This window comes from Notamacropus eugenii, chromosome 2, assembly GCF_028372415.1.
Source record: "Notamacropus eugenii isolate mMacEug1 chromosome 2, mMacEug1.pri_v2, whole genome shotgun sequence".
Lineage (NCBI taxonomy): Eukaryota > Metazoa > Chordata > Mammalia > Diprotodontia > Macropodidae > Notamacropus > Notamacropus eugenii.
Window position 1 is genome coordinate 72,641,822 of NC_092873.1, and position 60,948 is coordinate 72,702,769.

At 37.2% G+C, this 60,948-nt stretch overlaps 1 protein-coding gene across 2 annotated transcripts; it reads right to left on the reverse strand.

Moving 5' to 3' along the window:
- Positions 1-744: 744 nt before the first annotated feature.
- On the reverse strand, positions 745-56,512 carry PMP22 (peripheral myelin protein 22). Of its 2 annotated transcripts, none has more exons than XM_072640950.1 (5): positions 56,283-56,512; positions 54,269-54,372; positions 53,020-53,119; positions 14,964-15,104; positions 745-2,002 (listed from the first exon to the last, which is right to left on the reverse strand). In XM_072640950.1, exons 2-5 carry the CDS (start codon positions 54,344-54,346, stop codon positions 1,839-1,841), a joined length of 483 nt encoding a protein of 160 aa, XP_072497051.1. In that variant the 5' UTR covers positions 54,347-54,372; positions 56,283-56,512; the 3' UTR covers positions 745-1,838. The 2 variants fall into 2 exon arrangements, with proteins under 2 accessions (XP_072497051.1, XP_072497050.1); XM_072640949.1 differs by having other exon boundaries at positions 56,032-56,339.
- Between the last annotated feature and the right edge of the window lie 4,436 nt (positions 56,513-60,948).

A 60,948-nucleotide genomic window follows, 5' to 3' on the forward strand; every position in this document is an offset into this window, starting at 1 on the left:
CTGGATTGCTTTTGTAAGATCTTAAAAACTGTCATTTATAATCTCTGCTAAGAATGGAGGCTGTAGCAGAGATAATACAGACCATATGCAGAAGGACTCTTGCATGAACATTTGGCACAAATAAAAGGAATAAAAAAGTTTGTGGTACTACTCTGGTCTGAAAAGAATTTCTTCTCACTTTTCCTGCTTCCTAGGTCAAAAGGGCTCAAGAAGAACCAAAGCTAGAAAGACATAGGAATTCCTTTCTTTCACCCCTGGAAGCTTCTTGGAATTAAATCTGGGTCATCCCAATTAGTGTGTTGCAGCTCACAGAAATTTCATCTCAGATGCTTACAATTTATATTTTTATGAAATTTTACAATCCCTTCTAGATAATAATGAAATGTGTATTTTGAAATTATCTATAGATGAACTCATTGTTGACATAATTTAGGATGTACAGATCCTAAAATTCATGAGAACAGATTACACTCATGTAGCCTTGTATAATGAATTTTTAGCTCTAGATCTCAGCCCTTTCCAAAAAGCAGTGAATTATTAGATGTCGTCAGTGGTCTCCCTGAGGAGTAGAAAGGTATGGAACCATAGTTTGACTTTGGCCATCTGCAACATGCTCTAACCAAATGACAGAAACAGACCTACCTTTCAGAGCACTCTTAACACCCCCCTCCTGGCCACCTCCCTCCCCATAATGTGTGTTTATCTACTATCTTTGCTAACCCCACCAAAAAAAGGAAATATCAATGAGTTATTCTGATGTTTATTTCAATGCATTTTAGTCAACAAACTTGTATAAAATCAGAAAGGCAAAAAAAGTTTGGAGTCTGAGCATCAGAAGGCACTGCATACACATCTACAGTTGTTTGCCAATACAAGTCATTGCCAGACATTCCTTTGAAGCAGAGAAAAGAGGCTGCACCCAAATGAGCCCTGAGTGTTCATGGCCCCGGAGAGTCTAGAGGTTTGTCATAAGAAAAAAGAGGAGGGAGTATCATGAAGGTTTTATTAAAAAAAAGAAGAAAGAAATAATAGCAGCCCAAATACAAAAGCAGTTTATATTACACAGAATTATTCAATTCTCCATTTTATCTTATCTTGTAAAACTGTTAACTAAGTTTTCCAGTGAGTAGGTTAAATGACTAGCAATGGTAAAGGAATGGTAAATACATAGCACCATTTTATAGACGTTGCTTAACTGATCACTGATTTACCTATATGAAAGGGAGAAATACTTCAAAATTGCTAGCTATTTTTTGCATGGGTTCTAGTTTTCAAGGAGAGAACATGTCTCTGGAAATACACACAGTGGAGATTTAGGCAATTTATGTTTAATTCATACAGCATAAAGGGGCCTGTGGTTTATGCCCATTTGGTATTAGATGGGCATATATTGTTTTCTAAATGAGGGAAAGTGGTACAGATGTATGGGATGCTTTTAGTTTTAGGTGAGGACAGTAAGGGATGGAGTGGAAGATGGAAGGAAAAACATCAGGTGACATGTTTTCTGATCAGGTGATCAGCTTTTCAAGGAAAAACTAAAACAAAATATTGAATTTTGATTACACTGTTAGTATTTGCACTTTCTTAGGCACTTCTTTAGGGTTTAACTCAAGGCATACGGTCAAGACAAAAGCAAACAATGCTATGTACATACATGTAGAAAGTGTTATAAATAGGTTTTTAAAAAACCATAGATATTATATACATATCAACACAGTAACCTCCCTCCATTATTGTGGTTTGGTTTGGATTTTTTGGTTATTTCTTTTTGTTTCATTGTTTTCTTTTTCCCTTCCACAGGGATATCCAGAGCTTCCTACAAGCAGCTTGGGGAAGTTTCATTCGCGTTTTCGCAAGATGACATAGATCACTCCACTGGTGAGAGCCAAGGGAAGAGCTATCCAGGCCAGGATGTAAGCAAAGCCAAAGGCATAATCCATGCTGTGCTGCCACTCCGTGTGTTTCACTGTGTAGATCGACGCTGCACTCATCACACACAGACCTGCAACGGAAGAGTCACAGGATATGAGAAAAGAATCAACTTAGAGTACACAGCAATCTTAGGGAAAGACAGACTAAGTATTAAATACTTGTTGAGCATCTATCAAATATCATGGAAAATATTAAGTAAAATAAGAAATTTAAGTTAGAAAGATCTGAGTTCAAGTGCTATATCTGATATCCATTAGTAGGGCAAGTCTGCATAAGTCACTTAACCTCTAAGTGTTGCAGACAGCTCTTTAAGACTTAAGTTTCAGAATAGATGCTGATATGTAGTTTTCTCATTTGAAGTTCCCAATACCAGTGAAATCTGCAGGCCTAGTCCACAAAATAAACACAAAAACTACAAAAATTAAAGAACACATAGCTCCTACTCTCTAAGCGCCTTCAGTATACTTTCCATAATTATTTTCTCTCTTCCTGTTGTGCATGCAGCCTTTAGATTTCTCTAATTTTAGGGAAAGTTAGTGACAAAAATAACGTAAAGAGTACCTTCCACTAAATTCTTAGAAAGACGATATTGTGACCAGGAGGTAATATCTTCCTTATCCACTATCTCGGTTAACTCCACCAAAAAATAAAATATCAGTAAGTTATTCTAATATTTATTTCAATAGATTTTAGTCAAGAAAGTTGTATCAAATCAGAAAGGCAAAAAAGATTTGGAGTCTGAGCACCAGAAGGAACTGCATACACATTTATAGTTGTTTGCCAATATAAGTCATTGCCAGATATTCCTTTGAAGCAGAGGAAAGAGGCTGCACCTAAATGAGTTTATGGCTTCAGAGAGTCTAGAAGAAATGAAACTCAGGAAAAAAAAAAACAACAACCACCTCTCTCTTTTATCCATACCGAATCAACCCCAGATGAAGAAAATGTCCTAACATGAAGAAAATGTCCTTCATCCTTATCAAAGTCTCTTGTCATACTTTCAGTGTTACATTGATGAAGTCACAGGTTTTGATCCCAGGAAAAGTGTCCAGAGAGAATGATGTGGTAACCTCACTGTAATATCCTGATCAATGCACATCTGGAGTACTGTGCTTAGTTGTAAGGATCACACCTTGGGAAACACAGTGACAACATTTTCTCCAAAAAGAGTAACCAATGAAGAGAAACCATGGCATATGAGGATAATCTGAAGAAACTAGGAATGGTTACCCTGGGAAAAGAAAGAGTGGAGAGGCAGAAGATAGCTATCTCAAGTATTTGAAGTGCTATCATGTGGAAGATTAAGTTTGTCTTTCTTGGCTTTGAAGAGTGAACTAGGAGCAAAGGCTAGAAGTTGCAGAGGCATATTTTGCTCAGTATAACCAATATCCTCCTAACGATCACAGCTGAGATGTTGTAGAGGGACTTATAGCACTGCCAAGCTGGACCAGATGATCTTTGAGATCGCTTTCAATTCTGAGACTCAAAGATTCCAATACCTATGGTAATACTTAGAGAAAAGGAAGGGGAGAAGAAAGAAAATAAATGAGTGAACTAGAGGACAAAGGAAGGAGAAAGAAGGTAGAGAAAGAAAAAGAGAACTGAATATTCAAAAGAAGTGAAAGAATCTGAAATGGCTATGCAGTGAATGCACTAGTCAATTTCTAATAAGTAGCAGCTTTGCTCACTTGTCTTCCACTGACGTCTGAAGGACTGAGGTAATTCTGTGAACCTTAGATAAGGATGAATGAATGCAAGACAAACTAGAGGGTAAAGGATCTTCTCCTCTCTCAGCATAAGCATTCTCCAGCGAAGGGAGAAGACTCTACTTTGAGTCCCAGTACAGCAGCTCTCCAGACCAGTATCCCAATCATGTCAGTAACATCTCTGCTAAAGTAGAGGGTGAAAAATCCACTGATGTCAACAGCCCTCGCTTATGCCTGCACAAAGTCTACTCTGTTCACTGCTAAAAACAAGGTCTTTGAGTTTCTACCAGAGATCCCATTATAAATTCAACATGCCACTGAGATTACTTTCATTCTAAATTTACCAGATGGCCCCTAGGACCACCTACATTTAACCTCAATACTATTTGAGTTATTTGTACACTGCCACTTTGTTTAAGCAAAGTGCAGAAGTTGGAATATGTTGAATTAATAAGGTCCAGATAGTTTTCTTTTTCAAGTGAGGGAAGAAAACTCCTACTCCATTGGCCCCCTTTGAGATAGCTAGGCAACTGTCTTAGAACTCTAGAATTAGAATCAGAAACTGCTACTGTACTTCTTACCTACAGAAAGCTGACTAAGCCTTGATTCAACATGAAACAACTGCTAATGATGTAATGCATTTTAAAGGAACCATAGTTCGAATCTGCTGGGACTACACCGACTATTGTTAAGACCACTGGTCCTCAAGTATTTTTATCCTGTTAGCCTCCTTACTCTCAAGTTACCACTCCCAGAAAAAAGAATTTCCTATCTATTGAGAGGGGATCTTCTCTCTCTCTTTTTTATAGTAGCATAATTTTTTTATTTAATTAATTTGTTTTCAGTTTTCAGCAATCACTTTCATAAGTTTTGAATATTCTCCCCCTTCTCTCTCCCTCCCTGAGACAGTATGCAATCTTGTATGGGTTCTACACATACATTCTTATTAAACACATTTTCACATTAGTCATGTTGTATAGACAAATTAAAACGAATGGGAGAAACCATGAGAAAAACCAAACCAAAACAAAACATAACACAAGAAAAAATAGTCTGCTTCATCCTGCGTTCTGATTCCACATTCTTTCTCTGGATGTGGATGACATTTTGCCTAAAGAGTCCTTTGGGAGAGGGGATCTTTTCTTTAAGAAAATGTGAAGTTGTCACCTGAACAATGGTCTACTTACAGAAAGAAGGAGGGGAAGTGACCCTAGTGAAGGGTGGTTACAGAATGAGGTACTACTAATAGGGTGCTGCCCAGAAAGGATGTGATAATAAGGGATAAATATAGGATATAATAATGATAATGAACTAATGATAATGCTAGGTCACAAGCTGATAGGTCACAGATGGGGTTTTAGTTAGGAGGAAATACATCAATCAGTTCCTTTTGTGAAATATGATGGCATCTATGCATCCTGGCAGTATTAGTCTATGGGAAACTCTGGGTTGAATCCCCAGCCCACAGACATAAAGATGGAAATTTTTGGTGAGTACATATGGGTTTAGAAAAGCCACATTCTATTTGTGTCTAGTTTCTGGAGCTGGCAGAACTTCACAAATGAAGAAAACTCAATTTAATTAGAATAGTCAGCTGGAATAGTTTTAAGATCAGAAAAAAGAGTTAAGTGAGTTTCATAAGGCTTCACATATTCAGAAGGATCTGTGATGTCATTACTGTGCATGTTTTCTCCAGTAATGCAGATCATGACCCATCCATGCCTGATAATGTCCTGGGAGCCTTTCTCACTTTCTCCTAACATTTCAACTATGCCAGTGGAACACATTGATTATCCCTTGATCTCACCATGACTGACCCATCTTTTTTGATAACACATTTCTTTGGGGAAAAAAAAGAACTTTATTTTATTTCATCACATTTCCTTGTTAGATATTAAAGTCAGCTTATAACCACTAAGTTTTATTTGAAATAATTATTTGGAAGTATGTTGTTCCATAACACAGGCAAATAGCGATACCAGTGTAATATTGGAATTAAAAAGATGAGCTTTTGCTTCTAGCAGAAATTTGCGGACATTAATGGAGCTTTGCAACTTCCCGAAGGCAATTGAGTCTGCTCTCCTCTCGTTTAATTGTAGTCCAACATTGTCCAAGATATAAATAAGTAGGTAGGTAGATAGAATGTAGATTCAGACATACCAAGATCTGTTTAACCATTGCCCAACTGATGGGCACCCTCTTAGATTCTAGTTCTTTTCTTTTTTAATCCTCCTTTCAAGATCAAGAAGTTTGTTTTGCTTCTGGCTATTGCCTCCCCAGTACTATCCTTCCTCCATAACTCTTCCCTCTCATCCTCATCCCCGTGGAGTTTGACATATTTCTAAAAAAACTTTTTGTGGGTATTCAACTCTCCTTTATCCATTTCAGTTAAGAGTGAGGTTCATCAGATACACACTGCCATCTTCCTCAGCATTTATATATATTTCTCTCTCTCTCTACATATATATATATATATATATATATATATACACACGTCTATACCTTTCTCCCTCCTTTGTACCCTAATGTATTGCTTTTACATTTCCTTTTATGGTCCCTATTGAAACCTTCAGAACAAACCATTTCACACCCCGATCCTCTGTGTTGTTTTATAATTTAGCTCCCTCAATATCCCTTTAGGACTTTAAGTTTTCAAGGGACACCTATTTCTTTTTTCCCCCAGTACAGTGAATATATATTTTCTCTGGAGTCCTGTTTGCATTCCAAAGTTTCTATTCAGTTCTGGTCTTTTCTTAAGAAATGCTTGAAAGCTCTGTATTACATTAACGCTCTATACTTTTCTCAGGTCCACCAGGATTATACTCCTCTTTGTAGGGTAATTTATTTTTGGTTGTAAACCTATATCTTTTACCTTTGGAATATTGTATTCCAAGATCTCCTCATATTTATAGTAAAATCTATGAGGTCTCATCTGATTCTGATTGTGGATGTTTGGTATTTGAACTCCATTTTGGACACTTTCAGTTTTTGACATTCCTGAGGCTTTTTCTTTTGGGGGTTTGTATCAGGATGTGATCGATGGATTCTTTTTATTTTGCCTTCTGTTAGGAAAGGAGTAACCTTGAGCCTGGTGCTTTAGACCACTTGACCATCCTGACACACATTTGAATTGTCTTACGAAGATTTTGATGATCACCTGACAGGGTAAGATACCAGGTCCTTTCTCGAACTTAAGTGCCAAACATTCAACTCTGACAGGTGGACCATGTTGTTCAAAGGCCAAATGTACACTTGCCAAAAAGACTATTTTATGGCAAACTCATGCAGGGCAAATACTCACGTGGTGGTCAGAAAAAGTGATACGAGGACACTCTCAAGGTCTCTCTTAGGAATTTTGGGATAGATTGTGTGACAAGAGAAACACTAGCACAGGACCAGCAAGCGTGGCATGCCCTCATCTCTGTGAACAAAGCAGAACTGACAAAGCTCAAAAGAAATGCAAGATGTGCAGATTTAGAGAATCCACTCCAAATGTTCACACGGCTATTTGTGCCTGACCTGTGCCAGATTCATATTGGTCTGATTAACCACAGTCAGATTTGACTCTAACACGGTGATATCATTTTGGTCGCCTTCAAGAACAAAGGCCAACAATGAAGCAAGCAATTCTGCCTCCTATTGTGAATAGACCTGGGCAGTTTTTATTTGTATTATCTTGAAATACAGTGTCCAAGCCTTCTTTAATGATGGTTTTCAGGGAGTTGAAATTATCTTTTGAATGGTTTCCTAGATCAGTTGTTTTTCATATCAGATATCTTACATTTTCTTCTATCTTCTCAATCCTTCTATTTTGTTCGAATATTTCTTGATGTCTCATAGTTACCGATTTTTGTTTGATCTGTTCTAGATTTTTTAACATTTTCTCTTCTAAGCTATTCTTTTTTCAATTTGCTTCTCCAGACCCTTTATTTCTTTTTAAAAAATTTTTCTCTTTCATTTCTTCTAGGTAATCAGGTAGTACTTGTAGAAAATCCATTCTTTCCTTTGAGTCTCTCCTTGTACTTTTTACAGAGTTAATTTTTTCTCCTTTTGGGTGTTCTCTAGATTTATAATACTTTTAAATACTGGCTGATTTTTTTTAAAATTTTCTAATTTTTTCAGCTTTAGTTCTTGGATGTGGAGCTTTGTGCCATGGCCACCTGCTGTGATGTTTGGGTAGTATGGTCCATCCTGTTTGGCTTTACCCTATATCTTCACTGACCTCCATCACTCAGTGTTAGGTACCCCTTATATTTAAGTTAAGAGCATTGGACCTTCAGGGCCCTTTATGGTATCAAAAGAAAGTATTAGGAATTTGGAGACCAGGGCACCTGAGCTATCCACATCTTAGAGGTACCACTGCATTTTCATTCACTAGAGCTGTTCTCCAACTCCATTCCTCTTAATTACCCTGTCCTTGTGACGGGGATGGGGGTGGGGAGGTGGTGTTGGGAGGGTGTTGGGAGGGAGCTCAGGAAGGAGAATTTTCTCAAAGCTGAGAGACTATGGATTTGCCTGCTTTGGAGATGACTTTCCTGGCAGATGTCTTTTCTATTTGTCCACGGGTTGCTGGCTAACTTTTTGAGTAATTCTGTTTTGGAAGAAGTCACTGTTATTAACCCTTGAATTTCTTGATCATTACTCTTTCTGGTACAAATTTCAGGTGTTTTCTGAGGATATTCAAGCAGCCATCCTGACTACAAGTTCATACTGGTCTCTTAAAGCAAGCCATAGGAATTTACTCTCTGGGGCCTGAAATATCAGTCCCTTGGGAATGAACAAATCTCTTAACTCCATAACAAAGTCATAAAGAACACGAATCCCTAGTCAACACACTGTTGTCTAGGAATGTGACAAGGTGCAATTCTTGATGATTTTAATCTTACCCCAAGTATTACTACCTTAGTATTTGCTTCTGTGCTGCCAAATAAAGCTTTTCTGCTGTCATGTTCTGTAAGACTGCAGTTCGTACGAATACTTGACATTGAGCCAGAACTATCGCTGAAACAAATAAAGTCACTACAATTCAGACTATGTAAGCAAGATTTGTAATCTCTGGACTGCTTGTTAAATGCCATTTGAAGCCTACTGGCCAAATACTAGAATAATGGCCTAGATAGACTGTTTGATCACTCAGTATACTAACTAGGTAATAGGGACAGAAAATTAAAAACAAAACAATCTCTTCCCTTAAGGAGCTTACATTCTATTGGGAAATATACAAAATGGTTACTGGGGAGTGAGAATGGGATGAGATCCACTACTCCAGCCTTTGTCTTACTTTTTATTTTTGAGGGCAGAAAACTTAAAAGAGTACTACTGATTACTATCAAGAATCTTTTGCTCTGGAACCTACAGCCTTAAAACCAGGAATATTTTACTCAGTGTACATCCTCAGGGAGAGGCTAAGAATTACTAATAAGTGAGGAAACAAACCCCTAACTTAAGCACTTACTATGTGCCATGCACTGTGCTAAGTGCTTAAAAATATTATTTCATTTGAACAACCCTGAGAGGGAGGTGCTATTATCCCTATCTTGCGAGTGATGAAACTGAGGCAGACAGAGGTTAAGTGATTTGTTCAGGGTCACACAGTGAATAAATGTCTGATACCAAATTTTCCTGATTCCAGACTCAGCTCTCTATCCCTTGTGCTGTCTAGAGGAGACATTCCCTTACTACCATCCAGGGACTGATGCTCCAAGGACAGGACTTCTGATACTCCCGACAGCATAGAGTGAAGACACAATGGACCAGAGAACTCATCTAATTCAGATTATTTATTTTACAGATGAGGAACTTGAGGTCCAAAGAGAAAGAGCAGCTTAATTAACAAGAATCATTTAATTAACACTTTCCTCAAATCATCAGAAAGGCCATAAGCATGAAGTTGTACAAAATTTGAACACTGATAACTTTATATAGTTTTTCAAGTTCTGTCTCTCATAATATTTTTATGACACTTGATTTATTTTTGTCTTCAATATTCTTGGTAGCAACTTAATATAGCTGACAGATTTTTGAACGTGGAGGTGTTCATCTCTTACCATTTAATTCCCCATTCAATAAGCTCTGCTGATAGCCTCCAGAATCAAATACTACATCCTCTGTTTGGCACTCAAAGCCCTTCATGACCTGACCCTTCTACCTTTCTAATCTTCTTACACTTTCCACCTTCCCCATCTTTCCCCACCTCCTCAACCCTGTATTCCAGTTATCTAATGACATTGTCCTTCCTGATATTCCTTGAATAAGACACTTCATCTCTTGACTCTGGGTATTTTCACTGGCTGTCCGTCATGCATGGAATTCTCCCCCTACCCCCAATCTCTGCCTTCTGGCTTCCTTCAAGTCCCATCTAAAATATCATTTACAGAAAGCTTTTCCCAATCCCTCTTAATTCTAATACCTTCCCTCAGTGGATTATTTCCCATTTTTCCTCTATATAGCTTGTTTGTACCTAGTTATTTGCATGTATGTTGCCCTACCCATTAGATTGTGAGCTCCTCATGAACAGGGACTGTCTTCATCTTTCTTTATATCCCCAGTGATTAGCACAGTGCCAGGTACAGAGCAGATGGTTAATAAATGTTTATCAACTGATTTGATTGTTCTGATCCTAAGCTTGCCAAATGATATGGCAAATAAAATTCATACAAATATGAATTTCCATATACCTTGATAAAAAGAATTCACTGGGATAGTCAACACAAATTTAATGAAAAGATGCGACCCCTCATTTTAAGTTAACAAATTGGCATTCTAGATATATTAATCCCTTTAGAGTTTGGTTGGCTGCATCAATCTTCCAGAATCTGATGTGTCTTCTAACTCTACATCCTAAAAGCCCCTTTCCCTGACCCATTTTACAGATGAGAAAATTGAAACTGATAATTATGCTTAACATTCTAGTAGCCTAAATATGACTGAGAAAAACAATTTAATATGTAATGGAATGATTAACGGTAAAATAGTTTTCTGTGCTGAATATCATATCATATGTAATTATGAGGCATCATCTTTTCAAACAGCATTTTCTTAGCATCCATTCCAACTCAAGTAGCTTGAGTGCTTGTAGAAGAGATGTGTATCCTTTGTTACAAACATATAGGAAAAGCTAAAAAAAAAAAGCTATCCCTAAGCTATGTTTGGAGATTTCCTAGTATAAAATTCAAGAGAAGGCATAGAGAGGATGACCTTCTTGGTCTTCATCTAATTGAAGGATGGCCTTCAAGATCTGATTCTGCCTACTTGAACTAAGGGCCTTAGGCCCTGTATCATGGTTTACATATGTTTTATATTTCTTATCTGAGACATATTTTTTCATCCTAGTAGAATATAAGTTCCTTGAGGTTGGGGACTATTTACTTTTTGTCTCTCGGTGTCTGTACTGAGTGAATGAATGAATGAAATCTTCTCATTCTGATGCTTATTTGCCTGACTACCATAGGATAATTCTGCTTTTAATGTTAGCTACCTTCTACTCCTTGTTCCTAGTTCTGCCTTTGGGGCTAAGAAGAGCAAGCTGTGATACAGTGGAGTGGGCACTAAGTTTGGATGTATAGCACCTAAGTTCAAATCCCAATTGATACTTTGACAGTGTCATTTGACAGTAAATAAGTAAGTCATTTATTCTCACAGAGTCTCAGTTTCCTCACCTGTAAAAGAAGGGTATTGAATTGCCTCTAAGGTCCTCTCTGGCTCTAAATCTATTATTCTAATGTTACTCCTTCAGAATATAAGTATGTATTATTATATATCAGAATACTTACATATATTCTAACTTATTGGCTTTTTTTTTTTCACCCCTCATCCTTCTTGATCTCTCCCAGGCCATCTCCCTTTTACTAGCCACTATCTCCTCTTTTCCCCAATCTTAACTCCTTGGTGAACTAATTCAACTCAACACTATCCTCCTCTCTTGAACCCCTAGTCCCTTTAATATGTAGCTGATTATATGCAGCCAAGCCTCAGTCTCAGATCATTCCCACCATTTGTTGACTTTGTGCCTACACGTGCTCTGCTGAATGAAGGTAGAGAAAACCATTCGATCAATGTGACTGGATCCACTACAAATTTCATGTTAGATAAGCTCAAATGGGCCCTTGCTGCTGCTCAGCAATCATACTACACCTCCCTTTATCAATATACCACACTACTTTCCACAGCAGCTCTTCATCCCTCAACTTCTCTCTTCAATCTTTTCATCCCTCCTTAAATCTCCTATGGCTCTCCTTCCCCCCCCCTCTTTCAGCTGAGAACCTTCCCTCATATTTTACAGGAAAAATTAAGGCCATTTGTGTTGAGTTCCCTCTTCTCCCCTCTTTCTCATCTTCTCAGGTGCCGTTTGCCACTTTTTCCTTGACCTATTTCACATTATTAAGTTGCCTTACTCCTCACCAAGGCTAATCCCTCTACTTGTTCAAGCAATTCCATTTCATCCCATCTCCTCCAACAGATTGCCTTCTCTGTTAACCCCACTCTCTGTTTCAATCTCTCCCTCTCTACTCTCTCACTTCCTACTGCCTAGAAATACGTCAAATATTTCCCTCATCCTGGAAAAAAAAACCCAGCTAAGCCTTTACTTGATCTTTCCATCCCTGCTATCATCCGATTTCTCTTCTGCCCTTTGTAACTAAATTCCTAGAAAATGCTGTTCACAATAGGTTCCTCCACTTTCTCTCTTCTCCCTCTCTTCTTAACCTCTTACAGTCTAGCATCTGACCTTGCCATTTCACTGAAGTTATTCTTTTTAAAATTACTAATTACCTCTTAGTTAGCAAATCCAAGGGCCTTTTCTAAATCTTCATTCTCCCTGACTTCTCTACAGCTACTGACACTGTTGATCACTCTCTCCTCCTCTTCTTTCTAGGTTTTTGGGACACCACTCTCTCCTGGTTTTCCTGTTACCTATCTGAATGCTCCTTCTCTGTCTCCTTTTTCTGTATCCTCCTCTAGATTATGCCCTCTAACCAAAGGTGTCCCTCAGAGTTTTATTAAGGTTTATAAAGCACTTTACAAATACAATCTTATTTTGTTTTCACACTAACCTTACAAGTTAGGTGCTATTTTTATCCCAGTCTTACATATAAATAAACTGAGGCACACAGGTTAAGCATCTTGCTCAGGTTTACACAACTAATAAGTGACTGAGACAGGATTTGAACATAGATACTTAATAAATAATACTGGGTTCTCTTCTCCCTCTATATAACTTCATTTGGTGATCTCATCAACTTTCATAGATTTAATTATCATCTTTAAGCTGATTCTTAAATCTACCTTTCCTGCCCCAATATCTCTGCTGACCTCTAATCTCACATCTCCAACTGCCTTTCAGACAGCTTAAATTGGATGTCTAGTAGACAACTTAAACTTAATATGTCTAAAACAGAATTCATTATCTTTCCTCTTAAACCTTCTCCACCCTCCCCTTCCCCTTCCCTATTTCTATAAAGGCCTTGTCACTCAGGCTCCCAACCTAATAGTCATCCCGGACTCCTCACTCTCTCTCATCCAAGCTGTTGATTTCACCTTTACAACACCTCTTTCTCTCCTCTGATGCTGCCACCACTCTAGTACAGGCCCTTATTGCCTCATATCTATATTGCTGTAATAGACTGCAGGTGCGTCGGGTTGCTTCAAGTCTGTTCCAATCCATCCTCCATTTAGCCATTAAGATGCTTTCCTAAAATGCAGATCTATTCATGTCACTGGCCCCCACCTCCCACCCCAAACTCCAGTGACTTCTTTTGCTTTCAGGAGCAAATACAAAATGCTCTGTTTGGTATTCAAAGCCCTTTATGACCTATTCCTCTCCTGTGTTTCCAGTCTTCTCACGCCTTTCTCTCTGACACATAGTCTTTTATCCAGCGACACCAGCCTCCTGGCTGTTCCATGAACAAGACACTTCATTTCTCAGTTAAGAGAAATCTGGTTGTCCCCTGTGCCTGAGAATCTCTTCTTCCTCCAATGTGACTACTGGCTTCTTTTAAGTTCCAATTAAAGTCCCACTTTCTATGTGAAGAGGTCTCTAACATCTCTTAATTCCAGTGCCTCTCATAATCATTTTCTATTTATCCAGTTCAGAGCTTGCTTTGTATGTATTTGTCTGCATGTTGTCTTCCCCATTAGATTCTAAGCTCCTCGAGAGCAAAGATTGTCTTTTGTATCCCCAGTATCTTTTTAGCACAATGCCTGACACATAGTAGGTGCTTAATAAAGATTTACGGAATTGAATCTAGGTTGAAATCCTGTCTCAGTCACTCATTACTTGTGTGAACCTGAGCAAGCCACTTAACCTGTGTGCCTCGGTTTATTCATGTGTAATATTGGGATAAAAATAGCACCTACCTTGTAGGGTTAGTATGAAGACAAAATAAGATTGTACTAGTAAACCTTAATAACTACATAAATGCTAAGTTGTTATTGTCATTGTTATAAATCTTATATGTATCTTGCTTGTATATATTCTGTGAACTTCCTGAGAGCAGGGACTATCTTTTGCTTTCTTTGTGTTCTTCAAGCTTAGCACAGTGTCTGGCATATAGTGTTTGTTAGTGGATGAATATGATTCTACGAAGTCAAATATCTCTTCTACATGAAAGTCATCCAAGTTTGTTTTTTTTTTTTAAAGATAGTTATCATGTTCCTTATTGGGTTTTTTTTCCTATAGGATAAAAAGACCAGTTTGATCTTTACATGGCATGGTCTCCAGTCAACTCACTATCCTAGTTACCTTTCTCTGGATACCTACCAGCCCTGCTCCACTCCAGAGTCCATTTTGGGGTGTGTGTGTGGGGTAAGTATTCCTTATTCTATGCAGAAGTTGTCCCAGTTCCCTAGGAGTCCTTGCATAACATTATGCATAATTTGCATAATAATATGTATAATATTATGCAAGGACACCTAGGGTTGATACAATTAATATGTCATACTTGGCTCCACAGATCAGATTTTACACAAGAACAGATTCTATGAAACAAGGGCCAGTTGAGATAAGAGCAAATAAATCTAAAGTCTCCGCAGTTCTTGAGGAGTAAGTGAATAATTACTTTGAATAGGGCAGTGACCAGGGAAGTACTTTGATGCCCAGGCTTAAAAGAGCCACTTTTCTAAGTCTGCCTTTCTCAGAATCTCCTTCTCAGATTCTGTCTTCACTTTCTGAAGAAACATTTGTCCACCTTCACATTTCAAAGATTATTGTATCAATGATATTCAATATGTTCCAAAAATCATCGTGTGTCTGTATGTCCTATGTCTTCTCTTCTGATGCTTCAACTTTCTTCCCACTGTTCCACCCATGTTGCTATGGAAACGACTTACCAGAGAGGATCTGGAATATTCCAGTGATATAAAATCGTCCACCTTTGGTGAGAGTAAAAAGCTGGCAGAAGAACAGGAACAAGGAAATAACACTGAATATAATGGAAAGGATCATGGTGGCCTGAACGGATTGGAGCCATTCTGGAGGGAAAGAAAGGATAGAAACAATTAGGAAAACAGCTCATACTTTGACTTTATGGTTGAAAAAGGTCCAAAGGGGTTGGGAGAGCTAATTGTACACACCATAAGAGAAACTGAACAGAAACTATCAGGGTAGTCACAAACACTGGCACAAATAGCTCAAGAAACATGTTGTCTTAGAAAAATTTGTGGTAAGCAATCTTATTGCCAACAGGAAAACCAGGAGCAAGACTTGATGAGGTTACAAATAAAAATCTCCAGAAAACTAGCTTAGCCCTGTAACCACTGTAACTTTTTATATTTTAGCTACTTTTAAGAGAAATAATTCCAAAATTTAATACATACTCTTTTATCTTAATAAACAGAATATAGAAAACATAATCAGTTAGCAAGCACTTATTAAATGCTTACTATATGCCAGAATATAATAAACACATAGCTAAGTTCTGGGAATAGAAATAAAAAGAAAAAAAAATAGTCTCTACCATTAAGGAGTCTCCAGTCTAATGGGGGAGACAAAATATATAAATCAGTGGATATAGGATAAATACAGAATAGATAGAAAGTAAACTTAGAGGGGAGAAAAACAGCAAAGGCTTCGTAGAGGAGGGGGATATTAAAAGAAGCCAGGGATTCCAAGACTTAGAGGTTGGGAAGGAGAACATTTCAGGAAAAGAGAGCAGCCAGTGCAAAGGCACAGATATGGAGTGCTATGTGCAAGGAATAGCAAGCCAGTATGACTGGATGTAAGAGGTTAGAAAATGAGATAATTAGAAAGGACCAGGTTATAAAGATCTTTGAAGGTCAAACAAAGGTCTTTATATTTAATCCTGGAAGTAATAGGGTGTGACTGGGTTTACTGAATAGAATGTGATTTATACCTCAGAAAAACCACTTTTGGAAGCTGGATTGGAATGGGGAGAGATAAGCAGGCTGATCGTTCAGAAGGCTACTACAAAGAGGATGGTGGTTGTGTGAGTTGAGAGAAGGGGACATTTATGAGTGATGTTGCAGAGAAATAAATTAGAAGATTTGGCAACTGATTGGATATATGGGATATGTGATAGTAGTTGAAGAAGGTAGACATCATGTTGACTTTGTGAACCTGGGTAACTGGGTGACCTAGTGATTGAGTGACTCACTTTACCTATAAAGTTGGTGCTTCTGAGTAACAGGCAAGTTCAGAAGGGGGAAAGGGTGGAAGGAAAAGATAAGTTCTGTTTTTGTTAGGTTGAGTTTAAGACTCCTGTGGGACAAGAAGGTTGCATAAATATATCTAGGAATCATTTGCATAGATATGATAATTAGCCCATTAGGTCACTAAGAGAAAATATAGAGAAAAAGAGAGGGTCCAGGACAGAACTTTAGGTTGCACTCACTGTTTGTGGGAGTGATGTTGATAAGATTCAACAAAAGAGACTGAAAAGAAACTGAGAGAAGGAGCTTTCAGCTCCTTAGTCTCAATTTTTCTGGTGAAGGATGAGACAGCCAAGTAGGTAAGGCATGGAGTGGCATGGAAAGCTTGAGGAGAGAACAAAAAGTTTGTTGGAGAATGTAATAGGGAATCTCTTAGGGAGAAGTAGTAAGATCATTTTGCTATAGTGAAGGCCCATTTGAGATTAGCTAACATAAATTTTAATGGACCCAGTCAGCAATTTCATAATTCCCTCCAGTACCATTCAGTAGCTTATAAGTAAGAGTGAGGAAGGAACATAATAGGACTAATCTAGGATTGGAGTTTGTCTAGTATGGTGACAGAACAAGGAATCAAGGGATTCAAGATTAGAGGATACTGGAGAATTGAACTAATGCACCAAGGAGTCAACACTGGGAAAGAAGGAAAATGCAGGGAGAGCTTTGGGTCATATTGAGAGGTGGAGGGATTACACAATAAGAATAAAGAGAATACTTGGGGGAGGGAGGCATAGGGAGAGTTAGAAAGATAAAATTGTGATCAGATAAGGAAATTCAGAGTTCTTGAACACGGAAGTGGAATATTTATGGTGATGGCAGAGTCATTGGTATAACCATTCCTCCCCGAAGGACAGGTAGAATGAATGAACAGGTCGTAAGAGTTGAGAAGAATGGTGAACTGGGAAGTTAGAATATTTGAAAGAATGCCATTATGCATGCTGTCTCGTAGATGAGAAAAGGAGTTGGGATGGGGAGAAAGACTACAAACTAGGCACTAAACTTTTTGGGAAAAGAAGAACATTCTGGAGATTGATAAATAACAGCTATCAGAATCTAGACACTATGCTAAATTTGGATCGACAGAAACTCAGTGATGGTGGTAGTAAAAGAGATTGGAAGTGGAAATGAGAAGCAAAGGAAATTGAAGTCCCTCAACAATGAGAACAGATATGAATGACAGGGTAGTCAGTGTTATCAAGAGGGAGACATTGTGTCAGTGACTGCCAAAAGATGGAAGGAGTGAGAAAGGCACAGGTTTAAGATCAAAGAAAGTGTATGGAGTAGTCATTCCAAAATGCACAATAGAAGAAATAGGCAGATACCAAACAGAACACTCTGGGTGAAGGGGAGGTTAGTGGGAATGAAAATGAGGGAAAGGACAGCTGAAGTTTGTTCTTTGACAATCAGGGATTATATATATAATTAGCTGCCTTATGTCTTTCTCTTTTTTTTTTATGGTTTTCTTAAACTTTTTTTTAAATTCTTTGTTTAATTTTTCAAGTGCTCATTTTTTATCTACACAATTAAATAGTAAACTCTTTGAGGTCTGGGATCAAGTCTCAAATGAATCTAATATTAGTTTTTTATTTGTTTTGTTTATTCTGTATGCCTGCAATGTCTTCCCCTTCCTCTACCTGTTTATTTCCTACCCATCTCTAAAGCTTAACTCAAGTCCTACATTGCAGAAGGGGGCATTTCCTGATTTCTTAGAGCAAGTAATGATTTCTTCCTCACGAAATACTTTGTTTATATATCCTTAGTATTCACTCATCATGTAAAGTTATATATTATAGTTATTTGGGTAGGTATCATACTGCCCTCTTAGGCTGTAAGTTTGATAAGAATAGGGACCACTGCCGTATTTAAATTGTATCTCCTCCAAAGACTAGCACAGGCACTTTTACATATATGCTTTATAAATGTTTGCTAATTTTCAATGATTTCTATTCTTCACCTATGTATTCAATAAAGATTTGTGGATTTGATCATGCAGTCCTAAAATGAGTACATATGATAAAGAAATCCAACACCAACTCCTGAAATGCTTTCAGAAGTCACAAAAATTAAAAGTTAATATTTAATATGTAACCCATTAAAAGAAAATCCTAGCAGGCAGAGTGCCTAGTTTGGTGTCTTACTGTTTGTTGAATTAAAATGAAACACTTTCCTGAAAAGAAGAGGGAGAAAGCAACATGACCTATCTCTTATATTTGTCCTGATAAAATACACATTCTGCTCTTAGCTTTGGAAAGATCTCAGATGAAGGAACTCAGATGAGGTCCAAAGAGATAAAATGACCTACCCAGTGTCACACACAAAGCATGTGGCAGGGCTGAGATTTGAGCCCAGGTCTTCTGACTCTGATAAATGGCTCTACATTGGGATAAGGGGAAGCAAGGAGCATTATCTGTAGGTGCTCTGCCCAAAGGAATATAAATTTTGATTACTGAAACCTTGCAAGATATCTTGGGGACTAGGGGTTAGATTTCTTGTAAGGACCATGTCTTAAACCCAAATCACTCTGGTTTTCATTTGATTGGTCAAAACAGGTCCTAGTCCAAGCCTCACTTGGTCACTGGTTGGTCTCTGATGGCTCAGAGAGAGGATAAATAGCAATTGCTTCTGTTTTGGCCAGAAATCCTGAAGGCCTTACCCTCCCAGATTGATTTTTTTTTGAATAGATAAAAGACAACATTCTTTGCCTCATTTCTTACCTACTCTTAATCACCTAATAGGCATTGCCTCAGATAAACTGAGACTTGGGAAAGACCTTCGCTAAAAAAGGTCAAGGTCTCCCACTGTGTTGGGACTGGAAGCTCAATTCCGTGTGGACGGTCTCGGGCGGGTAAAAGTGGGACTTCTAAATCTTAGAGTCTTACGAGGCCCTCCATGAACAGCGGGGGTTCGAGAAGGTCAGACTGAGCTAGCTCGGCTAGCTCGGGTATTTCCGCCTCTCCCCCGAGATACCTGATGGGTGGAGTCTCCCTGCCCTCGAGGTCGTCCCGGATTGGAGCACACCTAGTTACCTAACAGCATGGTATTGAGATGCAAACTGTGTGGCTGAAGATTAAGTAGGATTGAGGAAGCCAGAAAGCTCTCTCTTAGCACGTGTGGAGCCAAAGAGAAAAGTAGGGCTCCGCTTCTTTTCTTTCTTCTCTCCCCTCCCCCTCTCTCCCCGCTTGTACTTCTACTTCCAATCCCTTAAGCTTAGCCTCCTTAGGAAATCTCCCCCTCTTCCTCCTAAGGAAGACCCCCCTGCACTTGTAACCGAAACCCTGAAATAAAGCTCAACCCCTGTTTGACTCTGGAACGTCCTTTCTCTCATACGTTTATCCGGTTTGGCCAACCGAAGACCTGGGACAGGTAAGAAAGACTCGGGTAGCCCAATACAGGCCTCTAGGCTTGGCACCACTGCATCCAGAGCCATCTCTAGTCATCCTGATTTATATCCTGTCACTGGACCCAGATGGTTACAGAGCAGCGAGTGAGGCTGGTGACTGCACAACCATCCCTCACTTCAATCTAATTCATTTGCAAGTCATGGCATCACCTTCCTGATGTCCTGAACAAACAGTAAACAAAATAGGCAAACATCTTTTTATTATTTTTATTATATTTATTATATTATTTTTATTATTTTATTATATTTAATTTATGTATGTTTAAACTTATAAATTATTAATTTGGTTGCATTAATTTGTTAAAAGTTAAAGGGGAAGGAAAGAGACAAATCTAGTTTCTTCTTAAGGGAGGGGAAAAAAACCCCAAACAGCAGCATTCCAAGTTTCTGTGGTTGCGGAGAGCTACTGCATTGGTCACTTGGTTGGTTCTGAAGTGGTGATAGGAAAAGGTGCAGGGAAAGCAGTTAACTACAGAAAACCAGAAACCAAAGAAAATTTGCTAGAATTTTCTCTAATAAAAAACAAAGATAGAGTTATCATAAATAAAACATTTTTAAAAATTGCTTAGTTTTTGAATAAGACTTAGGGTGTTTAGGTACAGTGTGACTTCAGTTTAGCTACACTTTTGTTCCTGACTTATGGACTTCTTTAACTACATGAAGTATGTTTGCCAATTAATGGAATAAATAGTGTATCTTCTTAACTTTTTATGGAAAGTATCTTTTGCCACAACCTCTTTCTCTTCAGAGTTAAGTTATACTACATCTCTCCTTCCTCCTCCCCAGAGTGGTGCTTTAAGGCAGTGAAAAAAAATTCTGAGAAAAGTAAAAAATGAAGGGAAAGCAATTAGCCCTTTTCAGTTCAATGAATGAAAATTCCAACCTAGAGTCATAGTTTGAGATTGTACGCATAAATGAAAAGCACAACTGACTGGAAATCAGAAACCGTGGGTTCTAATCCCAGTTTCATTAGCTACAGGACCTTAACAAACTTCTGTTTCACTTTCTAGATCTCAGTTCCCATTCGTAAAGAATATTAAGAGAGTGGATACCTATAGTTTCTTCCTGCTCTGGCCATCTGTGGTTCCATATTTACCAGATGAGATCCTGTGACATGTATTTAAAACCCTTTTTTTTTCCATTTTTTTTTAATTTAACTTTTAACATTCATTTTCACAAAATTTTGGGTTACAAATTTTCTCCCCTTTTATCCCCTCCCCCCCAAACACCAAGCATTCTAATTGCCCCTATGACCAATCTGCTCTCTCTTCTATCATCGCTTTCTGCCCTTGTCTCCGTCTTCTCTTTTATCCTGTAGGGTCAGATAGCTTTCTATACCTCTTTACCTGTATTTCTTATTTCCTAGTGGCAAGAACATTACTCGACATTTGATACTAACACTTTGAGTTCCAACTTCTTTACCTCCCTCCCTCTCCACCCCTTCCCTTTGGAAGGCAAGCAATTCAATATAGGCCAAATCTGTGTAGTTTTGCAAATGACTTCCATAATAGTTGTGTTGTATAGGACTAACTATATTACCCTCCATCCTATCCTGTCCTCCATTACTTCTATTCTCTTTTGATCCTATCCCTCCCCATGAGTGTCGACCTCAAATTGCACTCTCCTCCCCATGCCCTCCCTTCTATCATCCCCCCCACCCTGCTTATCCCCTTATCCCCCACTTTCCTGTATTGTAAGATAAGTTTTCATACCAAAATGAGTGTGCATTTTATTCTTTCCTTTAGTGGAATGTGATGAGAGTAGACTTCATGTAAAACCCTTTTTTTTTTTTTTCAAATAAATCATTAGAACTAACACATAGAACATCTTAAGAAAAGATGAGGCAGATCAAATATCTCTGCAGCTATTACAATAATGTCTCCAAAGTCTACAAAGTCTATATGCTAAGTTGGTTAGAAACAAAATTCTAGTTAGAATCCATAAAAACAATTTAGAATAACTTAAAAGACATTGTAACATTGTATGCTATCCTTTCCTCTTAATGTTTGCATTTTATGGGATTCTGTATTTTTGAGGGAATTTAAAAATGTATATACTACATCTCTACATGCTAAAGATAGGTTAGCAGTTTTATAGAATCAAGGTCAGTCAAGTCAAGGTCAAATAGATACCTGATTTTTTCTATAATATCCCTCTACAACAAGGGAGTCATCTGGTCTCCACTTGAAAACTTTAGCGATGGGGAACTCACTACTGTGCCAAGGAAAATTTATATACACACATATGTATGTACATATGCATTTCTATATATGTAGAATAAATTGTGTGTGTGTATTAAGGTACAGGAATGGCTATGGGGGAGTTATGGTAATATTAGAAAATATATTTGAAAGCAATGTTAATCTTCCATATAAAAGGAATTTGGAAGGTAATATTTATTGTTGCTGTTGGATGTCAAAAATATTGTTTTTCTAAAAAACATTGTTTTCTAAAAAAAATTGTCAAAGATGGACTATGTCTTAGGGTCATAGAATTTAGAGCTTGGACCTTAGAGATCAACTTATGCAATTCCATCATTTTACAGTTAAGGAAAATAACGTAGAGAGACAATGACTGAGTCATGTCTAAGTATTGGCCACAGCTCTTACAGTGGGTTTTCAGTTTCAAAAAGCACAGATAGTACTATGGACAGAATTTCTATATTTTCTTTGGATTCTCGTTATTGTGAATAAAATCCTTGGGCTTTCCACTGAAGTTATAAGGTGCAGAAAATCAGCTTATGGTTTCCCCAAATTTACCACCTAATTTAGTTTCACCTTGGGTAGAAGTGAGCACAGGAAAAAAAATTAATTGTGTAGACAGCAGTTGGTTCTATCAGCCTTAAAAGGCTCCACATTTGCACCCTAGATTAATTTCTTCTTGATAGCCAAAGAAATCACTGAAGATAATTCACTCCACCAGGAAGGGATTTTGGGGAATATAATAGCTTTCTTCACTAGTGAAACATTATTTCTTCACCTCATTTTCCTTAACTATAAAATGATGGCTTTGGATTAGATGGTCTCTAAAGTCCTAGGTCTAAATTTTATGACCCCATATAGCAATATGATGTGCTCATTCTTCTTAGATCATAATCTTACTGCTGATTTTTTTTAAATAAACAAAATTATTAATACACTTGTCAGAGATACAGCCTTTGGAGGATGTCTAATGAATTAGTTTTCATTATTAGCAGTCATTTATATATGTATGGGGTAGCTAGGTGGTATTGTGCTGGACTTGAAGTCAAGTCGAACTGAGTTCAAATCCTGCATCAGACACTTTCTAGCTGTCATTAAACATCTTTTAGCCTCAGTTTCCCTTATCCAAAAAACGGACATAATAGTTGTACTATAGGGTTGTTGTGAAGATCAAGTAAGAAAAAAAGCACTTTGTAAACCTTCAAGTGCTATGCTGTATAAACTATTACATATGTGATATAGCTCCCTCTCTGGACTACTTCTCCAACTTGTCCTTGTTTTCACAGGATGGACATACAGAGGGTGGTTGCTACTTTATCCTGTGGGTCCGTATTCCTTACTTAATAGTTTACAAGCCTACAATACTTTCCATTAAATAGGCAGTCAGTAAACTCTTAACAAAGGTAGTTACTAAGATGACACAGTAAAAATAATAAGTACAAAATATTTCCCCCATAAACTTGGGACACACTGTCCCACAAATATATCTTCTATGGATAGAGTGGTATTAAACTTTGAGTTCAAATGGTCGTGAACATCTAGGATGGTTTCAGACATCTTTGAGACCAGATTTGAGCTATTCTATAGGAAGTCCAATTGATCTGGAAATCATGTTAAGACAAAGGAAAAAAAGTTCAACAGAAAAATAATTGCAAGCATGCACAAAATTACCAAATTTTGTATATTTGTAAGTAAAGGTATGCTCCCTTGAGACTTAAGCAAAACTGAAATTTGGGAGGCACAAAGACAGAAGCATAAAGTCTTTTAAAAAGAAGTATATTGCAAGCCTACCAAGGGATCTGCAAGTTGAATACCTCAACATATGAAAAGGCCAACAAAAACAATGGATTTGCTCTGGGACAAAGACTCTTCACTTAGAATATTGGAAAGGTAAATGGTTCTTCACCACTAGTAAGGGCAGGGTCCTTCAGAAAAGAAAACTGTTCTGCACCAGTAAAAAATTGTCAAACAGGAGCTCCTAGATTTCTCTTACCTTGTATATGGAGTTGACAAACGTTAGCATCAAGGCCCTAAGGAAGTCAAACTGGAAAGAATTATACTAACTTTAGGCTAAGGTTTGCTGTCCTTGGCTGAAAGATAATGCAAAAACAAAATGCTCCAGAAAAGGTAGTGTGATACACAGAGCACAGTAATGCTATAGAGGCTAGGAAATGGCAGCTATTCATCTATGAGCAAGTCCAACCTATTCAGCAGAAATTCCAGGCCCTGTGAAGAGCAATGGCTAAGTGATTTGACTAGGTGGGTGTGCCACTCATCCAGTGTAAATGCTATGTTCTTCAGTGAACTTCATGAGGACTCTCCAGAGAAAGAAAGAATATTAAGGTCCTGGTATCCCAGACTTGTAAGGTGCTTTGGCCACATTTCCTAAACACATTTCTCACTACTATCTTCTTTAAGTTTGTACCCAATTTCTTTCCCGATTCTATGAATCTTTACATACTCTCTTGGAGGAAAATAAAGTGGTGTTTTTTTTTTTAAATACTTTGTAACTACTGTTCTTGCTATGCCATTTGAATACCTTTTCAAAGGTGGAGGCAGGTAAGGAGAGTAAGAGAGAAAATGCTTGTTAATTGAAAAAAATTAAAATAAGTCACATATAAAAATATTCATATTTGGATGGTTATACTCTTCTGAGTGATATGGACTTCATTTAAGAGTCTTTCCATGGTTTCGGGCTTGAAACAATCAATACAATGTCATCTACAGCCATCTAGAGAAGCTAACCAACTGTCTTTAGAGAATCCCTCTTCTATTTTTACTATGTGCTATATATACTCCTTAGTACAACAAATCAATAAATCAATTAAGCACCTATTATGTGCCAGACTGTATGGATACAAACTCTTCCTATTCTTTCTATGCTTCTTGATGAATAATCAAAGTAGTCATACAAAGGTATAACTTTTGTTACATTTTTCAAGAAATCTTAAATGAGATTCACACTTCTATGGAAAACACTTTTTTGGAGGACAGTCACTAAATTAATTCATATTCTAATCCTAGTAGTGGCTAAGTGCTATATCTCTCCATTTAGCAAGGATTTCAAGGTTTTCTAAGATGACTTCTGGACTTTCTGTGATGTGGCATTTACTTCATCTTAATTAAATACCTTTAGCAAATGATAGTTGTCATTATCAATATCTGTTCGTTTATCTATTTCCCTATTTTGCGATCAATAACTTGTTTAAACATATCACGTTGGATTTCTTTATAACTGCAAATAATATCTTCCCATTTTTGCCTATCTAAATCGTTTTTTATTTCTATCCCTTCTCTTTGTTAATGGCCTGAATGTAGACAGACAGCTGATTTAGGCACATGGATTTTCAGTCATTTCTTGTCAAAGATATAATCAAATTCACTTTCGTTACTTGGTGCTTTCCATATCTAGTGCCTCTTGATTTTTTTAAGAATGTATTTATTATATATAGATCTGAGTTTACTGTGTAGTGCTTTTGGCCTATTTTGTTTCTTAATCCTAAGCCTATATATATAGATACATAATTATGCATATGTATATATGTATGTGTTTATATATACATATGATACATGTGTAAATATACACATACATATACAGACATATATATTTTGCTACAATGCATAATAATTATTTATATTATAATATATTTACCATTTTCCTCTATCCCCACATTTGTACAGAATGAAGAATTAAAATATATATTAATTTAATTTGGAGGATCTTATTGAGTTCCTCATAGAATTACTTTACATCTTCATATTTTAAAAGACATTGATTTACATAAGTTATAATTGTAAACAAGGAATTTTTTAATAAATGCTAATCACAAGCATTGCAATTTGGGATGTCAATAATTACAATTTCTTATTGCTTAACCCATTCTGCCAATTTTTATCTCCACAGAGAATCTATTAGCCAACCTCTCTTTTAGCTTCAACTTTCCTGAAGTTTTCTTTTGTTTTCTGCTTCCATTTCTAGTGTGAATGCCAATATTAATAAGTTTCAGTTTTTCCAACAACATAGTCATTCACTGGTCACTGGACAAGTATCACACATTTAGAACATCAATAGTTAAATGAATGTTTATATGTAGACTAAAATCTGTATGATTCTAACTACTCTTATCATTACTATTTTGTCAATCTTCTAACATTACTGCAAAAGCAGAACATAGAAGGGGGGAGGGGGAAATTGAGGACCATTTTTGTATTTTTCTTTGATTGTCATGGACAAATTCACTACCTAGTGAATCCTAATTGCAGCACTTCTCTCTCTCTCTTTTTGTAAGCTTGGCATCAAAAAAAGCACACAGTTTGCCAATGGGACCACATTCAATGTCTTTCTAGTGATGTGACCAACAAGATGAAGGACCAGACAATTTCACCATTCATCTTGAACTCTTGAACCTCTCCAAAATAGAATAAGCCAAAGACAAGCAGTTACAGTGATCTGTGGGTCTGAAACATCGAGAAACTGAACAAGATAACCTGATGAACTAACAGTAGAGAAGGTTAATCCCTAACAGATTCACTCAGCACCCACTCCATCAGGGCTCACCATGTTCTGGCAAAGCTACACAAGCCAATCAAGTACTGACAACAGATTTCAACTCTACCCCTGCCTCTCTATAGACTACTGACAGCCAAAAGTCAGAAGCCTGTACTGGCTGGGATGACAATGTGGCAATGTTCTATGCTGCAATGTTCTATGGTGCTCACTCACAGAATGAAGAACAAAGGAACCTGGGGCAAGATGGTGACATGTGTATGGATCCATTAGGCATGGAAATAATGGGGACTGATATCTAGTTATGGCTAGTTCTGTTCCCCCAGAAGTCACTTTGGGTAGACACTAAGGCTGGTGAAATCTGAATTGCTTAACATGGTAGAAAGCTGAGATAGTTTTGAGATCCAGCCCCCAGGGAACCACCATCAGTACATAAGGAGCATAAAAGTGGAATATATGGGAAAAAAGACTGACGTTACCAAATATCACAGAGGAAGTTAAAGAACTTGAGCGCAAGCAGATAAACCAATAGGGATGATAAAAGTAACAAAAAGGAAATGACCTATAGATCTTTTAATGAATTCAGACATCTAGGGAAGGGAGGAGAGAACAGGCATTTATTAGTAATCCATTATGTGCCAGGCATTGTGCCAAACATTTTACCTCAAATGTTACCTCATTTGATAATCTATGAATAAATACTATAAGACAAAAGAAAATGAATTAATTCCTGATGAGGCAAAGGACCCTGTGGATTTCCAAAATAAAAACTGTAAAAGCAGATTTTATGGCCTGTAACAACAGAAATAATTGATAGAATAGAAAAACTTACACATATGAGAAAAAGAGGATGCATAGAGACAATACCATGGGGCAATAAGTCTATACTCTCTATTACCTGCAGGTATTGGTATATCTAAGAGTGAAGGACAACAGAAAAAGAGGGCCAAGGGGCAAGATCTGCAACATAATAAGATGGAAAGTATTTAAAGGAGGAAACTCAAAATGGTGTGAGAGGACTAGCATTTCCTTGGCACAGCTTTTTTTCTTTCCACAGAAAGAGATTTTATCTAAAAGAAGACAAAACTACCCTCCAGGTCTAATTTGCCTCAGTTTCCCTAACACAGCTTGCTGATCATCTAGGGCAGGCCTCAAGGCCACATAGGGTGTTTAAGGTCCTCAGGTATGGCCTTTGACTGAGTCCAAATTTTGCAGCACAAATCCTTTTATTAAGGGGATTTGTTCTGTGAAGTTTGGATTCAAAGGGCCATACTTGAGGACCTAGAGGGCCACATGTGGTCTTGAGGCCACAGGTTCCTGACCCTTGATACAGGGGCATAAAAATTTTAGCCTCTTATAGTTTAGACCTCTCAGTTGGTGGATGCCTGTTGACCATGCATGCTAGCTGCCAAACCCTGATTACATAGTGACCAGACATGTTTCCAGGTAGAGACAAGGGGTTATGTGTCCAGAGAAGCTAAATGCCACAGTGTTCTTGTTGCTTATTCTTGTTGTGTTAGGATAAAATAAACTACTTTCTTAAAATGTTCATTGACTTGCAAGTGCCCTATTCCAACTGAACATCAAAGCCCTGGCGTTAAAGCCACACTTAACAGCAAATAGGTAGCCTAGAAGCTTTCATTCTATGAAGAAGACAGAAACTAAAGAAGGAATAAATACGTATAAATGCCATCAATCAAAAAGCAAAAGTCTGAAATAGACAGAAAAGTAAGAGAACAACGAAAAGAATGATAGAAAGAAATCATTTTTAAAAAAAGGTACAAAAATGAAATTAGAAACTAACAAAACGATGAAGGGGAGAAGAAAAGGAATTCTACTTGACTACTTAACTGAGAGGAAAAAACAAGAGGAAGAATTAGATAACCAGATATAATGACATAAAGGAAAAAGATTAATAAATTAAGTCAAAAGCAATGTCCTTCTGTCATGAAAGAAGGTGCCAGAGATTTTTCTCTTCTGGTGTAGTTTTCAAGAAGGCAGATTCCCTTCCACACCACGATCAGGCAACAGAGCAAGACTCTGTAATGATGCACATATTTAGGCAAAATCTTCTCGAATAAAAGTTCTTTCTTTCTCAAGTATTTGGGTTATAGTTTTAAACTGTGCTAACTGCTACCTCCAGATCCCTTCAGTGGCAGTTAGGGGTCATTTCAGAGCAACACCATTCAAGTAGGGAGACTAAATTAAGTAACAAAGTTGTAAGGATTGGCAAAATAGGGAAAAGTGTAGAAAGTGCAGTGAGAAGATAGGCACACTAATATATTTTGTTGGAGATATGAATTGTTCAACTAATTTGTATGCAATTTTGAACCATTTCTTCCAAATCACTACTCTTTGATCATACTCTTTGACCCAGAGATACTCCTACTAGGCATATACATTAGAGAGTTCAAAGGAAGAAGGAAAGAACCCCTAGGAAATGTAAGAAAGTCTCAGGTTGAGTGAGTTATAGAGCCCTGTAACAGTAGCTCTAATCTATACTATTCTCTGATTAAAATTCCATAATTATATGTTCTAAGATGTGGTTGGGGGGTGCTTGTCATTTATCATAGGAATGCTGTTGTTCAGTTGTTTTCAGTTGTGTCTGATTCTGTGATCCCATTTGGGATTTTCTTGGCAAAGATACTGGAGTTGCTTTCCATTTCCTTCTCCAGTTTATTTTTACAAATAAGGAAACTGAAGCAAAGAGGGTTAAATGACTTGCCCAAGCTGGCATAGTTAATAAGTATCTGAGGTCAATTTTGAATTCAGGAAGATGAGTCTTCCTGGCTCCAGGCCTGGCACTCTATCCACTGTGCCACCTAACCATCCTATCATAGGAATATCAGAAGGGAAAATTTTAAAATACTAATAAAATGAACTTTTGGCAAGCTAGTAAACTGAGAGTAGCTCAAGAGAATGGATGAAAATATCACAAATTTCTAGAGGGCTGCAGATATTCTATTATTGATGTTCACATTCTTCCCTTTTCCCTCAAAGTACCTTGTATATTATAGAAGAGGGGAAAGGAAGGAAGGAAGGAAGAAAAGAATGGAAGGAAAAAAGAAAAGGAAGAAGGAAAAAGAGGAAAAAGAGAAGGAAAATGGGAGGTCCTCTATCCTTAGAGGTGTGATGGAGTCAGTTTGAATCAGTTTGGAGAGATGATTGTTAAACTTTTAGCATCAGCACTTATACCTTGGAAATCAACTGATTTATTTTCTGTTCTTAATTGTCTAGGCTTAAGAAAGTGACAGAGAAAGAAATAATGTAGATTAAACTTAAAAATCTGTCCTGAGGCACTTTTTTTTTTTGAGAACCAATTGTTGAACATTTACCAACGCACCCTTTTCTGTCCCCCATTTTGTTTCCTTTGCTTACACAAAAATCTAGGAAGGACTTTCATATTTGTTTGAGGTCCAATTATTATTTGCGTTTTCTTAGGACACAAAGAATTCAAAAACTTAATGTTAATTCAATTGTATAGGCAACTGAATATCCCATGGATAAAACATATACATTTATGTTATGAGCAACATGCACATAGAAGAATGTGATACAGCAAACCATCTTCATTCAAGGGTAATGCTTATTGGCTACTTGAAACTGGAAGTCAGGAATCTCTAATTTGACATGTTCAAAATTCTCTCCCCTTGAAACTATCCCCTCTTTTGAATTTCCCTATTATTATGGAGGGCACCAGGCACCCTGTAACGTTCTTGTACCATATCAACCTTGGTATCATCTCTCCATTCTCATAGCCCACATACGCAGTCAGCTGCCACATTTTGTCATTCTACCTTCATGCCATTTCCCCAGTATCATCCGATTCTCTTTACTCATACAGCCACCACCCTAGTTTAGGCCCCCATCACCTTTTGTGTGGGCAGCTGAAACAGTTTTCTATTTGGTCTTCTTTGCTTCAGTTCTCTCCCTGCTCTAATATATTTTCCACATGGTTATCATTTTCTTAAAAAGTAAGTCTGACCATGTCAGACCCCTACTGCATAAATTTCAATGACTCCCTATTATTTCCAGGAACAAATATAAAGTCCTCTGACATTTAAGGGCTTTTCAAACCTGGAGCCTTCCTACTTTTCCATCTTCTCATACTTTACTCCTCTCCATAAATCCTACAATCAGTCCTATTTGCTGTTTTCCCACCCAACACTCCTATCTCTATGCCTTTGTACTGACTGTCAGTTACTCCCCAAGCTTAAAATTCATCACACCCTGACATCACTGGCTTCCTTCAAGATGAAGCTCAAATGCTACTTTTCCCAAGAATCCTTTCCTCAATCCCCTCAGCCACTTAAGCCTTTCCTCTAAGATTATCTTCTTTGTATATTCTGTAGTGTGTAGGTAGCTCTTCTTTTTTTTTTTTTAATGCGATGTTCCTTCATGAGCTCTTTAAGGGCAGGATCTATTTTGTGTTTTTGCCTTTTTTGTAACCTCAGGCAGTCTCTGGCACATGGCAAACATTTAATAAAAGCTTCTTGCTTAATTGCTTAATTGATTTGAAGTCATTCAAATAAGAGCATGGAAAACTATTTATTGAACCATAATAACAAAGGCGAGGAAGCTGGCTCAAGGGTAGCAATATGTATATCTTCTTTCCCTATTTCTCCCCCTTTTCTCTATCCTCCTGTCAGGATAAGGAAGGGCAAGGATTGAATGAGTTGCACTGGACATCTGGTAAGTGAACCAGTTAATTTTTAAATTTCCTTCCAGCTCTTTATCTATGATCTTAATTCAGCATTTGCTGCCCAAGACGGTTTCTCTTTTCACACACACGCCCCTCATTGCCGACTCTGAAAAAGACAGTCCTTCTCTTTGACAAGATCAACCCTTCTACATGTGCACTTGACCCCATCCTCTTCCAGTCTTCTCCAGAAAATTGCACCCTTAATCATCTTTTCACTATCTCAAATCTTCAACCTCTTTCAATCTATTCTCTTCTCTACTCTAAGTCTCTCTTATCTTAAAAACAAACAAACCTTCACTGGGCCATACCATCCCCTCAAGGTATCATCCTGTATTTCTCTTGTCTTAACCAACTCCCTTGAAAAAGCTGTCTATACTCGCTGCTTCCGTTTCTTTGACCGTCACTCACTTCAATCTGATCTCCAAACTCAGTTGAAAGTGCTCTTTCCAAATTTACCAAAGATTTCTCAATCACCAAATATTAGTATTTTTTCAGTCTTAATCCTTCTTGACTGCGCTGCTGCTTTTGACCACCCTGTCTTCTGGATATTCTCTCCTCTCTGGGTTTTCTTGACACAATTATCACCATTTTCAGCTGCTACCTCTTTGACAGCTTTTTCTCTTTTTCTTGGTAGCATCAATTCCCTTGAGTTTATCTTTCATTTCTACAGATCTCTCTCAGATCTACATATTCAGCCCCAATCTTTCCCCCAAGCTTCAGTCTTGCATTGCCACTAGACATTTCAAACTGGATATCCTGAAAACATCTTAAACTCAACATGTCTAAAACTGAACTGATCTTTCACCTGTATCATTTGCTTTTCCAAACGTCCCAGTTTCTGTGAAAGGAACTACCATTGTTTCAGTTTCCAATAACTTCAACATTATTCTGGGGTTCTCCTCTCCCCATATATTCCATCAAGTTGTAAACTTGGGTAGACTATAAAATGATGTTCCTTAGGGGCCATCTTCTGAATGACCTCATATTTAACTACTTTATATATGTTTGTATTTATTAACTTTATATTTATACCACATATATTTTTATATGTATTTTTCACGTAAGCCTCAAATAACCTCTTTGTGAGCAGGGATTATTTCACTCGTGTTTATAACTCCAACATCAAATATTTTGCTTGGTGTCTAATCCAGAGTAGGTGCTTAAAAATACTTATAGTTCGGCTTATTTTCAAACTAAGCAACACAGTAGGAAAGAATTGTTTCCCTCCAGCCTCCATATCTGAACTCCTGTCCTAACAGCATACCCACTGTCTGCATACTTTGTGCTTCTTGGTAGCATAAAGCTTTCCACTCCACCTTGTCTGAAACTGCTAAATGCAAGTTTGTGGGTTCCTTCCTTTGCTTAGCTTTAAAGCACTTACTGTCATTGTTATTATTAATTATCACGAATCCATCTTGGTCTGGGTTTTTTATTCTGTAGGAGATGATGGCTTGTTCAAAATGGAAGTTTTTGGAAGTAGCTTTTAAATTTTTCTATTTCTTGTTCTTTTAATCTCAGTACTTCATATTTTTGTAGAGAGGCATCCATTTCATTAAACCGGCAGTTCCGTTAGCATATAATTAGGGAAAATCATTTATAATTTTCTTTATTTCTTCACTTGCTGTGATTCCCCCCCCCCCCGCCCCATTTTTGATACTGGTTGCTTGGTTTTTCTGTATTAAAATCAGACTAAGAGTGGTTCAACCGCTTCATTATTGTTCCTTTCCCCTCCTTGTTTTATTTATCAATTCAATGATTTTTTCCTTTCATTTTTTTTAAAATTCTCAGGTTAAGCATAGCTATTTCAGAGTTCTAATTTTTTTTTTGTTTTCTATATTGTTTGTTGTGGCATGCCCAATTACTTATCCTTTCTCTTTTTTGATGTAATTTCTTGGATACAAAATTTCCCCTAAAGACATGCCTTGGCTGAATCCCCAAAATTTTGTCATGTTGTCTCGTTGCTGTCATTCTCTTGGATGAAATTTTTTATTGTTTCTATGGTTTGTCCTTTAGCCTATGGATTCTTTAGAATAAAGTTATTTAATATCTAATTGATTTGATCTTTCATTTAGCATTCCTTTATTGAATATAATTTTTCTTGCATTATAGTCAGTAAAGGATGCATTTAATATTTGTTTTCTTGCATTTGTTGGTGAGAATTTTATGCATCCGTGCTTATCTCCTGAGTTAGTCTATTCCTCTTAGCAGGGAATCAGAGAAATACCAGTCCGTCTGGTGTTCGTCCCCTGGGATTGCCTTTTCCTACTTGTAGGGGACCCTTTCTACCTGCAGGAGATCAAAGACACTAATTCATTCTGTGCTTATCTCTTGGACTAGTCTCATCCTGCCAGCAGGTACACACACACACACACACACACACACACACACACACACACACACACACACACACACACACACACACACACACACACACACACACACACACACACACACACCCTCGCCATCTTAGGTCAGTCTTTTGAGTTTGCCTTTTCCTGCCAGAGACAGATCACAGCAATGCCAATCCATTATATGCAGTTTCTTGGGCTGGCCTCTTCTTGACAGCAAGGCATCAAAGAGATGCCCCTCTATCCTACTCAGGTTTCCTAGGATAACCTATTCTGGCCAACAGCAGACCAGAGAGATGCCATTCCTTTATGTGCCAGTTCTCTAGGCTAGCCTCTTTTTGATTTCAGGGGACAGAGGGATGCTATTCCATAGTGTGCCAGTATCCTGGCCTGTCCTCTTTCTGCCAGTAAAGGATCAGAGAATCATCATTCCATCCTGCGATGGACTCCTGAGCTGGTATCTTCACTTTTTCAATGGGTCCTTCTTGCCCGCAGTGGACAGAGAGATGCCATTTCTTACTAGTCTCTCTATCTCTTGGACTGGCCTGCTTGTAGGCATAAGAAGGATGTCATTCCATCAGCTCCTCAGTCTCTCTGTTCCTTCACCTAAGCTACCTACTATCACCCTGAGAGGACTCTACCTTGATGATGAACCCCGAATGATATTAGTAACTCACCTGAACTCATTCATCAACGATTAACTAAGTCCCATCCAGTTATGCCCTTTTCATCCCAATGATCTTGAAACCTCAGGTGTTGTTATTCAAACCCCACTCTCCATTTCCTACCATCCTACCCTTATTTCCATTCTCCTCAAACTCCCAAACTCCCTCCATGCCCCCAAATGTCACACTCTTCCACTGTGTTCTCTAGGATACTTGCCTGGTAGGTAATAAACTTACTTTCATCTTAAATCTTTTTCTTTCCCACTCCTGTCATCTTCTGGCTCTCAGTGAGACTTGGTTTCTTCCTAATGACACAGCCTCCAGCACTGGTTGCTCTATCCTTTCTACCACAGATTTCATTCCCCTCAAGGAAAGGTGGAGGCGTTGCACTATTCCTTGTTCTTCATTAGTCACTTCTACATTTTTCTTCTACTTTCATCACTCAGTAATCCCTCCTCCACTGAGGCTAATTCACAGTCTTTCCTTTCCAATTCGTGCTCTCATACTAGGACATTTAACATACATAATAGTACACCCTCAAACATACTAACCACCTAGTTTCTCAATGTGCTAATTTCCCATGACCTTTTTCTTTACTCCACTTCAGCTGCACACAGAAATAGTTGGCAATCATCCACAATGCTCTATTTCCATTTTGAACAATGAAATTCCCTTATCTGATTGCAATCTATTATCTTTTGACCTCTCCCTCTGCCTTACAGCCCTGAACTGTAGATTCCCTAAATTCCTTAGTTCCTTCAGTACACTTTCTTCCCTTCCCTATCTGGACCCCTTAGTGAATCAGTTAAACTCTATATTACCTTCTTCTTTTGAATTCATTTCTCCCCTATCTTTCTGAAAATGTGGCCCTGCCAAATCTCAGCCCTGGATTACTTTTGCCATCACTGCTACTCATTTGTTGCTAAAGAACGGTGGAGAAAATCAGGTTGTCCATGGTGACTGAACCCACTACAATTTTTATCATGTTATCTCACCTTTGCCCTCACTGCAGTAAGATAATCATTTTATACTTCCCTAACTGATTTACTAATGGGACTTCTCTAAACCTTTTTGTCCTCCTCAAACCTCCCATAGGTTACCTTCTCCTACCCTCAGCTAAGAACCTTGTCTCATATTTTGCTGAAAAAAAAAATGAGGTCATTTATCCACTGAGAGTTTCATCTTTTTCTTTCCTCCTCAACTCATGTCTCCCAGAGGCACTCTACCATAACTTCATCCTTCACCTCATCTTACGTGATGACATAGTCCTTCTTGTTGTCTGGGCAAACCTTTCTATGTGACCATACCATCTTCTACAATATATTGCCCCTTCTATCTTCTCTCACTTACCTTCAATGTTTCCTTGTCTACTGGCTGCTTCCTTACTGCCTACAGATATGCCCATATCACCCCATTCTCAAAAATTTCTCATTTGATCCATCCATCCTTGAAGGCTATCATCCCATATCTCTTCTCTCTTTTGTGGCTAAACTCTTGAGAAGGAGACAACAGGTGTCTCCACTTCTCTTCCTCCTCTCCCCCTTTAAGTCTTTACAGCCTGGTTTCTGACCTCATCATTCAACAGAAACTGTTCTTTCCAAAGTAACTAATAATCTTTTAACTGCAAATCTAAAGGTCTTTTCCCAGTCCTCATCTTTTTTGACCTTTCTGCAGCCCCTGGCACTGTTAATCACCCTTTTTTCATTGATAGACTCTTCTCCTTAGGTTTTCATGACACTATTCTCTCCTGGTTCTTCTTCTACCTCTGAGTCTCCTTTGCTAGATCCAGGTTATGCCTTTTGCCCATATATATCTCATAGGGCTCTGTCTTGAACTCTTTTGTTTTTTCCCTCTATATTATTTCATTCTCATGAATTCAATAACCATCTAGCCCTTCTGCTGAACTCCAATTTCATGTCTCTTTTTCTTTCATCTGGAAGCTCTGGATTTTAAGGTGTCTTTCAGAAAGTGATATGTACATTTTTTCCTATTTTCTCTTTGCTCTCTGTATCTAATAGTTCTGGCTAGTTATCATTTGTGCTTTTGTGGAATATGACATCTAGGATTTATCGTTTTAGTTTTCAGGTAGCATAATGATTATTAGAGCCTCCCTCCTTTACCTGTTTTTTAGGATAGTAGTTTTTGACAGGAGATACTTTTCCTTTTATTTATTCACACTTTGGATTTTATTTCAATATTGATTATTATTTTACAGAATCACTGATTTCTCTCTGATTCATTCTAATTTTCAGTCTGCTACTTATGCAAGATTCTTCACCTTTTGTACTATGCAATCTAACTTTTATTTGCAATCTAAATCCTTTTTGCTAGTTATCATTTCATTTATGATGATTTCTTTATTCCTTGTTTCATCTCTTCCAGGAATCATCTTTGGATAATTACCTTCCAGGAATTGATCTTATGGACAAGTCATACATTTATCTGAGGCTTTGCTGGTAGTCACTGTGAGTTATTCTCTTTCCTTAGGCTTAGATCATGGGCAGCTCTGGATTCATGAAATTTCTTTATTGTTGGTCTCTTCTGTTTTTTCATATCTCAACCTTAAGCTCCTTGAATTTACCAGCTCTGACTGTTCCTGTACACTTTGGCGGGATGGTGGACCCCTGTTTGTTTTTGTAATTTCTAATATATGGCGGAACAGTGGAAAAAGGGCATGACCTATTGCTGTTTAAAAAATATAAATTTTACTCTAAGATAAAGAGGATATACTAGGGAGCTAGCAGGAAGGAAAACTGGGCTAAATGTGGCCACCTGAGGCTGATATTGCTATCTGACTGACAGCTATCAAGTCAAATCAAATCAATTAAGAGGGCTGGGAATTCAAAGAAAGGCAAAAACATGACCCTTTCCTTAAGAGTTCACATTCTAATGGGAGAAATAAAAATGTGAATAATTTAGGGAAAACTAGAAAGTAGTATGAAGAACTTAGATAAAAACCAACATTTTACACCACATTTCACAATCACTTAAAAATGATCTTACTGTTAAAGAACATGCCATCAAAGAAAAGTAGATCATATGCCTTTCAAAGCTATAACTTAGGCACCCAATGCTATAGTATCTAAATTTTTAAGGGAAACATTAAATGAATTACAAGTAGAAATTGATAGTAATATTATAATAGTATTAGATAATTTAGATAAATTTAAACAAAAAATAAATAAGGAGGAGATATTTTATATATATATATATAAATGAAGAGAAGTGAATGGGAATAGAAATGAATATGTCTTTTTCTCAGTGGTACATGGTATCTTTACAAAAATTGGCCACATATTAGGGCATTATCAAATTTACAAGATTAGAAGTTATTCTCCAATTGATAAATAGTCAAAGACTATGAAAAGGGAGTTTTTTGATGAAGAAATACATATAGTCATATGAAAAAACACTCCAAATCACTGTTCATTAGAGAAATGCCAATTAATACAGCTTTGAGATATCCTATCAGATTGGCTAAAATGATAGAAAAGGAAAGCAACAAATTATTGGAGGAAATATAGAAAAGATGAGATATTAATTCACTGCACATGACATAATAAAGAGCAACATGAGAACATTGTACACAGTAACAGCAATATTGTTCTAAGAACAAATTTGAAAGGCTAGTAATTTTGGGTATTATAAATACTCAAATCAACTGTAAAGGACCTATGAAGATGCTACCCAAATCCAGAGAAATAGATGGTAAGTAGAAGACTATACACACATTTTTGTGTCTAATGGTAGCTTTCTGTAGGGGGGGATGGGAAGGAGGGGAGAAAAAAAGTGCATAGCAGAGAACAAAAGAAAATATAGAAGGAAGCACAGAAAAGCAGGATAGTTTTGAAAATGATGTATAGTATTTAATACATTTTTTTAAAAAGTGTAAAATGGAAATTCATGGTTTTATATTAAATCTTTTTATGTTGTGCTACGTATATGGAAATGTTCTTTTGTCTCTTTGTATTGAAATTTAAAATGAATAAAATTTTTAAAAATGAAGAAAAATAAAGAGAAACTTAAAGAGACTATATCAGGAGATGTATTCTTTTAAAAATGCATTTGATTGCTATTTTTATATATTGTATTATGTTATGCTATGTTATATTACATTGTTATGTTATAATATATTATATTAATTATATTAAATATATTTTACATATATAATATATATTATACATAACATATTTTATATATTTATATTACATTGCTGTTTTTTAATATTACCAAATTTCTCAGTATCCCTCCCTAACCTTTCACAGGGGGACATCCTATACAATAAATAATATTTTCAGGAAAAAAAGAGAAAAATTTGAATATCCATTCCCCCAGCAAAACTGATCAATGCATCAAAAAAGTATGAAAGTATGTGCAGTGTACCACACTTGTGGATCTCTTGCCTCTGCAAAGGGTGGGGTGTCTTCTCATATCTATTCTTCAGAGCCATACTTGTTCTTTGTAATTTTGTAGCATTTACTTTTGATTATCTCGTGGCTGTTATTCTTTTTATTTAGATTGTTGCAATAATTGCGTATATTGTTTACACAGTTGTGTTTACTTTAAAAAGGTTCTTGTAAGTCTTTTTGTGCTTCTCTACATTCATATTTATCATTTCTCATAACACAGCAATATGCCATTACATGCACATATCACAATTTGTTTTTGCCATTCTCCAATAAATGGGTATCTGTTTGATCATAAACTGTCATTAAAAATGTTGTTATAAATATTTTGGTGCATATAGATTTCTTATCAATGGCTTCCTTGGGGCATAAGCATACTGCTGGAATGTCTAGGTCAAAGAGTAGGGGCATTTTATTCACTTTATTTGCATAATCCAAATTGTAGTGATTCTCAACTTCATCAACAATGCGCTCATGTGCCTAACTTTACACAACCCTTCCAATAATAACTATTACAATCTTATATGTTATCTTTGCTAATATGAAGGGTGTGAAGTGAAAGCTCAGAATTGTTTTGATTTGTACTTCTCTTAGTGATTTAGAACATTCTTTTATATGGTCATTAACAGTTTGCTATTCTTTTGGGATGTTTGTATCTTTTGATTTTTTATCTACAAGGGAATGATTTTTGGTCATAGAAACATTATATATACATATACATCAACATGTTATAAATAACATAATGATATTATAGTGAATATTGTGAAATTACAAATATGCATAGCTCTAAAGAGATGAGAAATTGTACCCCCAAGTCTTTTGGATAGGATCAAAAAATAACACTGAATGAATATATTTTCATAATTTTAGCTGTACTTATTGGTTGTATTTTCTTTTCTCTTTTCTTATGTTATTGTTGCTTCTGCTTCTTTTTGTTCATTAACTTTCCTCACTTTAAAAAATGGTTTGTTATGTGGGATGGCTCCATGAGAGAAGAGAAAGAGAAGAACAGAGGAGATAATTCAGGCAATATAAAAATAGAAGATGTCAAAACTTATTTTCAAAAAAAGGATGAATATAAGAAGGTGACAAGGTCCTATAAAAATAGTGCCAGGAGTCCTACAGGTCAAAAGAAGTCGAGGCTTGTGAAAAAAAGTCAATGACAACAAAGATGAGGTGGGGGATGTTATAAAAGAAGAAGAAGGAGTCTCAAAGAAGGAGAATCACTCTGAATAGTGTTGGAAGACATGATTTAAACTGACAACAGACAGTAAGCATCTGCATTTGATCTTTTGCTTCTGTTTCTGTACATTTGCATTGGAATTAAGAGAACAAAAATGGCTAATAGGTAGTTGATACCTCAACTTATTACCAAGATAATAAAGACAAAAGTTGGCTGCCTTTGATGAAATTGTATTATTGGAACCCTCAAGATCAGAAAAACTGGTAGATGTTACTGCTGAGCCACTGTCAGTGATATTTGAAAGATTGGGGACTTTCAGCCAGGACAGATGTTTAAACAATGTTATTCTGCCCAGCTCCTACAAATGTACTGCAGCAAAACTCTAAAATTTGCATCATACTAAATAATGATCCAGAAATGCAATGAAAAATTCCAATAACTGATTTCTTTCACTGCAGAACTGCACATAAAGTCAAACCCATGGCTTTTATTTTGCCTATGGGTAATTGTAATAGCAAAGCCAGCACTAGCTCAGGCAGACTCCAGGGTGATACGTGACTGACATATGCACATGCAGGGTTCTATGTCCAGAGGCAGAAATAGTCAGAAAACCTTAGAGTGTTAAAAAAAAAAAAAAACAAAAACAAAACCCAGAGTGGGAATACTGGAAGCCAGAGGGAGTGGCAGTAACCAGAATGGCATGGAAGCACTCAAACTGAGATATCCTAGGTAGCCAAAGACTCCAAGATGCCCTGCACTCTTTCTTGAGATGCCGTAGAAGGCAGTGAAAATACAATGCTCTGTACCGTAAAGATTTAAGAGTGACCCAACTCTGGGAGGTGGAGGTCAGCGTAGGAACTCAGGGAACCCAGAGTGAGACCAACCAGAGCTGAGAACCCTACCCCAAAATGCAATAGAATGCAGACATTCACAAAACCTCAATTCAGAAACTAAAGCTAGAAAGATACGTAAATCGAAGAAAATAATAGTACAAAAATATTATAGGTCTGAAGATCCCCCAAAGTATCTGGAAACAATGACTTAAAAAATTATTGTTTACAAGTGCTATGTAAAACTGGGAAAAATGAAGAGATTCAAAAATGAAATAAAAGGTCTGACAGAAAGAACTGGAAGAATAATTAGCTTGGCAGAGAAATTACCTTGCCCAAATAGTGGACTCATTAAAAATTAAAATAGACCAAAACCAGAAGGGACAGAATAGAAATCAATGACTCCACAAAATAGCAAGAAATATTTAAACAAAAACTAAAAGATTGAAAAATAGGAGAAAATTAAGATACCTGACATAAAAATCAACTGATCTATAAAACAGTTCAAGGAAAGATAATTTGAGATTCATTGAACCCATTGAAAATGTGATTTTAAAAAAATATGGGATGCTACTTCAATAAATTATAATTGAAAAATGCCTCAGTTTATTGGAACAAAAGGGTAAAGTGAAGACAGAAAGAAAATACTGATAATATCCTGAAAAAAAATCCAAAGAAAAAGTTACAGGAGTATTATAAATAAAATTTAGGCTTCCACATCAAAGAAAAAAATGCTGTAAGCATCCCAAAAGAAGCAATCAGTATCACACAAGACCTGGCAACTTCTACTAAAACTGAGAATAAATCTTGGAGCATAATATTCCAAAAGGCAAAAAATAAAGGTTTACAATCAGTAATAAATTACCATGTGAAAATGAGTATACTCTTATGTAGTGGGGAAGTGTTGAGTAGTGGAAAAGGCACTTGCAACTATTTTTGAGGAAAAGACAAGGGTTGAGTAGGAACTTTGAAATACAATCACAGATTCAAGAGAAATCTAGAAAGGTAAATTTATTTGAGCAATTGGAGAGGGCTATATGATTCAGTGCTAACATTCTAATACAGAGAGAAAAAAACAAGTGTCCCTTCAGAACCTTAATATGTACAAAATACATTGAGGAACTTAAGAAAAACAGAGGACCTGGGAGTGAACTGGTTCTGTTCTGAGGGTTAGAAGTGGAAAAAGATAAAAATGAGTGGTAAAAGGAAAAAGATGAAAGGGAAAAGAAATAGAAAGACATAGAAAGGAGTAAGAAAGGGGTAGAACTTATTCTTCATAATTTAGATCCTTGAGAAGAAAAGTATACAAACACTGAGGGTAGAGTACAGGGAGTGACCATTGGATGAACTTTACTCTTTCCTGAAATGAAGGATAGCGGAACACACAAACACACAAGGAGTATGGTAGAAATATATCAAATTCAACAGGAAACAAGCAGGGGAGGGTGAGGAGGAGTGTTAAGAGGATGATAATAAGGAAAGAATATCAAAGAAGATAAGCAAACAAATATTCTGTTTCTAAAGATGGGAATAAAAGGAAAAAAAGGAAAGAAAATCAAAGAACTAGAATCTAAAGGGGTGCACATCAAATGGGGTAATGACTGAACAAAATGTGGCACAGAAATGCAATGGAATATTATCGTGCTGTAAGATATAAAAGAGAACATTTCTGAACTGGTGAACAATGAAGCAAGCAGAATCAGGAGGACAATTTATACAAGGATAATAACACCGTTAAGTAAAACAACTTTGAAAGATTCAAAAGCAACCACTAACTAGGCTCCCAGAAGACTTAGAGGCATGTTGGATGGAGAGACGATACACTCAAAGTGAAGGAAGATCTAAATTTGTGGACATGGTCACTGTGTGAATGTGTTTTCCTTAACTCTACTTATTTATAACAAGAGTTTTTTCTTTCTCTTATGTTTTAATTGGAAGATAATACTGATGCTAAAAAAAGGCCTCTGAAATGTACAGAAGAGAATCAAACAAAAGTCGGTAGAAACCATAAATAAGCAAGGCAATTCTGGAAATAATGTGAAGAAATTTTGATGTGCCTTTAATTTTTTTTAAAGTTAGTTCTAATGAAATAAAAACTTAGTTTCACATACAATTCTCTTTTTGTGTTCTTTTTACGTGCTTTTTTTCTGGCTCTTTTTTTTAAAATTCATGATAAAAAATTTAAATATAAAAAGATCATGGAGAATGGGAGGGATATCATAGTATCAGAAAAGGGCAAACAGGTCATGTTTGCCTTATTAACCTTATTTCCTTTTGTGACAGAGTAACTAAACTGGTATATTGAGGGAATGGTCTAGATATAGTCTCCCTAATATTAGCAAAGCATTTGGTAAAGTATCTCATATTACTCTTGCAGAAAGGATGAAGAGATGTGGATTAAATGGTAGTAGAGCTTTCTACAATTAGACGGATTCAGATACTGATTGAATGCACAGATTTATTAATGGTCTAGTTGTTAATTTGATGGGTCTCCATTGGAGTGCCCCGTGGATGTATATACTTTGACCTTATGCTTTAAACATTTTATCAGTGACATGGATGAAGACATTGTCAGTGTGTTTATCAAATTTACAGATGACACCAAACTGGGAGAGTTTACTAATACAATGGAAGATTGTTAGTATTCAAGGAAATCTTTACAGTCTAGTGCACTGGGTTTAATCTACTATGATGAAATGTGGAGAAGGTAAAAAGATAAGAATACAATTCTTATCTAGAGCTCTGTTCTTTATTATTTGGTTAGCATGTGAGGGCACATAGTTGATTATGCAAAGTCCCGTTGTTTTCACATGTAAACATGGTAAATATAATCCCAGAATGGGAAAATAGCAATGATCATACTAGCAGGTTTAAAATCATTTATAACATTTTTTTTCTCTCAGGCTGTAAACTCTTCTTCTTAATGAAGACAAGGAGGCTCAAATCATCACAGTCATCATTAATAAAATTAAGTGCAGACTAAAACCAATGCAACTAAGTGACTCAGTGGATAGAGTGTTTGACCTAGAGTCAAGAAAACCACACTCCCAGCTGTATGAACCTGGGCAAGTCACTTAATTTCTTTGTGCCTTAGTTTTCATATCTGTAAAGGAGGACAATAATAGTACTTTATTCCCAGGGTTGTTGCGAGAATAAAATGAGATAATATTTGTAAAATAGTTTGCAAACCTGAAAGTCCTATATTATTAGCTATGATTATTGGGGATTTGAAGGCTGAAAAGAACTGATATAATACAAGGGGGAGAGAATCCAATGGATAATGTTGTTATCTGCGGTGTATTTCAAATATTACCACTAGCTGCATGACCCTTGGCAAATGAATTTTTTAATACTCATTTTATTTATTTTTAGTATTCTACAATCACTACCATAAAACTTAGATTTCTTTTCCCCCCACCTGCCCCCCCCACCTCCCCCAGATGGCATACAATTCTATACAGGATCTACACATACATTCCTATTGAATACGTTTTCACTATAGTCATGCTGTGTAGAAGAACTAAAATAAATGGAAGAAATCATATAACAAACCAAAACATAATACACACACACACTCACACACACATACACACGCACACATACACACACAAATGATCTGCTACATTCTGCGACTGAATTCCATAGTTCTTTCTCTGGATGTGGAAGGCATTTTGCCTTAGAAAACTTGGCAAATGATTTAATCTCTCTGAGTCTCACTGACTGTATCCGTAAAATGAAGGAGATGGATTAAATTGTCTCCAAGTTTCTTCGAGCTTCAAATCTAAGACATGAAGTACTTCAGAAGCCACTGAGATATTAGAGCCATTAAAATGTTTTCCTTTTGCCTTCCTATCCACATAATTAACTCATGTAATGTGGCAAATCAAGATAGCTGTCTATATAAGCTCTTTCAGATTTTTAGCTACTTACTGAAAGAGTAGGTTTTCTGACTTGGACTACAGAGTTTGGTTGTTTGCATGGATTAAATTCTGTCAAGGAAACATACCAGATATTTACCTAGTCATTTTCCCTTCTTTCTCCTGTGCTATGGGTACTGAAACAACCATGTGAATAAGTCAAGTGGCTAGCTGAGTTGTAGACAGCACAGAGATGGTTATGAATCATTCAAACATTTATCAGACAAACTCTTTTTAAAGGAGTAATCCTGTGTAAACCTAACATGTGTTGCACAATATACTAGGTACACGTGATCCAATGTGGAACACAGAAAGTCTAGTTCACTGTTTTACAACTGCAGAAACAAAGCCACCTGTGAATCCTGCCAAACAACCCTCTACTAGAGTTGCATGTGACTGAATTCAGCACTCAGAACAACACCATTAGCTAAAACAAACATTTATAAGACCCAAATCCTGTTGTCAAAGAACTTACAGTTTAACTAGGGGAGATAGGACATATACATAAAAGAAGATCAATACTGTGAGATCCTCCACTAAAGTTATGCTTTTATGCTTCATGATAGTAGGGAGCCAGTCTTAAATTCTTCAGAGGAAATGAGTTCAAGATGGATAGAATCCTCTCAACAATGAAATGTTGAAGACATAAATAGAAACAGCTCAAAGGACGAAGAAAGTAGGGAACTACTTAAAGAGAACAGTGAGACTGTATCAAGGAAGTCATTAACCAACTTGATTTTTAAAAGAGATGTAAAGAAGATGGAAAAAGGAAGGTAATGAAATATGAATACACAAGGTTGGCCCCACCCTATAAAAATAGCATCTGGAGTGCTCGGAATGAGCTTCAATCATGAATGCCCAGAACCAAATCCCCCAGCACTCCAAGCACTTCAGGGCTGATGGCCTCATTAGAACCGACACAGGTGGTAGTTGGGCCCTCCAACTCACACTAGTAGAATATACAGTTGCTTGGTTCCACTCATAACTTTCTAGCTCTTGGTTTTTGCTTCTATAGGAAAGGAAAAGCAAATGAGTGGAGGGTTTGAATTGGGACTCATAGGAGCTATAGGGTTAAGAAACATCATGTTCACTATATTTTTGGCTTGCCTCCAATGCTTAGCTTGAACTGAGGGGAACACAGTTTCTCTTTCTTTAAAGGAATACAGTGTTTTCCTCTCTCCATGCAATTATATATATATATATATATATATATATATATATATATATATATATATACACGCACACACACATACATGTAAATATTTTACATATGATATAATGTAACATTATATTTTATATATATTACATTATATTATAATATATAGCAAGTTTATAGATATACAACACTGACATGCATTCAGTTTTCACTGGTTATACATGCAACCACACACACATAAATGTCTATACATGTGCATATGTTTGTATGTATACATACATTGAATAACTGCTTAAAAAGCAAAAGCATAAAATTAAATGAGGAAATTGAAATTGTCAGTGCTCGTTGAAGTATATGGGAAGGGTCAATGAAAAACAGGAAATGAAAGAATTAACTAGCAAACCAGGAAATCTGGCTTCTACTTGAAGAAATATGAGTCAGCAATATAGTTCCAGATGTTCTATAGCTTACAGTCTGAACATCATTCTCTCCTCATGCCTATAATTCTTTTCTCTGTTTGCAGACACTATTTGGGTCTTCCAACAACTGCACATAATAACTACTCTGAAGTCATCCATTCTGCTTTCCTCCTTTTTCTCAGGAATTCATCCAAGTAAAAGATAAGATCACAATAATGCGGGACCTGGAGCCTTTAGTCAAGTGTAGTCTTTTGAGGGCCCTTTCCATGGTGCCAAAGAGTAAATTTTCAGATTCATGAGAAGTGATGCAGTCCACATACACGCACATACACTTAATTATAATAACAAATCCTCTAAACACACACAATAGCACAAAGAATTTTTAAAGTTATGTTAGGGTAACAGAAAATCAAAGAAGGAATAGGACAGTTTCTTGGAGTGTTGATAAGATGATAATAGATGATTTTTTTGTTTGAATGCAAAACTATTCAACTTTTAACTGGACTCTTTTATTCTGTGTCCCCCAAAATACTCTTCAGACTGGGAAGGTAAATTAAAAATGGTTAATAGAAAGCTGGGACATAGAACAAATGAGAATCTGGTAAGAATGCAACAACATAATGAGTTCGTCATCCAGCCCATGTGAATAAAAACCTAGAACACTAAATGAACCACCAATGATCAGTGCCCTTGAAAAGATTACAGAGAACAACATAAATGCTTTAGCAGTAAAGAAGGACAAAACTCTGGATTAAAAAAAAAAGGATAGAGTAGATTCTGCAAACTATAGGTCACTGAGCATGACTTTATTTCCTGAAGAACAAAAATAACTCAACAGGTCCCAAAAAGATCTTCCGCTTACTTCTAAAAACCCCTTGCAATCTAGCTTCCATTCATTCCTCTCAACAGAAGTTGCTTTTTTCTCTTCCAGAAATGATCACTTTCTTACCAAATTCAATGACCATAAATTAACATACTTCTAGATTTCTCTATAATGGTTGACACTGACATCTTTCTGGATGCTGTCTTTCCCAGTGTTTATGTAAAAATACTGCCATGAAATTCTTCCTACCTGTCTGATCCACCCCAGTCTCCTTTGCAGCACCATTTTCCAAATCTCTGCACTCAGGTTCTGTCCCAGACTCCTGTACACAACATTCCATCTCCCACCTCCATGCCTTTGTATACTCCCAGCTCTTCCTCATACCAGGAATACTTACTTCTTCTCCTTTGTCCCTTAGAACCCCTATCTTCTTTGAGGCTCAGCTAAAATGCCACATTCTTTAACATGTTTTATATACTGGGATAGAATGTAACTTCTTTAAGGCAGAGTCATTTTTGTCTTTGTATCTGTAGTAACTAGAATAACATCTGGCATGGAGTAGAATTTTATTAAATGGTTTTTGATTGATTTCTTAACAGGAGGAAACAATGAGTCAAATAAAATAATATGAATATTTAATAGAGATAAGCATATTGCATTAAAAACTATTAACTTCACAACTACAGGATGGAAGAAATGTGACTAGATGCAAGTGAAAAAGAACATAGAATTAAAAGATATCAGAAGTGAAAGTGCCATCTAGTTAGTTCAGCCCGTACCAGAGAAAGAATCCTCTACAACATTCACAATAAGTAATTATTCAGCCTTTTGCTTGAAAACCTCCAATTTGGAAAAAAAAAAATCTCACTGCTTCCTGAGGCTGCCAAGGAGAATTATCTGGAGATTTCAGTGGGTTGCAAATATGTCATGAATGAAATATGTGACATGCAGTCAAAACAGCTAATTTTATCTTCATTAAGAAAGGTAAAGTTCAAAATGAGGGACATAAATTTTGCTGTATTCTAGCTTATTCAACCCATATCTAAAATTTTGTATGAGGTTCTAGGAGCTAAGTTTTTTTTAAAAGGATATTTACAAGTTGGAGAATGTCCAGATAAAGGCAACCAATTTGGTGAGAGGATCTGAGACTAGGGAGATAAGTTGAAGGGAGGTTCAGCTAGGAGAAGAGAAATCCTAGAGAGGGTATGATGTCTCTTTAGTATTTGAAGCGCGGTCATATGGATGAGGAAATGGACTTCTGATGGTCCACATAAGAAAGATAGATAAGGAAATAGGCAGATTTAGGTTTGATGTAAGAAAAAACTTCCTAACAAGTTTAATTGTCCAAAATTAAAATAGAGGAAGTTAGATCCCTCTCCCCCAGAGGAAACCAAGTGGAGACTTGATGACTACCTGTAACAGAGGTTATAGAGAAATTTTCTGTTTAGAAACGATTTGAAAGGGCCTTTCAGGTTCCTTCCAACTCTGACATTCTGTGAGGAAAAAAAAACATATTCACAAATTCCCAATGAAACCAGAACATTAATTTGGAGCCTACTTCAAAGCCCTTAACACTTATTATAAATTAATTAATGATGCAAGGAAAATAAGAATGCCTTTATAGTAGAACAAAAGTATAGGTAAGAAACTGACCTATTAAAAAATACTACTGTCTTTATACCATCTTCCTCTGTGAAGTAGATTTGTGTTTATAAACACAGATGAACAGAATTTAGGTCAATTGATAGAAAGTAATCATAATTACTCTCATTGCTTAAATTTTCTCCCCAATTTGATAATTGCAATTATGTACCTTAGGCAGGTAGGTGGCATAGTGAAAAAAGTGTTGAACTTGGAGTCAGGAAGACTCATCTTTCTGAGTTCAAACCTGACCTCAGACACTAGTGCAAATCTGGCCTTAGACCCAAAGCAAGTCACTTAACACTGTTTGCCTCCATTTTCTCACCTGTGAAATGAGTTGGAAAAAGAAATGACAAATTTCTCCTGTGTCTTAGCCAAAAACACCCCAAAGAGGGTCACAAAGAGTTGGACATGACTGAACTGACTGAACAACAATAATTAGGTCTCTTCTTTTAATTAAAATAGATTCCAATTTCAATCCCTTTAATAAATTTTGTAAACAAGCTTGACAATACCAGGATGCCACCTGAGATTCCTTCCCATCCTGACGCCAACGGGCCCTTGCCCAAGGGCTCTCTTCTGGACCCTCCTAGCTTCAGAGTGATTATCAGTGGTAACTATTGCTGTTTCCCTCCCAGCCTGATGTCTTTCTTTTTCTTGACCTCATTAAAGGGGCCATGCCCTGGCTACTTCTTAAACAGGCCTATTCAATGAATGGGTATTGTCTCACCCTAAGTGAGTACCTGCAAAGGCCTTGGCCTAAACAGCCCAAGGTCTCCCAGTGTATTCTGGGTCCTCTCCAGTCATCCTGATGAATATCTGGTCACTAGATTCAGATAGCTCTGGAGGAGAAGTGAGGCTGGTGACCTGCACAGCTCTCCCTCCCTCAAAACAAAGTCAAGTGCAAGTCATGTCATCATCTCTCTGATGGCATGGTCTTCTTGGGCAACAAAGGACAAACACAAAAACATTCAAGGGAAAAATGGGATTCAATAACTTTTAAGCAGTTGTCATTGTTTAGATAGGGACACACCCTCTACCAATACAGCTGACATATCCTCTAAATTAGTAGATGATGTTCAAGAATTCCTGTGGATGAAACCCACTCCTATTCCTGCCTCTCTCTCTCTCTCTCCACCTTCCCTTCACCCCTCTACTCTCCCACAGCCTAAGATGAACCTCTCTGAACTTCTCTAGGCTGGTTCTGAGACAATAGATAGGCAGGCTCATGAATCAAACAACCGATCAACAAGAATTTATTAAGTTCTTTCTAAATGCCAGGTACTGTTTTAATCATTAGGGATACAATGAACGACAAAACAACAAAAAACCTGTCCTCAAGGAGCTTACTATGGAGGAGATAGCATGTAAATAGGTACATATAAGATACATGCAGAGTAGATGGAAGTTGATATGGTAGGGGAAGGCAAGGAACATCAAATAAACTTGTAATGCTGGATCATAGAGTGCACAGAAGGAAGTAAAAAATATTAGAACAGTAGAAAGGAAGAAACGAGTCAAATTATGAAGAATTTTAAAGTCAAACAGAGGATTTTATGTTTGATCCTATAAGTTAATGGGGAATGACTGGGGCTAATTGAGTAGGGGAGAGGGTTACATGATCAGAGCTGGGTTTTAGGAAAATCATTTTGGCATCTGTGTGGAGAATGCATGGGAGTGAGGAGACATGAGGTGGGAGATCAATTAATTAGAAAGCTATTGGAACATTCATGGCAAAGATAAGGAGGGCCTGAATTAGCGTGGTGACTGTGAGAGTGGAGATATGTTCAAGTAGAAATAGCAAGATCTGGCAACTGACTAGATATGTAAAGTCAGTGACAATAATAAGGTAAAGATGATCTTGAGGTTGCAAACCTAGTATACCAGGAGGTTGGTGATGTCCTCAACAGGGTAATATGAAAATATGGAAGACGGTATGGTTTTGGGGAAATGATAATAAGTGCTATTTTAGACATGTTAAGTTTAAGATATCTCTTAGATATCCAGTTTGAGATATCCAAAAGGCATAGCCAGGAGTGAGCTATGTCAGGAGACAGACAAAGGAAGAATACTACTTGCATCTATAACTAAACCCATAGGAACTGATGACATTGCCAAGGAATATAGAAAGAAAGGTGAGGTGGGCCCAAGACTGGGCCCCGGGAGACATACACAGGAAGCAAAACAATGTGGTGCAAAGAAAGAATTCTGGATCTGGAGTCAGAGAACCTATGTTTAAATCTCAGTTTTGCCACTTACTATCTTTGTGACCTTGGGCAAGTCACCTAACTTTTATGCTTCAGTTTATTCATCTGCAAAATAATGGGGATGAATGAGATGACCTGTAAAGTCTCTTTCTGCTCTAGACTGGTAGAATCTGCCAGAGTTGGCATCCAAGTGGAATGACCAGCAACCAAAGGTCATTCCTAGTCCCTAATGAAATAACAGGGTAGTATTTTAGCAGTCAGGCCTTTGCTCTACAAAAATCTGTGCCTTTTCTAAGGTAAGTCTTGCTTGCAACTTCTAGTCTTAAAAGACCCCAAGCTTACTCATTTTGCCTCAATCTTTGCTGCATTTATTTTTAGCAGCTCCCATTCATAGAGGGTGACATTTCTAAACTTGAGGCATTCACAAGTATTTCATTTATTCAAGATCAACCAATTGGATAACCCTGAACTTTAACCTTAATATTCCCTCAATACTAGGAGTAAAGACAATAGGAGCTTTTGAAAGAAAGGAAATTGGAGCAAGTAGGTGGCACGATGGATAGAGGATTGGCCCTTGAGTCAGGAGGACCTGAGTTTAAATCTGACCTCAGACACTTACTATGTGACCTTAGGCAAGTCACTTAACCTTGATTGCCAAAAAAAAAAAAAGAGGTTGAGATTCCTGGGATTTGTTTCTTCTTTTTGGCAGGGGTTCTCCTTTGATGAATGACAAGTGTCCCTTGCTCTCCTGAGTTCCTTGTCTGTTCATTCCATTTCAGCTCATTGTTACTCTTGTGGACCAACCAGACAACTGTTTTGGCATTTTATGATTATATGGGATTTCAAGTCAATTTCACTCATCATTCTTTGAAGTAAATCTTAGGTACATGAGAGGCACAGTGAAGCTGAGCAAGTCACAAGTCAAATAAACACAGCAATGTTGTAATGGAGATCGGAACCTAGCACTAACTAACTAGTTTGGTGCTTATGAACTAACTACTAAAAATTTTCCCTCCACAACCAAGGTTATCTTCAACAACCAATTGTGCACAGAATAGAATTTGAATTTCTAGAATATAAGTAGATTTACAGGCAGCATTTCGGGGTCTCTTAAAACCACTTCTTCTCCACAGTAAATTTCAAGATTTGCCTTGAACCAGTATTTTCTACTTTTCAATGCAAAATACACATACTACAGAATATTATTTATATATTTATTCCAATCTAGATAGAAATGTCATAATCTCATCATATTCACATTTCTTCTCACCTACAGTAGCGCAGAGAGCCCACAAAGGTCATCCCATACCATATTCTTTTACCAGCCATCCATGAGGAAAGTCTTGACTTTACTGATGCAGGCCTGAACAAGAACCTTAAGCTGTCTATAGCTCAGTACTTGTAAATATTGTCGTGAAATATGAAAGGAAATGTATCTTTTAAAGCAAGCTCAAAAATACTTTACTCCACCAGTGTGAAACATGTCAAAATGAACTGTCTTTACCATGTAGATGTTTCATGGAGAATACCATAAGGAACTGAAGTGCAATGTGGCTGTGTAAATTGTAAGATGATGGCAAACCACAGCCTGATACTATTTTCTCACTTCAGAGGTGGTGTGTCCTAGCCACTAAGCAGGACGAGTAAAACTTAGTAGAATTTCTTGGGAAGGTTTAGACCTCTAACTCTTAGATTCTATGTTTTCTTAAACACTATGGACAAAGATTCTGAGAGCTATGAAAATCAGGGAGGAAACCTCAGTCCAGGTTGGCATCTACTTGGGCTAAAATACGTCAAACAGTCACTCCTGGGAAGGTTAACTTTGGTCCTCTACATTTTCCTGCTTCCACAGGCACATGAAAACCATTCCATGTCTTTTTTATTCTATTAAAAAAATACCATTTTCTAGGTGGTCAAGATTCTTATATGTTAATTGCGTACTACGGGGATCAGTAAACTAAAGTTATTAACTGTTTTTGTACTGTACATGAGCTAAGTGGTTTTTACATTTTAACATAAAGTTTTATTGAATTTAAAAATGTAAAAATCATTCTTAGCCAAAAGCTAAAGGCATCAAGCTGTAGTTTGCCCATCCCCTGGATAAAAAGCCTCAAGGATACTTGGGACATCTCTTTCTTCTTTGCTATCCTCTCCCCGTTTCACTTTTAATTCTCATTTATAGTCTTTCAGATCCTAGAAACAGCCTACTGACCTGAAGTTTACACTGATTTTGGTTCAGAAAAGTATTTACAGGACTTGGATCAAAAAATCTGAGACACATTAGAAGTCCATGAAAAAATAATCAGAAATTCTTACCATTTGTAGAGGACGAGAAACAGTGCTGAACATTGCCTGAAGACTGAAAGGTACAGTTCTGCCAGAGATCAGCTGCATGCCCAGGTCCTACAATCCATTGCTAAAAAAAAAAAAAAAATCAAAAACCAAAACAAAGAAAGAAACAAAAACTTGTATGAATAAAGATGATACTGGAGTACAAAAGAAGAGGCTAAGAAATGTAAGAAAAAGTCAGCCTGGCTGGAAAAATAAATACTGACTACTGTTATGCTTCGATGAGCAGACATTTTCTAGCAGATTGGGGAGAGTAGGACAGTTATCAAATATAACCCATTCCTCTTTTAGAGGATTCTTTTAGTTTTTCCTGCTTTGTTCCTTGCCCCCATGTCACCCCTCAAGCTGGAATCTCCACAGATTCCTGGGAGAGGAAAAAGGACCTAGAATTAATAATATGATTCCTTGGTCATTCTTGAAGTTACAGAAATAAAGACAAACAAAATGCTTAGGGATTTGCTTTGCTTAGATTTTTCTGCGTAGCTAAAAATAAAAAATCTACTGTGTTTAATTCCAGAGAATCAACGCTGCTGTGTTTCTTAATAATGGAAATTTCTTTAAAAGGTTTTATCTTTGTTTAAAAAAATCAAACTTGGCAACCCTTAAACTTAGCCCAGCAAAGCTAATTTTAGGTTTCCTTTTAAGTCCAAATCAAAATCCTGAAAGATGATTTAGGAACTAGCATTTTCATCTGTAATTCCAGAGTAGTAATATTTGTACTACCTAGGTCACAGGATTGTGCAAAAGTATTTTTTAAGTCTTACGTGAGTGGCTATGCCATTAAATAGATTCTAGTAATAATCTCTGGTATTTGAAAAATATCAGAATAGGTTTTCTCAAATGTCTCATTTCCTCCTTCAATTTCCATATAAAGATCTTCCAGATCTGCCTGGAATTTAAGTCTGAAAAGTGGCACCGAACTTTCATTGAAGACTTTTATACACAGTTGAAATCACTCATTTATTCTCTACGACTGAAAGAAGGCAAGGAGCCAGGACCTGTAAGATATCCTAGGATTTTTCATTTTGAAAATATGTCCAAATGACAATATAGTATTTACCAGGAAGGAGAATATTGGCAAGAGGGGGTTAGGCTTAAATAGTGCTATAATGAAGGGGATTAGCTTTCTTCCTGATGTCTCCAAATTCTGACAGGAAGTATCTGTCAAGTCTGAGCCCTGTCTTTTAGAGGTGGGGGTTGGGGAGCCAGTACTCACACTGACAATAGTGGAGATGAAAAGGAGTACCAGCACAGCTACGTGGAGCACGATGATTCCCAGAAGCAACAGCAGCATTTTGGTGAAAAGAATCTGCGTCCGATCTGCGATGGGAGAGAAGTCAGGGATATAGTGAAAAGGACTCCCCAACTGGCCGTCCCACAGAAGGCTTGGTTAGGAGGGCCTGTGTGCCTGCTGTATTTGTGTCTCAGATTGAGTTGGAATCTCGCTGAAACTGGGCGGGTCGACCAATGGGCTGGACTGACCTCATCCTGGAGGGGGCAGCAACAGGCTGCCAGGAGAGAGCATTTTTCTCTCTTGGCCTGGGGCCCCTTACTGAAAACAGTGCTTTCTTCCCATCCACCCCACTCCACCCAACCCCCCTCCCCTTTTTTTCTTAAAACAAAACACTTGGTTAGAGAAGCAAGCAAATCTGGAAGGCAAAGGGACTAGGACATTTCTAACGTAGGAACCAACCACTCACACCCTAAATGTGTTCTTCAGACCTCAGACACCACCCAAATCTGAGCCCTTATTCTTAGAGGCCAGAGAGAAAGTTCTGGAAGAAGTTTGTAGGCTTTGAGACCCTGCAGATTACCTGCCTGGGTGATCTTTTCTGCATCAGGGAAGTAAAGGGAGAGGTGAAAGCTGGGGTCCTGCATAGACTCCTGAGAGAGGATGTAGAAGGAATTATTAGTTCCTTAAAATGTGTCAAGCTGAAGAGTTACATTACTTCCATTCTCCTTCTCTCTCTCTCCCCACTTAACGTAAAATTTCCATTTTGAATAGAAAGAAATAATGTAAAAAAACCCCACTAAATGTATAAGTTTCCAAGGAGAGATTTTGAGGGGAAGGAAGGAATGCATGCAGACTCTGCCTTGCAACCCAGAAAGAAGCTCTTTGAAGCTTTTGGATCTCTGTGTATTCTAACACGAATCAAACATGGATACTCAGCAGATTTGGGGAAAAAAGGATAATATTTAGGCAATCCTCTGACTTCTTAGTTTACAGGGCTCTCTAGTGGGTTGAAACTGATTACTTTGCATCTCCTAGGTTTCTACAATACACTTTCTCTCTCTGTCTCCACGACCTGGGTGTTCACCGACTTCTCTAGACTAGTTCTGGCTCAACCTCCAAGTTGCACTGTTTATTTCCATTGCCTGCAAGGAGCGCTCTAATCTAGCCTCTTGCCAATGGCAGGCCAAACTGAGGATGTGAGCAGGGCAAAGGGGTTCTCTAGATCCTCAGACCTGCGGCATCCAGGATGCGGCAGTGCTAAGGCTGGAGTAGGACAGAAATCTGGTGGGCTTTTATTTTGGAAGGGGAAAGGAATAAATGATGAGTTAGGCCTGGAAGGGGATGACCTTAGATCTCTAAAAATTTAAATGTCTTTGGAAATCTGATCCCAAGGGAACAGCACATTCCAATGGAATTCCTAAAAAATAACTTATACTGTCTCCCTTTCACACACCACTTTCCTAACCTTCCCCTTTCCTCCAGAAAACCCCAGAGTAGAAGAGGGAGAAAATTCAACAAATCCTCTAATGTTGTTGGTTAATTTTATCTATCACCAAAGGAGCTAGGGAAAGGATTCCGAGAACAAGAAAGCGAAATCAAACGTAAGGCAGATAGGTGACCAGGGGAGATAAGGAAACGATAATTTCTTCCCTGTCTGGTGGTTTTCCTTAATAGGGATCGGAGTATTAATGCGGTTAAAATCTGGTATCCCGAAAAATAAATGTTGTCCTCCCACCCTTTCGTACCTTCACCCCATCCTGAGACCCTTTCCATTGGAAACGATTAGCAGAAGGGGAGCGCGAGTTTACAAGCCAAACTCGCCTTCTCCAAGGTTTTCTGGACCGAGTCATAACGGACTGAAAGGCATCTGGAAGGCCCGGCCAGGCAGCCAACTCTGGAATTTCGGCATCATTTGTCCCGGGACCCACCCCAGGGATATCCAGAGAAGTTTCATCTGCCTCAATTTCCTACAAATTCCACTTCAAAACGAACTTACTGTCTACAAGATTAGTTGTCCCTGCTCCAGGAAGTAGTCCAAATGCAAAGTTGACCCAGGAAATAAAGTCCCGCGACGATAGCCTAATTTTCTGTTCTAATCCCCAAAGGCAACTGTCTGGGACAGGATGCAAACGAAGTGAGAGGCTAGTGGGAGGCTCTGAGAGTTCGCTTTTAACAGGAACAACGCCCTAATTGTTTTTGGATTAGGGTGTGTCCCTGTGTCAGTTTGTGGAGGGATGGAGGAAGGGAAGAAGACTGTTACTCGGTTATAAATCATTTCGGGGAAAACGATGATCAATGGAAAGGCAGTTATGGGATTTACACTGTCAGATACTCTGACGCGTCCGCTGCTCAAATGGGAATTTCTCACCTCACACCTTCCCTCTCCCCGCCCTACCTGGCAGTCAGCGGGGATACCAAAAGTTGATAAATAAATACTGTGGAGATCCAAAACACCCTCCTTCACCAAAAGCCACTCCTTCCAGACCCAGCGCCCACAGCTTCATAAATGTACTGGGAAGACAGATAAAGGCAATCGTATTTATCTAGTTTTGGTATGAAAGTTATACCTGTTGGAAAAGAGTTGGGGGCGAATGGGGAGGAGGCAGAGGGAAATTGGGTGGGTGGGTGGGGCTTTGGGAAGCTCCAGAGGTCCTGCAGCTTGAGAGATGGCATTCCTCTTCCTGCTAGTGGGGAAGCAGCAAGTGGGGAATGCCACAGGTTCTGTCCTCAAGTGCAGCAACCAGCTTAAGGAGCTATCTTTTCCCCTCCCCCACTGCGCCCCTCTCCCCCATCACTCCCTAAATCTCAGTGCTGCTTTAAGGCAGGAAATGCATGCCAGCACTCACAAGATGTGCTTTGCCTCTTAGTCTAGAATCTAGCTGCGTGAGTCTGGGATCTCATCAGGTAAGGACTGACAGCATCTATTAATGCATATGATACCACTGCCCACAAATATGAAATCTGTTTGGCCTAAAATTATGAACCTGGGGAGATGGTATGGGTAAAAATCGATCCAGCTGTTTCTCAGCTCTTTTTTTTTTTTTTAAATCTGTGCTAGGAGAAAGGAGTAGCAGTAATTTCTTTCTCTGATTTTGTTTGTCCCAGGACTTTGGTTCACCTTAGGCTACTAAACTATTGAGATAGCACCTTCCCCATCTGGTAAGTCAAGGAAACAGTCAGTCTGTGGTGAGGAGGTGATTGAGTTGTGGACAGAATCTGCTTCCATAACTTGACTGATCAATTGATCCATAGATAACTCAGATCAGTAGAGTTAAAATAATGATGAAACAAACAAACTTTATAGTATCAAATTGTGCAAGGCAGGGAATCGGGAGGCAGTGTAGTGTTTGGAAAGAGAACTGGATTTATAATCTGAAGGCCTGCATTGTGGTCCTGTCTCTGCCTATTTGGACATTAAAGTGACTTTGAGAAAGTCACCACTCAAAGAGCCTCAGTTCCCACAGCTGGAGCTGCCTCATAAAACTGTTGTAAAGAAAATATTTTGACCTGTACACGTAGGAGTTGTTAACTACCCTGAAATCTGCTTCTTCATTTAAAAAAAATAGGGATGACAATATTGTTGGAAGGAAAGTGCTTTTGAAAACTATAAAGCATGTCAGATAAATGTGAACTATTATTGTAAGGGAGAGGTGAATGTCCAAGATAAAAACAGACTCATTCCCTTTTTTGATCTCTGCTTTTGTATCTCTCTGTCTTTGGTCTCTTTCTCTGATGTTATGCTTATATGCTGTAAATCTATATAAATACAAATTATTTAAATAAAAGTTTGTAATTCAAAATAGCTGTAGTTCCCAACTGGATGATTTTTTAAATTCAATTTTAAAATTAAGTTTTATTGATACATTTTGTTTATACATCACCTAAATTTTCCCCTGTATCCTTCTTATTCTCTTGTCACTCACTGAGAACTGTTCCATATAACAAAGAATTTTTTGTTATTCTTTAATTTAAACTTATTTATAATCCAAATTCTCTTAATCCACCCCTTGTTTAAGTTATCTTTCTTGGACTTGGCCTTATTGCATAAAAATATTATACACAGGCTTACACATTAAAATATAATTTAATGTTCTTCAATATAGATTTATTGGTTAGAAAAGTAAAATAATTTTTTCAAGCAATAATTTTGCAAATGAAATTTTCTATTTTACTATTATATCGCTATCTTTTTCAATTCTGAATAGTAAATCAGTCAATATACATTTATTAAATACTTGCTATTGACAAGGTACTATGCTAAGCATTGGGGAAAGAAAGGCAAAAAATGATCCCTGACCTTAAGGAGCTCACATTCTAATGGGGAAGACAACTTACAAAAAACTATATACTTATAAAATACAGAGTAGATGAAATAGAATCTACTATTTTTCCTTAACTTTTGGGGGGAGGGAGAAATTAAATCAGTGGACTATCAGAACCTGGTATATGAATATTATGAATCTTAATATAGCCAGGGACTGCTTCAGTTGAAGCGTATGTACATTTTTCTCTTATTGCTACCTACTCTTTTCTTTCCTTAACTTCTAACTGTTGAGCTCAGTCATCCTCAGTGTTTGCTGATGAATAAGAGAAACCCTGAGATCTTTCACAAGGCATTTTTTCTTGCAGTTTAATCTTTTCTCTCAGCCTTTTTCACAAATTAAAACTCATATGTTAGTCTGATGGTTGAAAGTTGAATAAAAATATTTCTGATCAAAATTTAAAACTCTCCAATCTGTGCTTAGGATCTGGAAAGTTTTAAAATTTGATTTTGTTTAGTTGATCCATTGATTAGCTTGTTTTTAAAAATAAAAGTCTCAGACTCATTTCCTAACTAAGCAATTAAAGCTACTCCAAGAGTCTAATTCTCTTTTTCTCGTACTCAAGAATTCCCCAAAATAATAGAATATATTGAATATATGTGTGCGCATGTCAATAAAACTTACCAATCTACAGCAATACAATCCTTTCCTCAAAGTCTATTTCCTTAAAGTCCAAGAAATGGCAAGAAGCTCCAACTGACAGCAGCAGCAACAAATATCCCAAGGTGGGCAGATCTCTCTTCAAAGTTCCCTTTTGAAAAGGGTTCCTTTGGTGATTCCTTCTTGTTACTAGAACCTCAGATCTTATGATTTCCCAGTTTATTCAGCCACTGGTCCAATGCTGGGATATGTCATGATGGTCTGAGCACTGTGCAACCTCTACTATTTAAAGAGACAGCTTTTCTATTAGGTTCTTTATGAACACAGGGAATATGAAACAGCCACTTAGTATACAAAGGAGATTAAATTAATAGGAGTGATTTGGATGACATAATTGCAATTTCAATGGTACACTAGCCAAACAATCCAGATAAAACATTTTATGAAAGCTGTCAGCCTGAGTAATAGCAAAAAAGGGTTTAAATACATGATATTATTATACCTATGTAGTGAAAAAGTATAATGCACTATGAAATATACTATAAAAACTGTAAGGTTATGATAGAATGATACATGTTCTTATAATTAAGAGAGGCATTTTGGCATAATGGATAGAATGAGCATGGAGTCAGAAAGACCTGGGTTCTAATATTGTCTTGAGGTTTATCAGCTATGTGACTCTGAACAGGTCACTTAATTTCTATTTTCATCAACAAACTCTATGGGATTTCTCTACTATGCCACAAATCAGTATGACTTTGGGCAAGTAACTTAAACTTAAAAGGCTTCATTTTTCTGTTCTGCAAAATGAGAGAGTTGGATTATACCTTCTGAGTCCCTTTAAGCTCTAGATCTATGATTCTATAATCTTATGATAAGGCTATGTTCTGCATTGGTGGAGGGAGTTCCCATACCTAATTTTCAAGCTGAATAACGTTTATTAAATACTTCTGTGATGTGTTACATAAATACTCTTTATTTATTGAACTCAAACACATTACATACAGCATTCCATAATACTGTTTGAGATGGGCAGAGATGGGATTATTAAAACATAGTAAAAACAAATCTCCAGGGCCAGATGAATTTATAAGTGAATTTCAACAATTATTTAAAGAACAATTAATTCCAATACTATCTAACTACTTGGAAAAATTCTCATTATGATACAAATATGGTGCTGATATCTAAACCAGGAAGAGCCAAAACAGAAAAAGAAAATTATAGATCAATTTCACTAATGAATATAGATGCAAAAATTTTAAATAAAATATTAGCAAAGAGACTACCACAACGTATTTCAAGGATAATACATTATGACCAGGTAGGATGTATACCAGGAATGCAGGACTGGTTCAATATTAGGAAAACTATCAGCATAATTGACCATATCAACAACAAAACTAACAGAAATCATATGATTATCTCAATAGATGCAGAAAAAACTTTTGAAAAAATACAACACCCATTCCTATTAAAAACACTAGAAAGCATAAGAACAAATGGAATCTTTCTTAAAGTGATAAGTAGCATCTATCTAAAACCATCAGCAAGTAATGGGGATAAACTAGAAGTTTTCCCAATGAGGGGTGAAATAAGGATGTCCAATGTCACCATTGTTGTTCAATATTGTAGCAGAAATGTTAGCTATAGCAGTAAGAGAAGAAAAAGAAATAGAAAAAAATTGACTAGGCAAAGAAGAAACAAAGCTATCACTCTTTGCAAATCATATGATCGTAT

Coding starts and splice junctions, on each gene's coding strand:
- PMP22 (XM_072640949.1), bottom strand. CDS start 56,059: ATGGAAAGGGTCTCAGGATGGGGTGAAG. Junction 53,120..54,268: donor TCATCTCCACTATTGTCAGT/GTGAGTACTGGC, acceptor TTTTTTTTTTAG/CAATGGATTGTAGGACCTGG. Junction 15,105..53,019: donor TTTCTCGTCCTCTACAAATG/GTAAGAATTTCT, acceptor CTTTCCCTCCAG/AATGGCTCCAATCCGTTCAG.